The sequence below is a fragment of the Astatotilapia calliptera genome, chromosome 4 (assembly GCF_900246225.1).
Source record: "Astatotilapia calliptera chromosome 4, fAstCal1.2, whole genome shotgun sequence".
In the NCBI taxonomy this organism is placed as follows: Eukaryota; Metazoa; Chordata; class Actinopteri; order Cichliformes; family Cichlidae; genus Astatotilapia; species Astatotilapia calliptera.
Window position 1 is genome coordinate 6,156,981 of NC_039305.1, and position 72,089 is coordinate 6,229,069.

Consider the following 72,089-nt stretch of genomic DNA (forward strand, 5'->3'; position numbering starts at 1 on the left):
ACCTTTTCATCATTCTTTTTACAAGTGGCTGCAGCTTTTCATCCGCAGTAGTCATAACTTTTGTTTGTTAATGTTAAATGTATTTCTTCCACTAGAATATTCGCACACATTCCTGTCTAATAATGTGACTGCTCATGATATTTTACCCATCCAAACAACTAAGTAATGACACATACTTATCAATATAAGAGACATGTTCTAAAAAAAAAACTACTAAACATTTCAGCATGAGTGGTTCTTTTACATTTTTTACTTCTATATTCTTCTATTTATGATATTGATCTTGTCATTAATTGACTGTAGCACTGTAAGTTCTCTTTATTTTTTAATTAATGACACATAGACAAAGTAAAAATAGTTTCTATGCAGTGTTGTAGAACTTGATTTAGTATGAGGTATAATTTTAGCTTTTTTGTGTTCTCTTTTAATCAACAGGTACATGTGGTGGCATGTCTGTATTTAACTGCTCTCTCCATTCTTCTCTGTGTCAGTTATATGTACCTACTGGGTCCTGCTCTATCAATAAATGAAGTATAAAATTGGATTATTGTTCACACCTCAAAGGCCGCTGAGGACCCTGCTGTTTTTATACCTGCATGAGTTTATTCCCACAGGCCAAATATATGCAGTTTGGATGAACCGAAAGCTCAGAAGGTTTGATTGTCAAAATGTTTGCCTGTGTGTGTCAGCCCTGTGCACAGCACATATTAATCAATGCATGCTGGGATAGGCTCCATAGCACCCCACAACTCTGAAAAGGAGGGATAGAAATAATAAAATGAGAGCCTACAGCCATGTGAGAGGCTGCCCGGTGCTGGTTTTATTTCTAATCTGAGCTCTAAATTATATGTAAGGCTGATGGGAACATGTTTTGTTCTTATCCCAGGGCATTAATACAGCCGGACAATATCCTCATTTGGATGCTAAGTGGTCCCAGTCATTTGTTCTCATCCAAGAGACATTTTATATCCCATCTGGGACATCTATGACTTTGTTTTGCATTGATTTCACTCACTGATTTTTATGTTCACTTTTTCTCACTGCTTGTTTAGGCTAAAGCACCAAAAACTTCTTGGTTAGCTTTAGAAAAAGGTCTGAGATGTCACTGAGGCCAAAAAGGCACCCTGTCCATATCTTCTACATATCAGTAGTTTGGGCAAAGTGGAAATGTTTGATAAAAACGTGCTTAGTAGTAAGTGTTAAATCACACTACTGACCTTTTTATTTATTGATTTATTTATTTATTTAAATTTTTACCAGATGGGGAAAAAGATGAAATGTAAAAAGGCCACCAGCTTGGTTACAAATAATCTTGATGGGGACATAAATGTGCACACCAAATGGCCGGATAATCCATCTAATAGCTCTTGAGACATTTTATTCAGGGTCATAAATATCAGGCTCTTGGTAGCATTAGGATGGAAAAAGAATAGGATTACCAAAGGTTTAAAAATATGCTACTACTCCGTCATGTGGCGGGCTAGTAGGATCAAAACTCAGGGTCACTGGTTCAACCCCCCAGCTCACCTGGCTCTGTATGTTCACCTGCTGAGGGGAGGTCCAGGCAAGGGGAACTTGGAATGTAAATTTCGAGGTCCATGGCTTCCCCTGCTTCTGTTTCTTTCTAACTGAATTTCCCAGAGGAACCCAACCGAGAGATAAATAAAGTTTCATCTAATCTAAAAATGCCCTAGCAATACGACACTGCCATCACCAGAGACACAAGTATTTATGAGAGAGAAAATATAATATATATGTAATATCTTTAATTTCCATCAGTTGAATACAGTGTATTTTACAGTGTTCACTAGATTGATGAATGTGGGTTAAATGCGGTCGAATGAGAAAAAAATATGCAATTAAATGGACAATAAGAACCAGAAAACCCCAAGTTCTTGCTGATGAATCAGCTTCCTCTCTGTGGTTCCTTTACTGCAAAACAGAAGGAGGCCAAAGGAAGGACTTGATGAGGAAACATGACACAATAAGTGATTAGAAAATATAGGAGTTAGACTCCCATGTTACCATCTGCACAGGAAATTAAATGAGAATGAGGCGTGCCCTTTGGTCCTACCCCATAACTACATTAGACTTCCTTTGATTAACCACCAATGTCATGTTTTACAGAAATTAATCTTTTGAAAAGCAAGATTTGTCATTATTGCTCGTTTGTATGTTTGGGGTTTGTTTGGTTTTTTTTGGAAAAGGGGGGGGGGGGAGGTTGGGCTGGATACTTGGCTTTTCAACTACTATATATTTTATTCAGAGAAAAGCAGAGCAGAGAGAAATGGAAATTCTTTTCACCATGACACAGCGGTGGTTTACTGTGATAGTCTCAGTCCTAACACATGCAGAAGATAATACGTTATCATAAATTTGATTTCCAGGTCCAGTTGCTGTACTGAGGTGTGCTGTGGAGCAGAGCAAGCTGTCTGTTCACTGTCACCTACACATATTGCCCTGTGCAGATGCAGCAAGATGTGCTGTGAGTACCCAGCATCTCCGACCCTGAGGAGAAATACACCAGCAGCCCAATCCTTCTTGGCTGCCATCTATCTTTTCTATCTCGCAAAACACCCTTTTCCCCCCTCTCTTATCACACATTCCTGTATCCTTACAGCTACATAGTCATCACTATGTAGCAGTACAGTTGCTGACTAGCCCGCACAGTTTCTTAGCACACCTACTGCGAAAACACTCGGGGGATCCCAAACATTCATTTTTACGTAGGCACTAGATACTCAGTATTCAAGTGGCATAGTGCTGAAAGCGTCTGAGCACTGCATCTGCAGCCAGAGCTGGGGAAAAAACAACTCTGTGTGCATTGTTGTTGACAGAAATAGAGTCCATTAGAAGGTGTGAATGGAAGAGTAATGAGAAAAACCTGATTGCTGGATTTGGTTAACTTCAATGCCATGTCCTGTAGTCAGTGCTTGTTTTGTTGAGGGAAGTTTTGAAAGCAAAACGTGCATCTTGCAGCATTTCACTGCATGTAATGGATATCAACAGTGTTCTGTAAAGCAGAGTTCAGTGTAATGATCTAAGATTGCTTTACCTCGCCCCTTTTTCTAGGTATCACTGAGAATGGCAAAAGGATGCTGTAATGCCTCTGATCAGCCTCAGTGCCCGGAGGAAGTTTACTCATCAGTGCGGTCGATTGAAGTGTTTGTTTGTTGAAGAGAAACTTCATTTGTACAATGAAATGCTTAAATACATGTTTGTATATATATGAACTGTTTATCCTTTTGTCATACACGGAGTCAAGGACGAAAAGCCAAGATGATTAGAGTGGAAAAATCACTTCTTGTCTTGCAATCAAAGTGAGGAGAAGGTGTGTCACAAAAATTAACCCAGTCTGTGTTTTCCGTCTGCTGGCTATTAGAATTTAAGCCAGAGAATATGAGACCAGGTGTCCCATGCAAGCCCAGTCTAGGTCTTCGTGGTATCGGAGAACAGTGGGAAAAACAAACCGTGTCCAAATTTTACCCTAGGCACTTAGAGTTTCATAAATATTTATAAATGTTGTGGTTTTACAGTATGTTCCATTTCGGGGTGTGCCACCTGTGGGTGTCCAGATAAACATATGGTACAGTAATGTTCTGGTGAAGGTAAATACTTTTTAGGAAAAAGACTTTTAGTGCAGATGCATCTGTTGTCAAGTCAAGTTTATTTGTTTTTCTCAGTATCGTATAGAGCATGTCAGTGAATTTTACAAGCTCAGCAATGGCAAAGAAACCCAACCCAACTCAGAATCCTGAAACATTAGAGAGAAAAAATAAACACAGTGTTGTAAATATTGATAGAATTACAAACCCCCCAAAATAACTCATTAAAATGGTGATTCAAGTAGCAGTGGCAAACGTAGAAAGATAAAATAAAATTAAAAAAAATCATATCCAAGTAATATTTAAATGAGTTATTTTAGATAATGTTTTAAAATAGTTACCAAAATAAGAGCCCAAAGGTGTTGCCAAGGGATTTGCTTCTAGGAAGGACTTTGGTATAACGTGTTTCATGCCCCTGAAGACAACATGGTAAATAATCAGTGACAAATCCAGTTCTAAGAAAGCTGCATGAGGTGTAAAATGTAAATTACAACAGAACACAAATGAAACACAGATTTACAATAGAAAATGAAAAATACTAAATGCTTTAACGGAGGCATTTTACTATTTAATTAAAAAAAGGCACAAACACATCTCATAGTCGGGACAGGCAAACAAAATGCTGGAAAAAAAAGTTCTTCGAGAAACATCTAGTGGAAAATTTTGCAGCTACTAAGGTCAGTAGTATAATAAGAGCATCTTAGAAAGGCAGACTTTCTCAGAAGCAAATATAGCCACAGTTCAATAATCTGTCTTCACAATGTGGAACAATTCCACAATAATTTTCTTCATTGTAAAATTGCCAAGAATAGCTCATCTTTATATGTTTGAATATCTCATCATCTACACTGCGTAATACAATAAAAGATGCAGAGAATCTGGAGAAATCACTGTGCACAGGGGAAAGGCTGAAAATCAATACCGGATGCCCTTGATATTCAGGGCTTCAGGCGACACACAGAAATAGGAATGATTCTGTAACGGAAATCATTGCATGGGCTCAAAGATACATCCAGAAATGTGTCTGTGAACACAGTTCACCGTGCCATCCAGAAATGCAGGTTAAAGGTCTATCAGGTAAAGAGGAAGCTATAAGTGAATATAATCTACAAACCTCCTCTGGACTACAGATTGTTTAAAATGGACCAAGGCAAAGTGGAAAACTGTTCCACTAAACTTTGAAATTCCTTATAGAATAAAATGCACACACCGTCCTCAGGACTAAAGAGGAGAGGGACCGTCCAACTTGAAATTAGCAATCTGTTCAAAAGCATGCATCTCTGATGGTATGAGGGTGCATTAGTGCAAATGCATAACTGGAAAGCAACCATCTAGAAAGCAGCCATTCAGAGCCGCATGTGTAGAGCAGCTAGAATCGTATATTAAACCAAAATGCAACAACATTTCTGTCCCAAAAACCCAACAACTGGTCTCCTCAAGTCCTGGATGTTTAAAAACTTCTCACTGAAAGAAGAGAGGATTTTTTTACAGTGGTAAACATGCCCCTTCACCATTTTTTTCTATCAGTTTAAACATTTGATATGTTATATTGTTATTTCCTGTTTTATATGTTCTATTGTGAAAAATATGGGTTTATGAGGTTTGCATATCATTTCATCTCTTTTTTATTTACATTTTCCTCAGTGTTTGAGGAAGCTTTTTTTTCTGTTATAATAAATAGTTTCTGATCTAAGTGTTGACTGGATCACAAATGTACTTGGAAAAAATACATTGTGAAATATATACATTCTTTTTTTTTTTTTTTGCCTGTCCCGTTTGGCTCTTTTGCCATCAGAATTATTGTCTAAAGGCGAAGAAAGATGCCCAACGGATTTACTTTACCAAATGGACCATCCCAGCCTTGCTGTAATGGTCTATTTGATTCACCTTTTATTGTTTATTTTATTTTATTTTCACTTGCTAAATACAGGACAGATTTGACTGGGGAAAAGAAAGGGGAGAAAGAAAGAGGGAAAGAAAAACAGTGGGGAAGAGGGACGGGGATAAAGGGCAAAAAATAAAAACCAACAAAACAAGCAGACAAAAAATACATATTTCAATCACCTGTTGAGAAAGAAAAAAGAGAAAACAAGCAGAAGAAAAAAGAGCAACATAATAAACAACATCACGATGATCTATGGGAATATAACAGTAAATACTAAATATTAAACATTATTGTGCAGCACGTAAGATCGACAGCGCAGAGTGTGCTTTGAGGTAGGAGCCAAAAAGGGTGTCGTTTGTGTGTGTGTGAGCACCCGTGTGTACACCTGTGAGCATGGACGCGCTTGTATTTAAAAGGTTCCTTCATGTAATGATCTGCTAGAGGGTGTGGGGGGGCCACAGCCCCGTCCACCAGGGCATGAAGCAGGTATGGAGGAGATCAAAACTCCAGACATCCAGAGGCCCCCAGAACACAAGAGACCAAGGAAGACCAACAGAGGGGCAGCCGCGCCACTGTCCCAGAAAGAGCTGAGGAGAGTCCCAGATGAGGGCTCACTCAGCAGCCGCGGAGCAGAAGCCAGGGGGGTTGCAGTGACGTGCCCGTGAGCTCCGCCGGCAGCCAGCTGTGCCAGAGTGACCGAGCCCCAGGCCGAGAGGCCGAGGGCACCCCACCCCCGAAGTGGCCTGAGCAAGCCCCAGGCTCCAGGCCCTGACAAGCAGCCACCAAGGAGTGAGCCGGTGTGTACCTGGACGCCCATCCCCGGACACACGGGGGTGGGCGCAGGTATATTACAAGTTTGAAATATATTCTTTAAATGTAAAATTTGTTAGCATTCAAAGGAGAGGTTGCCTTTATTATTTACCTGTCTCCTATAAATGTACAACAATAATAATATAATAATAATTGTATTACTTTCATAATTAATGTATTAGTTAATGATGTACGTAATACATTTGAAAGGGAAACAGGTTGTATGAAAGTCATTAGAGGGCATGAAAGGTACACAAATTGAAAGACTTAAGCCAAGGATGTTATGGCAATAAAACATCTTTGAATGTCAATTAATGCAGCATGCACATTGTGTTTCATGCAATTTTTTTTAAACCAGAAAAAACATGAAAAACATATGAAACATGCTTCATTGATTTAATCAGATATGAAGAGCAAATATTGTAATAGATAAACATCGATCCATCCATTCTCTGCCACTTATCACGGGGGGGGGGGGGGGGGGGGGGGGGTAGGAGCCTATCCCAGCTGTCTTAGAACAAGAGGCAGGGTACACCCTGCACAGGTCGCCAGTCTGTCGCAGGGCTAACACACAGACAACCATTTGCACTCACATTCACACCTATGGGTAATTTAGAGTTTCCAATTAACCTATCCCCACTAACTGCATGTCTTAGATAGACAGTTTGAAACGTATTAGAAATGTGCATTCAAACTTTTCTATGTGTAAAAAATAGCCTCCAAATTTAATTGCAATCTTTCATAAGATACAGTTTTTGCTGGTAAAATTAGTCGTACACATTTTCTTTGATGCAATATTTCTTTTGTCAAAAGGTGCCTTTTGTTATTCTCACTGCCCTGTGTTTCCTTCACAAGTGGGTAACCAAGTTCGTAGCATTTCCAGATACGTATTGAATTGTTGCAGTTCACCGAGGCCTATTGTTTTTTGTTTGTGCTGCTAGAATCACCCAATTTCTACGAACATTATTGCTAAGGATTGTCTTATTGCATTGGAGTCACACTGGGTTAAATATGTACACTTGGGTTTTAAGGGGTATTTATTATTTTCTTCTTTTTTGGGGGGTTGTATGGAAGCCCCAAACGCAATTTCATTGTTCTTGACAATGACAATAAATAAATAAATACTAAATACTATCTTTCTCACTTTCTGCCCAGTTAACTGTGTGTAACAAAGTATTCTTCCATATCCGACAAGATGAATTGCACCAGGCGTTGAAGGTGCACGCATTACAATGGTGGTCACACACTTTCATTTTTCTCACTCTGAGGCTCAACTTAGGGAAGAAAAATCAAATCTAACTCTGCCCTAAAATTATTCATCTCTATCTTGATATGAAGTGACAGTCAAGTTATGGATGTGGGCAAACTGAATCCCAGTGAGTCTCGCTCTAACGTTCCATTAGTCAACTTTGTTGTCCATGCTACTTTGTAGCAGAGCAGGATTTAAGCAAACCGCATTCGTGCGTGAAAATCCAATGAGCTGCTGCATCAGAAATGAGAAAAGACATACTTTAGATTCCTTAGTCACTCCATAAATAAAGTTAACTCTGCGAGCAGCATCATAGATAATCACTTAAGAAGTCATTCATTTGGGTATTACCTATCAATAAAGGAGGACAACTTTACCTTTTCTGTTGTAAAGGTGTAAACAGTAGGGGTCCATACACATATGGAATTGGTTTAAGGATCTGTACGAGGCACACAGTCGTTTAATTTCTGAACAAAGGCAAAAAGTTTTCTTATTTCATCTTTCTTCTTTCCAGATGACATGCATTAGAAACCCCACAGCAACAAGTGCAATGCCATAAATTGAAATAATTCTGACTGCTGAGGGTCTAAAGTGGGGAGTGTTTAACTTTGGGATCCACTAGAGTGAGGTGTTACAGGATGGCACTCCTACAGCTGGTTGTCATCAAGTCTATTCATTCCCGATTTTCCACCTCCAAGTCAGTCATTTCCAACATTTTCTCTTTTAATTCTTCTGTCTTTATAGTTAAGTGAGTTGGAACAGGGCGGTCTGCTAATTTCTATGTAGGATGCAAGCAAATGGGAGAGGCTGGGTTGGATTGATTTGTTTATTTGTTAACTGTTGCTTGGCTGGATGGTTTCCTTATGTGCCCTACACATGACGCAGAGCTGGTATTCAGGCCTGAAGCCAGCTCTCCCACATAGATTTCACACCCTACAGAGACATATATTAAAACACTGATAAAGCAGAAACAGTAACAGTAACGTAACACAAAAATCTGGTAAAAATGGCCCCGTGTTTCCTTTTCTCTGAAGCTATGCATGCATGCTGTTTGCTCTTATGTCTTGTATGTTTATCTGTCAGGTGTTTTAGCATAGGAGTGCAGAGTTCAACCTCTGGGATCCTGTTGGAAGACCTTCACAGATTTACTCCTTCCTCCACTTTGTGAAAATAAACCCACTGCTCTCTAAAAATATCCTCCTTCATAATGTCAGCTCACATTGTTTGCAGATGTAGATTGACCGACTGAAGCAACAGTCCAAAACGTTTCCAAGCAGATGTGTTTCAGTGTTTGATGAATTTTGATTTCACTCCAACCTGCTCTGCTGTAGTGAGGAACTGAGTCAGAGGTGTGACATGTAGCAGTCAATGTTTAAAAAACATGAAAGCCACATTTTGGCTTGAATCGTGTTTTTTCTCTCTCAGAGGAAGTGGCGATTGTTGCCACTAGTGTTGAGCCATTTTCAAATGAGAAGGGAAAAACAAGAACTGAAGGTGAAATGGAATAAAATTGAATCTCTGTCATTATCCATCCATCCATTTTCATCATTTCATCAAATGTGTTAACCTCTTTAAGTGACACTTTATCCATAACACAGCCATGACTGTGTCTCACTGTATAGACCACAGTCCTCTGTCCAAAGTGAGAGGCAAATTTTACCACTCAGGAGCCATGTTGGAAATTCCTCCAGGTGTACAATGCCAAGACATTTCTCACATCCTTTTTAACATAAATCAGAGTGCAACAAAAACATGGCCATCTTGTCCCCTACTCACAATTAAGGACTAGCTCCATGGTGAAATTTGTAGTCCAAGCCAGATATTTTGGATAGAGCATGCCATGGTGGGCACGACCAAAACAATAGAAAAAAAAATCTTACCTTCCACCATAGAGATAAAAAGAAAAACTCCCAGACATAAACATTAGAGAAGGTTGCTAAAACAACCTCACAGCTACCAGCACTACATTTTAAACATGTAAGTAGATGGTAATCTAGCTCTTCTAGCCTCAACGACACTACAATGACAGACAGCATAGGCTGGTGTGGAGTCTGGAAACAGACAGAGCTAATCCAGTCGTATCAGGTCCTAATTTAAAGCTGGCACGTCCGGTCACCAACCTATGGTCATCTGCCACATAGAGCTTACATAACTGAAAGCATAGAACAAAATGAACACCACTCCTCAGGCAGGGAGGAGGGAAAACAATAACACAGAATACAAAATCATGTCTGGGTCATAACACTTTTATTTCAGTGGTCACCTGAACATTAAACACCTCATGAGTCGAATCATCAGTCAAATCTCATTAAGTTCTCTTTACAAGTTTGATGTTGGCCCAAAAGCTTTTTTGTGCAACAGGTTCTTCTTCTAAAAAACACACTCACAGTCTCACAAAAGGATGGATTTATTTAGCGCCTAATTCCAAGTATTGACATGATCGGTGTGACTGGTTCTTTTTATGCTTGCCTGCTGCAGCACATGTGAAAGTACTGTGAACCTCAACTTTGCACTCATGTCAGTCCAATAGTGCGACTGGTTCATAATATCAGGGTTTGGCTGAAATTCCCCGAAGTTTCAGACAACCACATTTTCAGACGTTAAGAAAGTCTCATGTCTTTTGGCTTTATTAAGAAATTTCCTGCATATTTATTGAAATGCCCACATTAAATTTTTGCCTTTGGTCATCATTAAATCTTTTAGATAATGACAAAGATCTGTTTTATATATGTTCCTTATGACTGGACTTTTCTATTTTTAACACATGACATATTTAAAATAACTATATTATTATATTTCTTTCGGTTTCTTTGAGAAAAAAATCAATTTTTCTTTCTCATCTGTTTTTGTGCCATGAATCCATCAGATATGATTAATCGCCATGCACATTTTAGCCCATTAAGTGCTGATGGAGTGTGTAAGCCCTGTTAGCAAAAATCTGCTGAATTTATCTAAGTGTATAAATAAGTGTCTATGTGAATGAATAAAGCTATAACCTGCTGATTTAAATTTACAAATAAAGCATTCATCAACAAACGAGAGCCAAGCTGAGACATTCTTCTTGTAGGTGCTTGTTTCTTTTTTAAATTAGTCACACAGACAAGTTTCAGTTGTATCGCCTCGAGCATGTTCGCACATTTGCTTCAAGTTGGCGTATCTCTTTCATTTCATCTCTTTATGGGCTTTTTTGTCATTTCAGCTGAGTTGGAGTCCTGATTAATCTTGATAGAAGGAAAAACTTCTGTTGATTAGTGTTTCCATGTAAATGTTCCCAGCTGATCAAATTAAAATTTATCTGTCAACCCCATCTTGCTCTGCTTTGTTGCATTCAGTAGAAACTAGTGAAGGGGGGAGCTGTACAAAAACATTTCATCACTTTCCTGTTGTATTCCTTTAGTTCGTTTTTTTAACTGTTGTGCTATTTCACAAAAATTGAACCAGAACAGACGTTAGTACCGTTCTTGATCATTTTCTTGCTATTATGTCATTTCGTTGTTGATGAAGGATTTATCGCTGAGGATTCGTCTCTGACACGTAGCAGGAACAAAAATTCCATCTGGAATCCAAAACGTTTAAGTGGTGATAAGACTGTAGAGAACCGCACTCTGGGTCCAGTAGACCTTCACATATGGTCTTGTTTTAAACTGTGGTTTGGCTGTGAGTCCAGCACGCCATTCTTTCTGGTTTAAGCATTTTATTTTCATTTGCTTGAGGTCATTTTCACAATGTTTTTGGGTGTTTTTGAAAAGGGGGGAAAAAACAACAAAAATTGCCTATCATCAAAACTAGGAGGGTGGGAAATGTTAAAATGTTGATAGCTCTGTGAGATTATGACACCTGTGTGTTCCGTTTTGGAAATATTTTAAATAATCTTTTATGATTTTCCCAATGACAAAAAGCTTGCTGAGATTTTTCCCACCCTCTTTAGATTATGTGTCAAGCTGCATTAAAGGTGTCGATTTTGGAGGTGGGGCTTCTCTCTTGGTTGGCACCCTCTTGACCCAAAGCAATGTAAAACTGGCTTCACTGTGGACAGTGATGCTGGTGCTCCAGCAGTTTCCAGTTCACGAGAGCTTTGAGTCTCCGTGGCTCCTGGCTTGGTCCAGAACATCCTAACTGATTTCCTCCCATCTGAGCATGACAGTTGGGTCTTCTTCCAGGCTTTAGCACAGGGGTAGGCAACTCCAGGCCTCGATTGCCGGTTTCCTGCAGGTTTTAGATCGCACCCTGGGTTAACACACCTGAATCAAATGATTAGTTCATTACCAGGCCTCTGGAGAACTTCAAGAAATGCTGAGGAGTCATTTAGCCCTTTAAATCAGCTGTGATGGATCATGGACACATCTAAAACCTCCAGGACACCGGCACTCGAGGCTTGGAGTTGCCTACCCCTGCTTTAGCAAATACTTGCAAAGACACATGCAAATACTTAACATTGTTTGAATTAATGAAATTGGAATCTTCAGTTGTTTAAAAAGTCTTCCCAGCTTAAGTAAATCTACAATTCTCCTTCAGTTCTTTGGACCCATTGGTCTGAGTATTGGTCCTGAGTATTCTTTTCATGCCAGCAAACTTTTGACCCCCTTGTGAATTAGAGAAAACTCTAAATAAATTTAAACTTGTGCATCCGGTTCTTATTGGATTTTAAATTAAATATGTCTCCTCTAAAATCATTACCCTCTGACAAAGAACAGTTCAAAGAAATCATTAAAAGCCCCAAATTACCATGACGGTCATGCCCATGATGACTGTTTGTAAACTTCTAACCACAATTGTGTTTTCTCCTCATGCTGACCACAAGTATACAGTAGCTGGCCTGGCTGTGTCTGCAGCTAACAAATCAGTCTACGAGTGCTTCTAAATTTAATCGATTACAGCATGATGTTGTATGGACTGAAAATATACGAACATTTATACTGTACTGCTCTTCTAGTCTTACTTAGCTCAATAAGTCCCTTGGGCTACAAATCACATACATTCATGCAGCACATTATAATATGCAGTTTAAGTGATTTTTTTTTAACCCTTTATTAATCTAACCAGCAAGTTTGGACTGTGGGGGGATGGAAACCCACATAGACACATCTAAACTTCGCACAGAAGTACCCCAACGTAGCATCACTCAGAACCTTCTTGCCATCAAGGAACAGTGCTAACCACTACACTGCTATTCCACGTACTCCTGGTTTTCACGGATTTTGATATGAAACCAAGAAAATACAAGCCATGCATAAAAAAAACACTTTAAATGGGCAAAGGAAAGAGGAAATCATTTCAGGATATTAAAGTAAATGATGTACATGTCATGCAGTCAGTTATGAAACTTAAACTGAAGGATGATTTCAGAGAGTGGATTCATTAGCATAAATCCTTAATGAACTGCTTCAAGTTTATTAAAAACCTGCAAGCTGCAGTGTTTTTGGGGGGGTGGACCTCAAAGTCTACCGATTCAAACGTCACTGGAAATGGAAATGTACAACGAAAACAGCCTAAAAATATCTCCGAGCCTGAAATGATCTGCAATTCATAAACTATTAAGACGCAGCGTTCTACCAGACAATAAAAGCATTTGCAAGCAGGCAATAATATATGCCAAACCGGATTATTAAGTCCATACTTTCACCCATCTACAACTGTTGCATAATTTTTCATGTTTTTAAGGTGATGACAAAAAGTTATTACACTGAAATTAAATGTGGCAATTGTTCATTTTATTTTAATATCTTAATGCTTAAACACTGAAGCTTTATTAGTTTTCCTCCTTGTATTCTTTGAGCTACTCTAAGCTAATCAACAGCTGGCACAGGTTTCATATTTGCAAAACACATCGCTTTTTAGCAAGCAGGTTTGCCAAGATTTCAAGCTCTTCCTTTAACCAATAATATTAACACCATATTTATCAATTCGTGTGAATATAATCAATCTCAGTGTAGCTACAAAGACAGAGTAGACAAATAATGCAATGACATCTGTTTATTTTAATATGGATGTCCATTACACTTGCACATATTTTTGTTTTTATACATTTTCTAGGGTATTTTTCTGTATTGTATCAACGCTAAGAAATTCACATTTACATAATGCATTTTACATTAGTAGGTTACTGCAGATGACATTCAGCTTTACTGGGACCAAGTCCTGATCTATCTGTATCAAGTAATAATATCACAGAGTATCACAGTGAACCTCCCCATAGACTTCATTTTACTGTAGATTACATATCTTGTTGCCTCTGTGATGGAGGTTTGTGATAAAACTTACTGTACATGCAAAAAATCAGTACCGTAGAGCTGATTTCTATTGACAAATAGTATGTGTGAGCTTAAGAGTAGAAGTCCTGGGTGGCATGTTTATGCAATGCTACATGACCCTGTTAGTTGCCAGTATTTATAGCATGTTAACATATAGTATGTGTTCACTGGCAACCTATTTGTACTGTAAGTCTCTTTACACTGGTGCCAAGTTTATACAGTTTGCTTGCGTCTCCAAGGTTCATCTATAGTGCTGACTTCGATTTACTAGAAACCTTCATTAGCTCTGAAAATATTTTTAAAAATACACAAAAAACACAAAATAAGTGGAAAACTGCAAAAGAAAACTAGCCATACATCTGAACTCAAAGATACTGGACGCTGTACACAGGCACTTGAACTGTGGTACACTCTTTGAGTGCATTCATATTATGTCTAATAAGTGCTACAAAATAACATCAGTTAGAAAAAATACAGATTCCAAAAGTGTAATATTGTTCATTCATACAAACAAACAGGAAAATGTAAAGACAAAAAAGAAAAATCAATTTACAACAAAAACTTAGGGCTACTCAAACCTTATCCTTGAATTGGTCTTGCATATATTTCTGTTTATATTCAGGTTGTAGATTCCTACAGTGTGTCTCACTTTACAAGCTGTTAGAGTAACACAGAATAAGTCAGTTCAGGGTATATGAGTTCAATGGTGGAGGGCTGATTGGGCCTCAGGGGGATGCAGTCGTGGAGTAAGGGCTTTTTTTTTACTTTCCTGTTAAGTCAACACTCTGGTCGCTCATACTGTAGCAGAGTCTGCTTTAATGTCACTGCCAGAGCTAGGATCGGGATGACTCATACCAGCTCTTACAATAGAGGAGTGAATCATACACTGTCTGTATGTGTGTGTGGTCACATGTCCGCACCGCATCAGCTGAGGAGGTGTGAGCAAAGGACAGCAGAGTTTTATTTGCTTCCATTCATTATGCTGCAGTGATTCATGGATCACAAGTGAAGAGAAAGTTTAATTGTCTTGAGCTGTTGGTGACCAGGTGATTGATGCATGTGGGATATAATGACTCACTTTCTCTGTCTTCTTCTCACTGTGTGACATTTCCTATCTGGTGGTCATTAAATTCGACAAGTTCTGCTAACAAGTAAACACATCCACTTGTCCATAGGTAATGGTATAACAAATAATCCCCGTTTAAAAGCCATGTGTCATCTCTTACATGTGAGGTTTCGTATGAAGCTAGGTGAAGTGATGTGTTTATTAGGGAACTTGGTACAGGTAGGTGAATTTTGTACCTTTGACCAGAGCTAACCATTTCCCCCGTTTTGTAGTATTAATTCTAAGCTAAGCTAACCGGCCTCAGAGAGCATCATATTGAATGTTCAGATCTGACATTAGCAACAATCTTCTCATCAAAATATTCGTGAAAAAAGCAATCAAACTATTCTTTTAAATGATTCTGTTTCTAGATCCTGAATCTATATCAACCCGTGTCTTTCTAGCTACTTTACTTGTCTACTTAGCAGGTCTATTACACAACTTACAGATGATTCACACTAATTTTCTGAAGATCTCTTGATCATTTTATCCACACCACATTAAGAGGGATCCTGAGATGATACGTGCCCCTGAAGGAATGAATGCTAAAGCAATGCAGGTGAGCTCAGCTACAATCTTTTGCAAGGTATCTATGTCAATTGCTTTTACAGCTACGTTAGGCAACAGGAGGGGGGCAGCATAAAAGTGGTCCTCCATGATAAAAGGTGTCACCCAGCTTTAGATGTGAGCCTGGACTAAGTGCTTTTATATCACCAGCCAATGTAGTAAATGTCAGCAGCCTCAGAGTGGGATAAAGGATTTGTAATGTGGCGTTGAGGCTTCAGCGAGGGCGTAGTCACCCCTCTGTTGTCCACAGCATTAATCCCAATGAGAGTGGAGCAGAGGGTAAATGAAGCTGAAACCCTGAGGTAATTACTACCTGCCTGTCAGGATGTCTCTCTAATGGGTCCCGTGTTGATGTGAGTGCCAGCGGCAAAGCATTAGCACCTCCACACTGTTTATCAGACTCAGACAAAGCTGCATGAAAGACTGCAAGAGTGAGAATGTGAAGATGTAGTTGCTTGTGCAGATTATGAAATGAAAGTGTGCCTCTGAGGGTTGTCCCAATTTTCCACTCAGTAAGCGTAAATTGTTATAGATGGGATTCCTTGTTGCTGATTTTGTGTCCCAGATTCATTTAAACATCAGTTTAATGAGCACTGATGACGTAGTTTGTTGCTCATTAGACGGCTTCCCCTTCCCATCAGGCATGTTAACTCATTGCAATGAGTCAGCAGAGCTCCACAATGCAGAGACGTTCCCTCTCATGTTGCACATCCAGGCTCCACGGAGGAGTGTGGAGGACCACTGCTGAATCAGCCATGTAGCTCAAGCCACAAAATTAAAGTACCGCACCATAAACAGAAGATATACATTTGCGTATGTTGAATTAAAAGCGTGAAATTACCGAAACACAATCCTTTTTAGGTGCCGTAACGGAGGTTAGTTTGTGAGAGAAAGTCAGGAAGAAGCATCTCACTGAGGCAAAAACAAAACAAAACAGTTAACCTCTTTTTCCAAATATGAGTCACTCGCATCAGTCGGCGTAGCCAATCTCAAACAATGACGCAGACTTTTTATAAGACAACATGACATGAAACGCATCTGTGGTTAAATGATACAAGAGAAAGAAATTTCAGAAGAAGTTGGGAGTGACTCACGGCTCCCCTGTTGCTTTTTGTATCGCTGATGACAGTGGGGGTCTAATAGAGTGAATCTCGTGGAGAGAGGCAGAGGATTATCCAAGAGTGGGACGCCACAGAGCAAGATGTGAGACGGACAAGCTCCCTTTGTCTCTTCGATGCTCATGAAAAAAGAGGGAATATAATGAAGTGTCTTTCTACCTATTTACCTATCAGGCATAGATGTTTCATTGCAAGTGATCATAAAATTTAAAGGTAAATGAAAAGCTTTGAGATGGATAGGAGGTTCTAAACTGGCAGCTAGTGAGAATTATGTCATGTCATACTGGAATAGTCAGGTAATACAAGATGCACTGGCAAATATCTACCTATCTGTGTAACACGGGTTCAGATTTTGGTTGATATTGCCAAAGAGATTGTGTCCAGGCACACTGTATGTGCATGGAGGAAGAGTCAGCGTGTGGCCCAAAGGTGCTGGGAGGTCCTTATCAGTCGAAATGTCGCTCTGTGGCAGCTTCAGATATAAATCAGAGTAAGTTTTTACATTCTGTGGCCGCCTGTCTTCCTTTTGGTCCACTGTTTAAGTCCCCACTGTCTTCTCCTTGTCTTGGGCCTCCGTCTCCTCAGACTTCAGGGGGAGGCGAGTCAGGCTGGGGACCCCCATCCACCCTAACCACTGCAGAAAAAGATAAGATATATGTCAGGCTGTGAAAAGAAGATACTGGTGGGGTTTTTTTAGTTGTAGAGCTCTTCTTTTATTATCTTGAAATTTCACTCATACCAACACTGTTTCTTGTGTCTCGCACTGGAAAGATCCTTGTTCTATTTTCTTCAAAAAGTTTCTTAATCACGAGGAAATGTTTCTAATCACCCGAATGTTATAACTATCCATTCACCAAAAAATAAACTACTTACTATAAGTCATGTAAAACCTCTAAAACTCTGGATAATCACACACTACCCTGTAGAGGGCCCTATGGTGTCATCCACTCATTCAAGCTTGTTAAACTGGATCATTAGCTCCATGAGGATGGGAAACAAAGCTGATTGAGGGAAACCATGGAAACACCTTGGGAATGAAGACTTGTGAAAGTGAACTACAGTACAACACAGTTTGAAGAAGGGACTACCTATAGTGTCACTCTCCTCCTACAAAATCCTTTTCCAAACATCATACTGCACTAAGAGCACTAAGATCGCTACACCCAGTTTTTCTGCTTCCTTTCTCCATCTACTCTGATTATGTCCAGCGGCAGTCCAAAGCACTCGTCTCTTCCTTCTGCTTAAACAGACACTCTACAGGCATCCTCAGTGACACAGAGCAGAAAGACTCTGACACTGGCCAGTGCCCAGCCATCTGTATCACGCACAAGTTCATGCACACAGACACACAGTGGCTTGCACCTGCACTTCTGCTTCAGTCCAACTGTTTCTGAACTGGCAATGCACCTCATTTCAGAGGCAGCATTGATAATAATAGCCACATGGCTGTTTTATAAAGTCCGACCTCATTCCGAGAATCAATACAAACTGTCTTTCACTGAACCAGTTCAATCAGGTCTACTCTGAAACGTGAACTCCCCATCAGAGCGAAGCCTTGTTACAGACTCTTTTTTTTTCCAATCAGAACATTCAGGGAATCCTGATTGGATCCAAAGCCACTGTTAAGCTTTGAAATTTGCCAATTGTGATTGTGATTTGTGGTTTCATGATTGTCACAAGAACTCAAAGGAAAAGTTTAAGAGTCAGTGTTTTACTATGTTCACATATATATCTGTTTTTCTTTTGATAGTTTACTATCAAATAGCACTACTTATATTCATTTCAGAACTCATTTTATTCCATTTAAATCCATTTTCATTTTTAGGGCACTTAAAAGGATACTACATATTTTTGTGTTTACTTGATTAACTAAACCCTGCATGAACACAGTCTTTTCTTCCTAAATTATAAACCTATTTGCTAAATTTGCCTGGTCCCTCTTTTTTGTATTTTTATTTGTCATCAGGCATTTGTGATAGCATGTACCAAGCTGATGAATCTCCATAGTCTTTTTTTTTATATCAATTATCTGCTTATGCACTTGTGTCATGGGGCAAGATATTTGTACCCCAATTGTGCATTTGCACAATGCCAACAACAGCACATGGTGGGAGCAATAGAGTGAACTCGTTTGCCAAAATACAACCTTGAACCTTAAGCTAGGCTCTGATCATAATTTAGATTTTTATAGTTTTGTTTTTTTTTATGTATCTGACTTTGTAAAGAATCACTGGTTTACAGAGCAGCAAGTCTTGCACCAGATGCCTGTTCTCTACACTGGAAGCCCCAGCTGGTGGTTGTCCCCAGAGGCTAATTCAAAAAACTAGTCACCAGGTTCCCAGCACTTCAGAAATTTGCTTCTACATCCTGGGATAAAAAGGGAAGCTGAATATTAGTCAGGACATTAGAGGGTGAATATTTAATTTAGTTGTGAACTTATTTCCGAGACCTAATTGCTCCTTGATTGTGGATTTGACAAAAACAGATGAAATAATAAGACTCTGGCTTTGGGGGAAAAAACAGCCTAAATCCTTGTTGATACCATCAAGTGTGTTGATTTGTTAAACCAACATCTTCAGGGTAATCAAACCACTTAACCAATTATTAAAGTAGTTTAGAATAATTTAATCAGTTAGTCGACTCATTGCAGCTCTACTGTGCACCAAATACATACTTATTTCACGCGGGGTGTCTGCTGCCTACTTCTATGCTCATTATTCAGATAACAACAGCAGTGAGAATACTTCCACCCAGAGAAGTTTTTGCAAACTTGCTAATGTGGGAGGATGACAACCAGTTATGAGTCATCCCTCTTGTACTGCAGAAATTGCATTAGTGATTTGTAACATGACTCAGCTGCATTATTACTGTAACTTTCAGCTGTATAATGTTACAGAGTAAAGAATGTACTGCTGAGATTCTGCAGGTACCGTGGGCTCTCAAACGCAATCCCACATGTAAACCCCATGATGGAGGTGGACTGTAGTGATGCAATAAAGACTGTCGTCCCTCTGCGTTTTCAGCAAACCTTCTGTCAGTGGCTTTCATAGGAAGATTAAGCAGCATAAATCTGGGACTGTACATTTGCTACAGTGTTATTTTAGGTCAGTTTTGACATTAAAATTTCTAACCTTTCATCATCAGGTCTTTTGTTTTTTCCAATGACTCTGACAATCCTTTAAATATTTTTTGACTGACACCTGCTTTGACTCAGTTTGTTGGGCAATGAGGTCTCGTTTAAATTTTAAACACATACAATCTGCACAATTCATAGGGGGAAGCAGGCAGTAAGCGAGGGAGAGTTCAGGGAGGGGTGCTGCACAGATGAGATGGTTCTTTTCAATTCAGATGAGCAGACAGAAATGAGGCTGAGGACCCTTCATCTTGGAGGTCTCACCCCTCACCAGTGAATCATGCAGGGAATACCCTCATTGAGTGTGTCAGTCAAAGCGAGGGGACATTTTCAGTGCTCGGTTTCTGGTTTTAAAAGCCTCTTTGACTTGTTTTGACTGAAGCTGTTCCCATTACTTTAGCTACCAGTTAACTATGGTTCAGTGGAAACAGGAAACCCCCTGCGATTATCATGGATTTATGGCGCATATTCTCACTCCTTTGCTTTTTTTACAGTCCCAGTTGGTTGTGTAAGAACACACAACCCCCTGCACAAGCACATTTGCTGCCTTTTTAATGGCTTCCGCACCGACAGACGGTGGTAATACCAATTAGCACGTGCTAAACACTGATACTACATCAGATTTGGAGCCCAGGCCTGGATCCCATCTCGTAACACCTGCTAATGAGCCAGTCCGTTAAAGAGGTGACAGTGTTAAGCAGGCAGTCATCCTCTCAATGAACCAATGCCAAACTTTGCCTCCAAAAGAAATTCCTTTCTTTTCTTTGACATACAGCGGGCTTCACATTTGTTGAGTGGAAGAATGAAAAGAGGTACTCAAACAAAACACAAGAACAAAATGAGCTTTTTCCAGGCCTCATTAGAATGTAATGGGTATCCTAGACCAGACACAGTGGTTCGGATTGTAGAAGCAAGGATTTGTCAGTTGTTTGTCTTCGCATACTATTATCCTTATTATAACAATTTCTTAATCTTTACACAATATGCTTTGGAAGGGAAAAATAAAACCCTGAGAAAGAACAGGACAAGCGAGAACAACTGAAAACAAAATCACGAGTGAACTTAAGACCTCTTCAGTAGAGGAAAAAACTCAGTCTTATATGTATAAATCAAATAAAAAAGCTGGTTTCATTTTGTAAGTGCTATTTGAGAATTGAAGGACGATGGATGGCTCAGTGTTGTGCAGAGGCCACTTCACATTCCTGGAGCACTTACTTTTATCCTCCAAGGCTCTTTTTTTCCAGACATTCAGTGACAATTCTCACCGAGCCTCATTCTTCGCGTTTATATATTCAGTGCTATGCAGCGAATGAAATCACCTGATCTTATATTGATTTAAAAGGAGAATTAGATGGTCATAAAAGACTGGTATAATTTGAGATAACTGGGCTCAAATATAGTAATAATTCAATGTTTGCATTTATATTTCTTGTACTGGTTAAGGGATGATACTGGCATTTTGGGGGGGGGGGGGGGGGGGTAGCTATTGTGATCAAATCCCTCTAACATATTGATCCTGTAAAACATTGTCTTTACATCCAAAGCTTGATAATGAATTTGCTAAAAAGTACTGCTGTTCCCAACAATCCAAAACACATTTCAACATACACATTAATGCTGCTTTAACATATATAAATCTGCAAGTTAGTCCCCAAAATGCACAGATTTTTCCTGATCCAGTAACATTCCCTACAATCTAAAGTTCCCAGCTAATTTTGAAAATGTCACAGCTCTTTATTTAAAACAAACAAAAAATTTTAACAATATTTATGCCTTTAGTAGGAAGCACAGAAATTCTGGCTTGCAGACAAAAATGGCAAAGCACTAGAAAAAAAATGTATACTCGGAGTTATCTTAATATATCTATATTAACAGTAATGGCAGATATCTCAGACAAACAAAAACACACACACAAAAAAGTTCATCTCTGCGTTTCTCCATCTTAATGCACTGCATTACAAGAAGTAAATTAAGGACATGGTAAATTGCTTTATAATAGATTAGTAAAGTGCATAATGTTGGTTCTAAGCCAGACATCATTTATTGAGTTCATCTTCCAAACAAACCTTTTAGATGTTGTCTGGCTTTCATGTCTGCATTGCACAATCTGTCCTAAAGACCTACACCAGAAACACTTCCCAAGTCCCCAGAGACAAATATATGGAGGAGTAGTGGTAAAGTCAAATACAGATCATACATATACAGTTACATACCCAGTCTATACATTCCTCCAATGTACTGACTGAGATGGAATCTGTGTCAAAATTCTGTCAACACTGAAATTTTTCACCTTGTTTTGACGGCAGGTTTCCTACAGAGCCGTAGTCTGTGCATTCCTTGAGTCTAATGCATCGTGAATACCCGTAAGACTTGGCCTCACCTACCTGCCTTTGGCAGCTAAATGTAGATTTTAGTCCCGCTGTTAGGTGATATACTGCTTTTGATCTCAATCCCGCAGAAATGTGTCTTCCCTCTGAGAGAAAAGCTTGCACAATGCTCAAAAAACACCACTACACACATTGATAAAATCTCAGTAGAATATCTTGATTTAATCGAGGTAGACTTTCCTTGGCACCGAAAGTAATACCACGTGAAGGAAAAATGTATTTAGTCTGGGATGAGTCTAAGTTTCTGTGATGAGAGGCCAGGTTTTCATGGAGCGAAGCACCTTAGCTCCCATCAGGCTTATCATTTTATTAGAACACGGTCACGCAATTTCCACTTTATGCTTTCATGGAACTGGGAAATTGATTTGCAATAAGCAAGAGAGGACAGAAAGATGAAAGATAAAGCATTTTGGATATTTAAATACCCATTTATCAAACGGAAAGACTGAAAAGCTGGGATTAGGGTTTGAGCCTACCTATCTGTTCCTGTGTATGAGAGTGCGAAGGCTGAGGCTGGACTTCAGCCTGGGCCTGCTGCTGTTGCTGCTGCTGCTGCTGCTCCTGCAGACTCTGACTGTCCACTGAGATCCCGCTGTCACTGTGCAACTTCTCTCCTTCCGGCGTCACCATCTGGTTGTTTGTAGCTCCACGGTTATTAGCTGCCTGTTTGTTCTGTTTGCAGCTATTCCACCTGTGGAAAAGTAGCACATCAGATAAGATCCAGTGCGATAAAGATACAGTCATGGTTTTAAACTAAAACAAATCTTCTTTCATTAAAGTATTACTTTTCTTTGGCTTTTTTTAAGCATTTCTAAAACCAGAAACACAAAAACAAAACTATTGAATGTACAAAATTATAAGTGATGATTCAGTTGCAATGATGAAAGTTGCAACAACATTACTTATTATGCTGAAAGAACTACGACAATGCTAGAACCCTAAAAATATCACCCGAAGATCCCAGCTGCTCTGCCCACTTTACTGGATATATTAGCTAAACACATTTAGTATTTAAGATCATTCTAAATCAAAAACCTTAAAATGACAAATTAGTAAACTATATTTCATATTTTACATCATCCTCAGAATTAATGAACTAACTAGCTCCACAGTCCTATACAAAAAGAATATTTCCATTTCCATCTATTTCTGTTTCTTATTTGTGAATTACACAAAGATTTTGCCACAAACATTTAGTGTGATCGACATTATAAAGTCCAGATGGAGACAGCATTTTAAATCAGTTCGTTGCAATGCATTAGTTAGCTAACTAGCTACAGCTTCTAACACCTTATAGATATCCATTCACAGCTGTCGCTTCCACTTTCAAATTCAACAGCCAGCTGCTAGAATGGAGTAACTTTCACTTGTATTTCTTCAGAAAATGCTATGGGTCATCATTATCACTGTAAACTGCATAGTTATATTTTGTACTAGAATCTTAGAAAGCAGAATTATAATTAGTGTTATGAATACAACTACAAGAAAAAGAAACACTAAATAAAATAAATATACAAACTACTATAAAAAAGAAATACAACAAAGTGTTCTTCTTGTAGAAGATAAAGTAATGCGAATCAGTAATTTAAATATTCATGAGGTATTTAGTGGTACAGTACAGTAAACACCTCTTCTTATAAAATACTGGGTGTTAAAGAAATTCATGTAATTTACAGTCTGTCTATGCATGTCAACAAGTACATGAGGTTATTAACCAGATGTGTGCGTGACTGTGCTGATAAATCTGGCACTCAAATTTCCTCTGGTCGGCACTTTTCAAACAATCAATGCCCTTAATGAGCTTGTTTACTTGCTTCAAATGTGTTATAGCCTGGGTTTGTATCTGTCTGTCTGAGTGCTTGCATGTGTGGTTGCACGTCCTAACTAACGTGTGTGTGTGTGCGTGTGTGTGTGTGCGCGCGTGTGTGTGTGTGAGAGAGAGAGAGAGAGCAAAAGAGAGACAGCTCTCTGAAGTATTAAGAACTGAGTTTGGGGTTTTTTTGTTATGGTGTGTTTTAGCACAAATGGCTTAAAGCCTCTTCAACCACAACTGGAATTAATATTCGACCAGCCACCTTACTACTACTTTTCAACCAGATGTTGCCTGGGGCAGATGTCGCTCCAAGCAACATCCAGACCACCATCGTTGTTCACTCATTCTACACCAGGCAATATTTTTGAATAAGTTGTAAAACCCAAATGAGCCAATATCCTTGACCATAGAGTTGCTTTTAATTATTTCTCTTCACAAACTGACCTCCTAAAGATGAGATAAGCGGCAAGACCCACCACCATGGCAGCCAGGATAGAGCAGTAGATAGGTATGAGGTTTTCATTGAGGCCGTGACCGAGGAAGCGAGGAGAACCAGCGCTGGACGTAGTCGTTTCTCCTCCTGGCAGTGGGCTGTAGGAGGCATCAGGAAGGAAGGGATCAGGGAGGGAGGATGAAGATATATCCAAATCGGAGGTAGGAATGACATCGGTAGGTAAACTAGGATCTATAAGGAAGAAAACAGAGAGACAGGAGCATTTATGAGACAGGAAACATGTTATTTAAACTGCTTATATACAGCTATAGAAATAGAGCACAATTAAATTCTGTCCACATTGCAGGCGAAAAAAATATTTATTTCTGTCTCTGACTGTGTACTGCATGGAAGCTCCAAATTACCATGGCATTCATGTCCGTGATGAATGTAGGTAAACTTTTCACTAGAACTGCCCTTTTGTTTTAAGTTGGTTCCACTGCATCATTGCTGACAGGATTTTCAGAAGTTAACATGATGCACTCTGAGCTCACTATTTTGAGGAGGCTGTGCCAGTGCCAGCATGGAGACTTTTACCAGCTTTCTGTACAGCGTTCACCATTTTAGTTTCACAGCAACACCACTTGTTGTTGCTATATATAGTTTATCATAAACCAAAGCACTGGAAAATTTTGCCCTGCTTGTAATGTTAAGGGGAGTACTGTATGAAAACTTCTGGGAAAATCTTTTTATTCATCCATTACTGTCTAAACAAGGAAAAATCCAAACATTACAAAAATAGAGATAAGTTCTCTGAGAACCAAGAAGTCATAGAAGTATATAGTATAATATACATATAAACTTTATTCACTTCCTGTGTATAAATCAACACCTTAATGTATTAATTTCATTGTATATTCCCGTGCATATACCATAATCAAACAAGTCACCAAGTCCCCAAGCAGATGTCTGGCGTGCTGCACTCATGTAGCAGCTGTTTCTGATAGACAGATGGGTTCTTCCTGAGTTGCTCTGTGCAGAAAGAAGGAATGCTCTTTAACTAAGGGGGTAAATATCCACCACCCACTACACACTCAGCTTTCCCCACACCAAGTTTGGGCCTTACATGCCAGGTCTCCCCTCGCCACATCTCCATCTGTGTGATCTTTGCGCACTGCACAACATTGAGGCCATATGGTTTCTAGCTGAACAAAGTCTGGGGTTTTAGCGAGGTCATCATATTGAGTTTAGCCTTTGTTGAGGCCAGAGAAGCGAGAAGAGCACTGTGCTACTGGACGGGTCTGGTTTCTATCATAGCTATGTCTGTAAAGAAGTAATTTTCATAAATTGTCCTATTTCCTCTTTCGTTGTGAGCTCCATTAATTATTTCAATGTAATTTTCCATTTTGCAGCAGCTCCATGGCATTGCTTCTTCTGAAAAAACAATGCATCCATCATATCTCTCCAACACTCCTGTCATATTATGCATTTGTTTTGAAAAGTTCTGCAAGTTACAAAGCAGCGATTCTGTTAGATGACAGAAAAGCTCTGCAGAGAAGGTTACAGATTATGCCTTCTGTCAAAGTGTGGTCGAGCAGGCCAAGTAAGAGGTCTGTCCAGGCAAATCTAAGACCCCTCTGAGCACAACAGCAGAGTGGGGACGGAGTTGTGCAGCCTGGTTCAGATCTGAGCCAGTAATTCCCACCAGAACCTCAGGCTGCGCCTCATTAGCTTTGTCTTGCACTTGCAGGATTAACCCTGTGGAGACTCCTGGGGTTTCCTTCATGGCCAAACACCGGGACACTCAATCCGAAATACTTTCGGTGTCCCCTCTTTACAGATGTTATGATTTTTTTAGGGCTGCTATCTGGTTTCCACGTATTATATTTCTGTGTTCTAAGCTTTTATCAATAAGTACAATATAACCTTTAAACATGGTGTATTTAAAATCAGATATAACATCCTTTTTAAATAATAATTATATATAAAGAATTCAATTAAAATTTAAATAGAATTTATTCTGAAACTCGGTTAGCGGGAGCCTTCAGAAACACGTCCTACTCCATTGCTGGCTCGCTAGCGCCCCCTAAATAGAATTTATTCTAATGGCATAGTTATATTTAACCTAAAAAGAAAAAAAAAACTCCAACAGGTGACCGTCAGTCAGCTGGTACTCTGTTTCACACGTCTTTGGCAAATCACTCATTTGAAGGCTCCACCAAAAAACTAGGGTCAACTTTCCTGCTAACACATCTACAAGCTACTTTGCAGCCCACCTCCCCTCTAGCTCGTACTTTAAATGCATGGTTCGAATGTATCAGTGTCATGTCATTTATATTCTGTATTATATGAATGTTGGATATTGAGTAAGGGAACAATCTTCCAGACAAGACTAGTAATGGAAGGAAAACCACACCACATGATTGCTGTGACCGCTGATGTTAACAACACGAAAAAGATATTCAGTGGACCATGACAGCCAATAGCTGTCCTATTTCTTCTGATATAGCAAATACTCAGGTTTCTTCATGGTGATTTGTTGCATATATTACATACAGATGATTCTTTTAATAGTTCATTTGCATCTTGATGGGCAATTTGTCTGGACTTTTTTTCTGTTTGTCATTAAGAGTCCACGTTGGTCTGTCTTTCTGCATGACTGTGGCGGGGCAGTTCTGTCGTAAGGGTATTGGGTTGCTGAAAAAGCAGAAAAAATATTTCGTGGGACAGAAAAACAGAGCACAACAGAGCCATACTTAGAAACAGAAATAATGCGGAGACCTATTTAAAGCGGCACTATTGATTGGGATCTGTCTAAAAGGAGGGAATGGAACATGGGTGTTTGTATTACATGCATTTCTTGACCTTTCCTGGGATGTAGTCAGGTTTCCTAAGCTCTGCCATACATCATCCGGCTAATGCAGGGATGGCTAATGGTATTAGCAATGCAACCTGAGCTCACAAATAGAGCACATTTTGAATGGAAGGTGTGAAAGTGTGCAGATGGTCTAGGCTTATATACAGTTTGTCAAATAAGTTGCAATCCCTACACGTTTGTCTTCACACTGGCTTTTAAATCATGTCACTCTTCTGTAAGTACGCTTTGGTGCAATCAGTGCTCCCTATATGCAGATGTATGCTTACAGTACGAGTCTCACCTAGGATTTGCTGTAAATCGTTTATCTCTTTCCGAGCCAAGACGACAGCTCTCCTGGGAGCATCCTTTGCATAACTCTGACTCAACACATAAAGTACAGTGTGCTACATCTTTATTGTGACTCCTTCATGCTCTCATTTCTATAGGTTGAAGAAAAAAAAACTCTGGCTGTAGACCAAAGGACAAATATAAGCCTGCAGAGGCTGCATACACTAACTGGAACAGAGCAGGAGCTTAAAGGCAGCAGTGGAACTTTAACAATTTAATTTTCGGAGCAGAGGGTTTAAAACAATCGTGACGCTAAATAAAACTAACCCTGGATTTTATGAGCGTGGGCCTGTGTGTTCAGGGAGATGTGTTTATTAGTGGGATGTGGACCAAAAGGGGAGAAAAAAAAAAGATTGAATTTTTATGAGCCATTGAGGTCTTTATGGTGAAGTTAACCCCAGGGTCTTGAGCAGTGGTTGATGTCTTGACTGCTGCCAGTTCAGGGTGGAGATGAGCAACTATCAGGCGCAGAACACGCACAATGACCTCTTTATCAGCCACCAAACACTCTCCCTCTGTCTCAGCTCAGCTTCTATCTCAATTGCCTGCCGTGCACACATCTATCATACGCACACGTACTACGAACTATTCAAGTGAGCGCTCTGTCTTCTGTGAGGGGGGGTTAATAGGAAGAGTAGAGGGGAGGATAGACAGAGAGGCAGAGTGTTAGGAGAGACGGAGGAGGGGGTACAGATGAACAGAGGAGCTGCTGTAAAGTGCTCTGATTAGCAGGAGTAATTATACTGCAGCAGTGGAGGCACTGAATGCACACTGGCCAACTTCCACCACTCCGCTTACCGAGCCACTTGAAGGCCACTGTGGGAAGAGATAGAAAGAGGGGGAGGAGAGAAGGTGATGAGCGTGGGGTAAAAAAGAGCAAAGAAGTCTGCTTTATCTGTGTTTTTAATCTTTCACTCCGCTTCTCTTGGAAAAGCTGTCAAACAGATGCTCAGCATTTCACGTTTAATGCAAACCTGCTCAACTGGAGGCCGGACAACACCTTTTGGAAAAGCTATCTCAAGGCCAACAGGATCAAAGGTCTTCGATAAAAATGTGGCGGAGGTGTTTACAGCTTCAGATCAAAAAGGTTCACGCATGTGCAGCGTCTTTAATGAAAAACGTAGGAATAAAATCACACTTGGCAGGGGAAGAGTGTGCGCGCGTCATGTTAGCCTGCTATCAGTTGTATTGATTCGGGATGCTCATATAAAACATTTGTGTGTCTGAAGTTGGAGACGACTAAGCTTGCATGTGTGTGTGTGTGTGTGTGTGTGTGTGTGTGTGCATACTGTAGTCAAGTGTGGGTGCTCATAGAGGTCACTCAGCGAAACCTGAGCACAAGTAGAAGAAATCCCTGGACTGATATCGACCCCTCTGCATAGAATACCAGCACAGCACATATGCGGCAGCCCTCTCTTTCTCTTTCTGACTCTGTCATTGTATCATGTAATTGACACTTGGTGACAGCTGGATATGAAGATCTGGGAACTTTAAAATGCTTTAATCACATCTTATTTACTGTATAAAAATAAGGCAGCGGGATAAGAATAAAATATAAAAATTCCTCCTGTAAAAATTGCCAGTAAGGCACTTTCTCCTTTGTCATACCAAGCTTACTGTATGCACAGTATCAAAGACCACCATGTAAGGTCAGCAAGCATCATCATGACCGCATGTGACTGCAGCCATTACCCGCAGGCCCACTGGTGCTATTATTTTTCAAACAGTCACATATCATGCCATCTCCAGTCCCCACCGTTACTGCTGCTGCAGTACCATCACTCAGGACAAGGCGGGTCACAGTTGATCTGCTTGGGTGGGCGCTAAATGGGCAGCAAAAGGCTGCATTGTGGCCTACGGGACAGCAGATATTTTTGGACAGGCCAGGCTAATGGTAGGCATTACTTTGAAATTCCAAGTGGAAGTAGATTATATGCCTGGACCATATATATTTTTGAGATGAGCCAATGCATTATTCAGGCAACTAAAACTAAAGTCTAAATTTTAATTTTTTAAAAATTGTAGTTTTTAGCTAATTAATTAGTTTTGAAAATAGCAATTAATCTGTCTGATTTCTTTATCATTTTATCATGGTGGCAAACAATATAAAAAATAGACCATAATTTGAATGGTGTAAAAAATTATCTTACTGATCAATTAATAATAAAATGCTAAATGTGGCGCTCATATAAAAGTTGTTATGTATGTTTAGAGTCATTATTCCTGCTTTTTTTCCCTCCAGTTCATTTCTCCATTGTCTTTTTTGCCATTAGAATCTATTATAAGAAGCTTCAAGTCATCCTCTCTACTACAACATGGGCTTGACAAATTTCTGAGGCTCATTAACTTGGTATATCCACCTGCCACCACCAGTGTTTGAGGCCATGAAATCTCAACCCTCTCAACGTTTAAAAGGGGATTATTACAGCTCCTTGCTGAATACCAAAATTTATACATAAACATTTTTCAATACATTGATAATGTGCACAAGAGATTAGTAGGCCTTTAGCCAGTGTTCCATCTATTATGATCATTCTTTGAAGCATTTATTCAAAATTGCCTCACTGGTTCAAGCATGCTTTCCCATAAGATAATGCAGAAGAACATTTTTTCATACAGGAAATCGAGAGCAACACCAGCGAAGACATTTTACCCCATAGATTTGAACTTTGCGGCCCCCTGATGAGGTCAATTTCACGCCTTGTCTAACCCAAGCGAATTTATAGCTTCCTTTGGTACAAGGAGCTTGACTTAGCTCTGACATTCTGAGCTTCTGTTTTGTGGTCGAGACGATTATTCATTGTCCCTTTGTTGACACTGCAGCAAACTTTGACCTTTTAATGCTAAAACTTTGAGCATCCTGCTGTTTAAAAATCAGACCAGGGATGACCTCTGACCACGTTTGTTCCCACACATGTGGAAGTTACCCCTGCTGATTTGTGCAAAATGTGACTGAGACATATATGATGCTGTTTTAAAATTACTTGTAGCTACTGTGCAGTTTTAGTGTGGAGCTTCTAACTTTTTAAACGGACTTTTACCCCTGATATGTTTGGCATAGAAACCATCTTGGTTCGTTTTTACCTTGGTTTCGTTCAAAGGTGAAAAAATATCCTTTAAAAAAAATTCAACTATATGAAACCAACGTGAGTGTGCAGAGCGTGCAGTGCAGACTTACTGTAGCAGACAGTGTCACTGGTTGGCGTGCAATTAGCTTGTTGTGTTTCGTTTTCATCACAGATGGTGCAGGGCAGGCAGGGTTCGAGGGAGTTTTCCTCGTCAGAGAAGGTTTCGTCGACACATTCCTCACACACCGTATCGTGATCGTGATCACAGTGGGAGTACACGCCCTGTCCCAAAGGGCATACCGTACACTGCTCACAACGGCCAGTTACAGTGTTGAAGAAATAGTTATAGTTACAAATGCATTTGGCATCGTTGGAGTCGGTGCATGGCGTCTCCATCCGCATCAACCCGGTGCACTGAGTGCATGTCTTGCACTCCTCTGTATGACTGTAGTTCTCAGAGAAGGTCTCGCCTACACATTAGAGGAAAGGTTTGAAAGGAATGGAGATGAGTAAAAAAATAAAAGCGATTAGAAGATGAAGAGAGAAGGAAATGTGAGGAGATAAACAGGGAGAAAAACAGTGAGTATAATGACATTAATCATGTTTACTGCACATTCATTAAAAGGAAGGACACATTGATCCACTGGGCTCTTTAGTGATTTGTGCTTCGGGACAAGAAAGGTGCTCTTGTTGGGGAGCGAGTCAAAAGCCTGCTGTGCTCATTATGATATTGATCCCAGAGTGTTTGTGCTGCGCTGAGTAAACTGCTTTAATCTCAGTCATACACGGGGAGTGAAATGCAGGTGCATCCACATCCTTCCACTGAAAGCCTGTCTTTAAAAGTCATCATCACTGACTTAAGTAAATTAAGATACTTTTGTTACCTGGTCATGATATAAACTGATCTAAAAGCACAAATAGAATTTTTAATTGCCATATCATAATTGAATATATCATAACATAATGTAAGGCTGCAGTCGTATGTTTAAAACTTGACCTCCTGTTTCTTTTCCTTGCTGATCTTCCTTGATTTCAAGGATAACACCATGAGGTGAGGGAGAAATACAGATATGGAATTTGAATTGCGCTACAGTCAAAAACTGTTCTATTTGAACTACCCAGTAATGTATCGCAAAAGGCGCATTGAGTTCTTACCAAGTTGCTTCAGACAGATAAAGACAACCCAGAGAAAATAACACTTTATTACCAAGGTTGGATTTTTTTTAATGTAAATTGGCAAACACTTCCAGGAGTTACATTAATGATCCAATGTAACTCCCGCCTTTATTTAAGCTTTTTGTAACTGAAGTAAGACTAAATAATAACCATCATCACAAATGCTGATAATAGGCATAAACGTCTAACTGCAAGGTACCAAACAACATAAGAAGCAGATACTGTTCAGTAGGATAGCTTGATCTGCCTGAAGTAAGAGTGTGTAAACTGGCGGACTGAGTAGTAGCATCATCTATATAAAACACATGTTATTTCTGGTTTGTGTCATATGTTTGCTAAACCTTCACAGGGTATGTGTGTGTGTGCAAAAAACCTTGAGTTTAAGGCACATTTCACTGTATAAGTTTTTGTTGTGAGTTGTGTGCAAAGGGAGAAAAAAACATATCAGACCACAGTAGTGTTATCAGAGAAATGAGGTAAAAGCTGTGGTGACTTATTACTGGCTGCCTTTGAATTACTCCAAGCTCTTCAGATTTGTTCTTCTGTGCTATTTGGAGTCGGGAGGATTTGGGAGAGTTCATGACTGAGGAAATGATGACCTCAAATTAGCTTATTCTTACACTGAGAGTTCCTCGGGGCACAAAGTAATCTATTAATATTGCATTTTCATATAGACTTATTTTCAGATATAATTGGATGCCTGCTGAATTATGCATACAATGTGAAAGCGAGAGTGTTTGTGTGCCCTATGAGTGTGCTTTAGCAGTTGAATGAGTTGAGAGTATAGTAGAAAGGCCGACAGGGGTGGGGGGCGACACTAAAGCTCACATTCATTACAGAGACAGTGTCACTGTTTTTCAAATACCTTTTTGTGTGTGTGTGTGTGTGTGTGTGTGTGTGTGTGTGTGTGTGTGTGTGTGTGTGTGTGTGTGTGTGTGTGTGTGTGTGTGTATAATATAAGAGCGGTCACCTTGAGAGAGCTGCAAAAACACCACAAAGACTGTTGTGTTGTACACAACATTCAATGGGTATAAAGCTGTTTGGAATAAAGGTTTCACAACATGAGATTTTGCGACAAGAATGCAGCTTTATAAACTGCTTAATTAACACCAGACATTGCTCGTTTTACTATGAATTTCACAAAAATGGAGCACGTAGCAAGTTTACACTCTTCAAAATCTCCTCGCCATCTCCGTGCTGTTTGTCTTGAAGGGAAATAAATCATTGGGAATGGCAGAACTATAAATAAAGCCACATGCCTGTGTGGATGTCTGGGACTTGCAGAGCTCTTATCTGCATATCCATATGCTTCGGAATATGTGTTTTTCACAGGAATTGCTTAGCGGGTGTCGTGTTGAGAAACAACATATTGTCAGTGTGAAAAACCCTGCAGCAATGTCCCAGCGCTTGCTTTTACGTTGTAAGCGGCTCCGGCAAGTAAACACTGGCACCAATTGAAGCTCTAAACACCTTGTAAACAGCAGCGCTGCTAAGAGGCCGACTATGAGACCTGTCACATTATACAAGCAGACTGAGCGGAGCAGATGGAAGTAATGATATAGACACAGGTAGAATGATCAACAAGCTCTGCGCGAGCAGTCGCTTGATTCGCTCGAATGATTCTCTAGATTGTTTGACGCAGCACAACTATAAGCAGTCTGTGAGGGTGGTCCCAAACCCCCCCAAAAAGAACATATTCTAGTGTTGAGGAAGGGCTGGTGTACAAGTAGGAGGAGAAAGGGTCACGGGAAATGAGGCAAGCAGGGATGTATGTGCGTTCAGTTTCCTTTTAGACAGCATCAAATCCTGTGCTTTTTCTTTAAGGGTGAGTCTGTCATCACCCTTTGCTCTTATTACTGTTTGCAGGCAGAAGTGATACAGGAGGGTGACACTAACTGAATGATCCAGACACAGACAAACACCAGACCTCCAAAGTAAATAATCATTTGAATTTGTGAGGTTGAAACCTTTGTTTTGATTTCAGTCAGGCTCAACCAGTAAACCTCCCCTCCTCATTCATTTCAATTATCCCGCTGCGAACAGGCTTCCTCGCTAATTTTAACTCGCATGCATGAGTCCCCTTTGCAGTTCTTGTGCGTAAACATGCCTAAATGTGACCATATGCAGCGAGTGTTCAGCAGGAACTGTCAGAAGAGATGTGTGTGGGCGTGTGTCTGCGGTGCATGCGTCAGCGCTTTCATGTGGAAAGAAGAAAGGAAGAAAGTTAAAGGCCATCAGGTGAGAGTGCATTCTTTAATCAAATATGGCCTTCTTTCTAATTGTCCCCAGCTGAGATCTGATGAGCACACATCAGCGTTTAGTGTCACCGTGTTTGGCTATAAAGGTGGTTGCGGGTAAAGGGAAATGTGGTCGTGAATGGGGGCGCGATGCACTTAAATTGTGCCACTTCAGCCCAGGAGGACCACCCCCCTCATCTAACGCTGATGTGTTTCAGCCCCATTAGTGTCATCAATAATGTAGTTCTCGATGGCATTGAGGCTATTTGATGATGTTCACAATCAGCACTTTAGGTGTGACCATGAGCAATGCTGGACATTTCCTACCCTTCACAGAAAGTACCGTGTTTCTGCTTAGACGCTACCCAAAACGCTGACCCTCTGCTGACTGAGGATAAATTATCAACATTTGGAAAGTTGCGTGACGGCTTTATTTGGCTTTTTGAACACAAATCGTTTCTGTCTGTAATTATCACCCTGCTTCTTTGGACCACTTCCGCTTCCCCGAGATTTAAAACAGGTGTTTCAAACATAGAGGGAATATTATTAACCAGAGCTATTAAAAGGAAGACCAAATTAGGCAAAATATAATTTAGCAATCAATGTCCGCTCTTGCATCCCGTACTAATGTCACTTTTTTTAGGGTGTTATGTAGGGAACTATCTTCATCTGATACATCTGCTACAGCCAGAGAAGACCTGCCAGGAGAAAATCTCCATTTTCCCTTTCTTTATCCAAAGTTAAAAGAAACTTGATGCTCTGCTTCAGCCGTCCCCAGACATTCCATGATTTTAATTTTCCTTTAATTTCCAGTGAGTCCCAGTCCAGTTGGCCAGCAGGGCTCTTCCACATTGACTCCTGGGGTTTTGCCCCACATATTGCATTCAAGCACCTTTGAATGGCTTACTAAGTGAGGCAAGTCTGGTTGTCTTATCTCCCATGACAGCAGTGAAAGTGAAGGAGACTGATAAATATTTTATTGCTGCTGATGCTGGCACTCGTCCCGAGCTGGGACCGGGGAGACCATTGGTAGGTGGAGGAGTAGAAGTGGGATACAGGAAGTGGGATATTAAAGGGGGTCGAGGTGAATACAGATTTGCCCTTATTTACCGTGAAACAGGAAATGGATGTGTTGGATTTTACTTCTCAATTATTCATATCTGCACTTTAGAAAATGTATTTATAGCATTCGTTTTTCGAGTAAGGTCGCTGTTTTAGCCTCTAACCTTTGCTTGTATATAAACGCCACTCAGCCTTATTTTAGCGACTGTGCTCCTGGGGGGTTTCAGGTGCATTAATATTTAAATTGCTGAAACAAAAACAATGCAGAAAAGTATAAAAATGCATTTGCACCGGAAATTGAATTTAACCTCCTGGGTATTTGAGGTTAATTGTTGAGTGTTTATCAGTGGTGAATACTGTTCCTGTATTGCAAAGCAAGATAATTGTTCGCTGTTAGAGGCACAATAGGCTTTTCAATATGGTTTAATTAGCTGGATCAAATTGGTAAAGATGCACTGGTGTAACAGTATGCATGATAAATGAGCAGATCGTGCCCTTTGGTGCCTGGCTCTCTAATACCATTTTATCCGCTAATACAGACGATGAGTCATAGCAACAGGAAGGGGGAGGGGGGAGGGGGGCGGCATGCTGGCTGAGAAAAGTGAGAACAGGAGATGAAGGGAGACACGACAAGAATTGGTGTAGAGGAGTTGGGGATGAGGGAGAGAATGAAACAACGTCTATTCAGAAATACAGTCAAGAGAGCCAGCCCACATTATAGGAAAGTAGAGCTGTGGTTTAGCATCTACACATCATCTGCCACTGTTTGCTGTAGCAATATGAAAAGGAATATGGTGTGCAAGACGACGTCAAAGCAGTGATAAAGTCCAGACGCCCATGAAATAGCAGCGCGCTTATCCTCAGACTCCAGACACCACTTAGTCATTCCAAGTTATCAGATGCGTTTTTCAATGTTAACTAATATTTATAATATTAATTCTTAATCTGGATTTTCAACAGCGCTGATGGAAAATCATAAAAATTTTCACTTTTACTTTTGCACATCAGCCCATTTTTGTCAAATTCATGCCTCTTCCTTTGCTTTGACACAGTAGGTTTATATGAAATTGACTCATTGTATCTTACCCGGGGGTTTTTCAGCCTGTGGCACTGTTTTGCTCTACATGTAGAAAACTGGCTCCCTGTTCTTGCACCAACAACTGCAGCTCTTGAGATACCCAAGGCAAAAAACTTCAAAGGATTGAAATTAGACCGACTTGAGATGCTTAAATAACATAATGTGGCTCAGAGATTTGCAATTTGTTATGCAAACAAATTCACAAGTCCAAGACTTGAATTCTCTGTGGATAAAAAGTATTCCTGCCAGTCCGTAATCATTCCTCCACAATTTAATCATCTCCCTCGTAATGGCATCCAGTTGATATTTTGGAGGGTTCTGTTTAGCACATGGGAAGATTTTGATGTTAAAAGACTTTTGCTCAGCACTTCTTGTTTATGAAAGGATTTTTCAGCACATGTTGCCATAATGGATTCACGCCACAAGTCAGTGTTAAACAGTTCTGCAGCTTTTGTTGAACTACGCAGTGACACTCGAGACCTTTACTTTGCATGCTGACAGAGCTACAGAACAAGAGAACTGCTACGACAAAATGCAAAAATCTTATTTTCTTCTTTGTGTTGTTGCGAAGTTGGAACCATTCCCAACTCTGGGAAAGCATAGAGCAAGTCCCTAATGGTTTACAGCCTCAGCTGAGCTTTAAATGAACACATTTGGACCCACTTACAAGCATCAAACTGATGAACTCCTGCATTATTTGGGGGTAACTTGATAGAGACAGATCATACAGTTTATACAAATTGGTCAATAACAGTATTTCTGGCTTTGAAAATCTTTGTTTTTAGTTTGGATCTTGAGACCCCCAAATATGAATGGCATGTGTAAATAAAGATGATGCAATTGTTAAAAGTTTTTGTTGATCACATGTGTCTATGTTGGTAATCACATTCAGTTTTGCAGCTGTGCGTGAGTTTATATGTGTATATACTGTGTTTGATTTGTTTCTGGATTTATTTTAATCCTCTTACATTGGCCTTACAAGAAGTAGAGTCAGGTTTTTTGCATCCTAAAGTTCTATAATGCAAAGATTTAAGAGTTGGTTGCTTAATGCCCGTGATAAAAAAAAAAAACATGTTCGACCTGCTTTATTAGAACCACTCTGCACTTATATGAAAACTCTTTGTGTGGTTTGTGGTTGTATTTTGGTTGCGGTAAGACTCATTGTTGTTGAGCTTTGTTTAGGCGGAAAGTTTCAGGGCCACAAATAGGAAAGGCAACACAAAATTCCGTAAATATCACAAAATGGTTTCAAAAGTGTTATCTTTTAATACAATATTTTGAAATTTGCTTGGTTTATGCATTGTTGCCTATATTGATCAGTAAAAAAAAATGTGTTTTCCTAGTGGAAATGAAAAAAATCTATTTTTACAGTTAGGAAAAAAAATGCTTTTGGCTCATGTAAATGAGAAAAAAAATCCCCTTGGCTCTTGTGTGTTTTGCAGCCATAAATAATAGCAAGCCATTGGTAGAGCGTTTGCACAGTATTTAATCAAGTTGAAAGCTGTAAATGTTAACAAAGTGTTAATTAGTGGATATGCAGCCTCACTCTCCACACATCTATTCTAGGATTTAACCTAAAGCAAAAAACAAACATTTCACCAAATAATGATATATTAACCAACATCAGAGAAACTTGCTTTGTAACTTTGATTTGATTACTCTATTCATTTTTAATTGCATGCACAATAATAACAGTAATACAATACTCACTGTCCAAACACTGAGTGCAGACGGTCTGAGTAACGCCGCATTTCTTCAACACTCCCTCTCCAGGTGGACACTCAATGCAGCATTCTCCATTCCTGGTGAACTGGCGAGATTCGCAGGAGAGAAGCACAGCCCGCTCCGTCTTGGAGGCCAGCACCGCTGCCACCTGGCACACCGGGACACCGGCACAGTAAATCGGAGAGCAAACTTTCACACATAGACAAACGTGCTGCGCAGGACCGCTGTGGCGTGCAAGGCAAAGCAAATTGATGAAAATTACTGCCAGGTGTCCAACCTGTTCCTTAACTCTAACTGCCATTGGGATTCATCATAAATCATGTTGTCTCCGCCTACATTAGACACACTTTAAACAAGGCAGTCGTCTAAACTGTCCTAATAGCTCCCCTAAAGGCACATCAGCTCTAATAGTAAACTTATGACATGCTCCAGCCAGGGCAGTAAGCATAAAATCATGGGTGCACGACATTATACACATGCCTGTCCTAATTACTGTCTAAAGGTGAAAGTTGTTGTGAATGTCAGCCTCTGCTTCCGATCTCCTCTGGCACATGCGCACAAGCACTTGTATTTCTACACTTGTGAGGACTTTATAAATTGTAAAAGTGCATTTCCTCTCACTAACCTCCCTCAACCATAACATGAATGTGTAAATCCATCCTTTACTCAAATTGGTCTACATGATGGAGGTTCATTTTTTTATTAAGTTTGAAGGTGAAAGTTTACATTGTGGAGACTTTTAACAATAAATGGGAGATAGGCCCCAGATTAAAAAAAAAAAAAGTTCACTCGTGTGAGTCAGCAGCTGAGGTCATGAATTAATTCTAAAGTCTTGTTTCTTTGCATATTTAAGCACCACATTTAATCATGTGGTCTCTGCACACTAAATGCTTTTTATGGTGTTTCTTTCATGAATGCACAAATTTTTTGTCACTAATATCCTGTCTGGTAATGCCCCATCCTCCCCCATTATCACCTCCTCTGTGTTTCATTTCCCTCAGTCCTCTCTGATATAAATTCCATGCAGCTTTACTCGCAAAAGAACTGAGGCTTGTTCCGCTGGTGTGTGTACAACAATGCAAAATGAAAGGAATTCATACCCAGACGTTGGAGAACAAAGAAAAGCGTTATACTGAGTCACTTTCATGTCCTGTGGCTTTTATTATGTAACGAGCAAAAGCTCATTTCCACTTAATTCACATTTGCTGAGACATCAATTCAGTCTTTTTTCTGTCTTTCTCTCTGTCATCCTTCCTTGCCCCCCCCCCCCCCCCCTCCTTCTCTACTGTCCCTGCTTTCATTCAGAAACAGATGTACTGAGCAGCTAGCACCGCTCTCTCTCTTTCTCTCATTCCGACTTCTCTTGCTCAATATTTCCCCCTATCTGTCACTCCACTTTTTGCTCTCAAGGTGCATTCCTCTTCCTAATCATTTTTCCTGACTTTACAGCCTGTTATCTCAACGTTTTTGCACAAATTTCTGCATCTGTGAGAGTAAATTATCAGACTTTGAGTCTGCAAAAATGAAACTTGGGTGGATCCCAAAACCATAAAAGACATTCCTTCTTACAGGGGATGGATTCATGTCTCTAACTGCTCTCCCCTTCCTTTTACGTCTCACAGGAATTTCACTCAGCTAAAACACAGATTAATGACAAATACAGTGAAATGGGCAGCAGGAATATGCATACACATATTAATAAAAATGTACAGTGACGCAGCTATGATATGCTTGGTTTGCTCCCACTTCAATTTCATGGTCAATTTGAGAGTTTATTTCTAAATTTAATTCTACCAAAGTGCATCCGACCGTCACCACTCTTTAAACCAGCTGTCATAACAGAGTGTCCACTCACATCCAGGGCTGTTCACATGATGACTGAGCCACACAGCCCAATAAGACCAGCTGCTGTGCACTTAACAGAGTGCTGGGAGGATGTGACCTCTGCTTCTGGCTTTATTACCACCATCTCCTATAATCAACCTTTTTCCTATAATCAGTACTTTAATTTTAAGAATGATATGATTTTAAGCAAAAACAAAAAAATCCACATTTTTGCATGAACATTCAAGCATCTTTCTCTGGTTTTCATTTAACACCCCAAATATGGCCAAAATACCCTAAAGAGTAAACATTTTGACAAAACATTATTATAAACTCATTACAGGTATTAAACTCTAGGTCAAAGCATCCACCAGAAGCTTCTGGTGGATGCATGTGACCCAGGGTGAAGAAGATATCGAAGATATTTTCCATAAACATAATTCCAGCAGTGCTTCTGAACTTTTTCTCCCATGCGTGAAAACCAAAAGGGAGGTACAAGTGCGCATTTAGGGGAACGTGTGTGCGTGCTTGCGTGCGTGCGTGCGTGCGTGCGTGTGTGGGTGGGTGGGTAGGTGGGTGCGCGCACAGCTGAACATCAACTGGTCTGTCCACAAAGTCATAATCAAATGAGTTGACATGTAGCTACATGCAGCACCCGCGTGTCACGTTTAACCAGATAAACGACTTACTGCTTGCCTCACAACAGCAATAAAATACATATTTACAAAGATATGACAGAAATTTCTCAAAACGGATTATAAATGCCACACAATGGTCAAGAAAAAGTCACCACGAAAGTCCCAACAGGAGCAGCAACAGCACAGATTTGCAAAGTGGGAAACAATTTCAGCTTCAGATGGCATGTTACTGAGGGAATCATTATTGAGACGTCACAGTGAAAGGAAATCCCTGAAAAAATGAAAAAGTGAAATGAAAAAGTCCATCGGGTCACTGAAACTCCATTTAAAGAATGACAGCATTAAAGAAGCAGGGTACTGCTGCAGTCACTTACTGCACAGACTACTTACCAAAGAGCATGAAATGACCAGCGATAAGGTAGAAGTCATCCTGATTCGTCAGCCGGAGTCACATAAAAGAGGTGTTGTGCAGAGAAAGCAGAGCTATGTGTATGAGGAGAGCCGCTCAGCAGAAGTGCTCATTTTAATTCCAGCGGCACGGATTTTATCAATGAGTCCGCACCATCGCGCGTCTGTCCGGGACCTCTGGACCGGAGTCAGTTGCAAGTGTAGGTGCACCTCCTCAGCAGCGCCACTACTTACACACTAACGCACCAGCACACAGAGTGAAGACGAGGCGGAGGAGGAGGTGCAGGAGACCGTCCTGTCCGGAGTACTGCAAGTGCACTGCGGAGGAGGCAGGCGAAAAGAGGAGAGGGCCACGTCCACCCTCCACTTTATTACTCCTGATGCTCCTGCAGTGCAACCTGCTCCTCTCCCTCTCTCTCTCACACACACGCACTCTCTCTCTCTCGCTCTCTCTCTCTCTCGTTTTAGTCTCACGTGAGGTCTCACTAGCTGAAAAATATCAAATAATGAAAATGATTCATATTTATTATTAAAGACCGACATGAATGTTTTGCACATTCAGTAATAATCCCCACACACGTCTTTGTTGTTATTGCTATATACCCAAAAGTATGTGGACACATCTGTCTACATTCTTTTGGCCCCACAGTAACACTTTCATGCCACTTTTATCCTGCCTTTGATCTAATATCATCGCGCACGTTACTAAAATTAATGATACTGTATCTTTATATCTTATACGAAAGACTCAAGTGAGAGGTTTGGGGAAACCCTCTTTCTAACACCTGGGCTAAGTCGATCACCGAGTATCAGCCAGTTTACGAGTAATGACAATTACTCGTGAGTGTCTACATATTTATGCTAATGTAGCGTTTGGTTCTTCAATTAATCGTGTTTTTTGTGGTGGAGTAGCTGCTGGTGTGCCAAAGACTTCGCTGTAGCTTATGGCATTGTTGAGCTGGGTTGCATTATGCTAAAGTGTGCTTCTAATGTTTCTAAAGGTGAAGGAAGGAGGCACGATATTGGAAACAGAAAGAAAGAGCACCACGGATTCCAGTAGTCTCCAAACTTACCTCTAAAATTAGGTCAACAGAAAAACAAGTCCACAAAATCACTGCAGCTATTCCTTCTTTTATATTTAATAGTGGTTTTAGTTTACTACTTTATCTTTTTATTGTCATTATTATTTTGAATGTGTTGTGAATCTTTTGCAAAAAAAAAAAAAAGTATAGTCCTATGATGGACTTCAAGGTGCATTGTCGCCATGCACCACAAGAGGGCGACTCAGCTGAGCCACAGATCAGCAGCAGCTCAGTCTTGTGTGATGATCTTGAGCTTAAGACTGAAAGATGAGGTTTTTCTTCCTCCCACTTCACAGCGAGAAGTGCACTGTGAAAAGGATTGATTTTCACTGAATTCTGGTTTTGTGTGTTGCTGATGCTACGGCACAATTTAGTGCTGTGCGTACTTGAAGAGGAGCCTCCTGAAAGGGGTTTAGACTATAAATGTGTTTTTGATGTCTAGTCCTGAATTTTATCTACCAAGCTGAAAAGTCTCTTTAAATCATGACTCATTTTCTAGTGCAGTATTTGGCAGTTTCACACTTTGACTGCATTTTGAAATAGTGCATTTTGAAACACTTGTTTGGAAACCTGCCAGACACGTTGAGGTTTATTGAAGTTTAGATCACATTAGTCCCATTAAGTGCCATCTGCTTCATCTTTTTTTTTTTTGTCAAGATCATACTAAATTTGGCGAGACCACTCCAAAACCACTAATGCACGTCTAAGGATTGTAATTGTGTTTGATGCCCATTGAGGTACTTAGCCTTTACATTTAAGGAAAACCAGTGTTGATGGATATTGATCCAAGAAAACGTGGCAACGAACCAGTTGGAGTCACCAAAAATTGGACAGCTTTATCTGCTTCAAACCTCTCCCAACCTTTTCTTCTACAATCTCCCTGACACTAGCATTTCTACATTTTTCACACTGATCATCAGCTCAGGGGACACAGAGGCTGATGTCCCTGAAACAGCAGCAGCAGCCACAAGGCGATTCAGTTACACTGTTGAGATCCGAATGCTCTTCGTTATTGATCTCGGGACACATCAATTTTCCCACTTCCTATATCCTCCTTTAAGATCACCCCTGTATCATCTCTATCTAACCCCCTTCTCACGACTTTGACAGCGCTCTTCTCCATCAATACTAGCGTCTTTGATATTGCATTCCTATGATGATCGTGCTTGAGCCAGGATTTACAACCTATAATCACTACAGTGTCAGTAGAGCCACTATAGAAGTGCAAGTAATTACCACGGGTCCTGCCATTCCTGCACATGTTAAATAAATGTTAATAATTAGCTTGTTTCAACCTTGTTGTTGATGCTGTCATCACTGTTCTAACAGTGTAACATAGATGTTCTACAACACGCAGAGGAAACAGCCATAAATAGAAAAATGCCCTCTGAATGTGAACTCTATTAGTGCTGTAACTGATATATGTTTACAAGGCCTTTGGTAGGATACATTCTTTTTGCATGTATCACGTTTCAGTCTTATTGCTGGTCGGCAAAAGGAAACATTATGTCAGCCGGCAAGGTCACAATTATAATATAATCTTGATGAAGAGGGCTTGCTGCATGGTAAAAGGCGTTAGTTGAGGGCAGCAACACTTGACATTCCTGGCAACACAGTGTTATTTATTTATGTATCTAATTGTATGTAATTTATTTATCTCTTCTTCTTTTAGTCAAAACCAGACCAAGGGAAACTTAATTTAACTGCACAATAAGCACAAATTATACTACAGTGAGCATTTAAACATCGCAAATAGCAGTTTAAGACTCCCTTCATCCTCGCACCAAATGACCTATTTACTACAAATTGGAAGAGCAGATAGTATCTGCATCTGGTGATCAAAAATGACTCATCTCAATTTTTGACCATATAATTTTGATGTTTTTGTAACCCAGCTGGAGGCCAAATTAACCATGTTTTATCAAAACAAATCCAGTTATTAAGACAATAATGAGCAAAGTGTATGTCCTTCCTCTTATGCACGTTCATACCTTCCTATTGGTTTTTACCTATGTGAGAAAAACTTTGGCTTGTCGCAACCAGTCTTGATACCTTTTAGAGTATCTTTTAGTGCATTGAGAATTAATGCTGCTTAAATATGTGAGTAGTAGTAAAGTTCATTTGTACTGAAGAGGAAAACTGGACAAAAGCAGAGGGGGGGGGGGGGGGGGGAGAGAGAGAGAGAGAGAGATTGTAGGATAGAAAATTTTCAATTTCAGTGGACCCAGCAAGCACCAAGTTACGAGTCAAAGAACAGAATTTTCTGTCTTTCACAGACAAAGGATGTCACTTGGTCTTCAAGTAGTGACTATAAAAACATTCCAATGCACTGTGCTCACATATAATCATGAAGTCCACCCACGCTTTACATATTTTCCGTTTTATGCAATTTAAAAGAGTGCAGTGGTTGGGTGTAGTTTTGGCCGCAGCCACAAGAGAGGTGGAGCACTCATCCTGTATTGCTGACACACAAGTGGACAAGCGAAGCTGGTCCTGGGCCCTGTTTCAGGAAGCCGGTTTAGAAAACTCAGAGTGAAAAACGATACGCAGGGTTGAGTAACCCCGAGCTGTCCAACTCGGAATATTCGGTTTCAGAAAGGCTGATAACAATTAGTTCAATCAACGCGGAGTTGCGTCAACCCCAAGTGAAGCGCGCGGACGAGGATACATAAAGCCCTGATAAGCGGAGCACAGATTAAGCGAGTCACCATGGAGACGGAGGGAAAGAAGGCGCGGTCAATGTATTTCACAGCGCTTGAGGCCGAAATTCTGATGGCAGCATATGCTGATAACATGCAAATTCCGCGGAAAAAAGTAACACAGCCACAGCTGCAAAAGAAAGGGAGCATGCATGGCAAAACATAGCCGACAGAGTCAATGCGTGAGTGTTAATATAAACATTGATCTAGGGATCTCCACCCATTCAACACGTTATTTTATCATATGTTATTTTATTTGTTATTTTATACATTTTATTTTGTGATGTGATGTGAGCGCAGGTGCAACCCAACAGGCCCCAAACGTGCCTGGCAGCAAGTAAAAATGAAATATAAAAATATAGTCCAAACAGGTAAGGTGTAATTGTATTATGAGCCATAGTGCTTGGTCTGTTTGTCCCATGTAAATCAATTGCAGTTAGAGGCTACATTAATTTTCTTTCTGTAAGCACTTACTCTGTATGCTCAAATGTGACCCCGTTATAGCCAACAGAAAAAAAGCGGAGGCCCGAAAAACAGGTGGGGGTCCTCCACCACCACCACTCACAGAGGCTGAGCAGTCAGGTTTCTGACAAAGGGGCGGAGACAGTCAGGGTTAGTTGTAGTAAACCTGCTAGGGGGCAGGTTAGCTTCACGGAGTGTGTCGTCATAGTGACTCACTGAGGCTTCATCTGAACTCGCTTTGTGAAACCAAAAACCCAGAGTTTTCGTTAACTCAGGGTATACTTACTCAGTTTTTCCACTAAACCGGCTTCCTGAAACAGGGCCCTGGACTGTGAACTGTGCTGGAAAGAAACTTTGAGTTAATGAGCAGAAGCTTTATGATGTGCAGTGTGTGCAAATAAAGTCAGGTGTTTGCGTAGCATTGACAAAAGCCACAAACGCATAACCAAGTTTGGGTTTTTTGGACAATTCTTTTCACTGCGAGCTGTGCAAAGTGATTTATTAAGTTAGCTCCTCTCCTAATTGGGTTAGTGATTAATGACTTCCACTACTGAACAGGATGAACCTCATTTTCTCCATCTCGTATTTTCATAGGGTTTCATCTTGTCTGAATCCCTGTGTGAAAGAAAACGGCGGAGTTCGCTGAGCATTACTATAACTGAATGCTGAACAAGACAAAACCGTACCCAACTCTCACTGAAAGCACCAACCGTCACAGTCACACCCTTAACTGTGAATAACTTTTGGCCGTTCTACGACTTACAGTTTTTTCTGATTGCTTAAGCACATTTTTTGTAACTATTGGCTAATTTTGCAAAACTCTTCACACAAATAAGAAAACCTGTCACCCAATCATCAAAACATTGTAGTTCTCTTGCAAAAGCAAACACAGCTAGATTAACTCTTCACACCTTTGTAAAAATGGTGTTTCCGTATCAAACAGTACACACAAGCCATCATCTACTAAGCACACAATGCGCCAACTGCACACTGATGGTATGAATACAAAACACATCTGGCTTTTGCTTTCTCTGTGCACAAGGTAGGCTATGTCAGTTTGAGCTCATACTTCTGTCATAGATCCATAAGCATAGAGGGATCCAAACTTCAAGTACATCAAAACAAACACAAGTGTTTATTTCCAAGTATAGGATTATTTGCAATCGCCATAATGACTATATGGGTTACTTGGTCTGCAGTGAACATGCTTCCTCTGCCCCAGCATCTGGTCATCTAGCAATTCTGTAAAGTAACAATTTCAGTATTTTTACATCAATGGTATTGGTGTGTTTCTCATTGGCATATGGCAGTGCTACAAATCTTTGTGCGAAGTGACTGTACTAACCGATTCTCATTTCAAGATGTCCTTATGGTACTTGCTACAGTGTAGCGGCTCGAGTTAGGCTGGACCCGTTGGCCAGCTACCCTCAGGGTCATTCCACGGTTGATTACATGGTCCACTATTGTAGCTCTGATGTCATCAGCAATTCCATTTCTTACTCTTCCTACCCTTCCTCTCCCCCCTCCTCATCTTCCTCTCCCCTCCTCATCTTCCCCCCTCCTGTCTTCCTCTTGCTCCTCCTTGTCCTTGTCGTCTCTTCATCCTACTTCTTCACCTCCACGTCCTCTTCCTCGGCCTCCTCTACTTCTCACTCTTTCTGCTCCCTCCATTGTACTCCGCACACACAGCTTACCTGTATTATAGTGCTTAGGCTGATTGCAAGTGAACTAATTATCTAAGAAAGTTTTGACATGTGAAAGTGTGCCAGACAGTTGGCAAATTAGTGTTAATGATAGCCATACATGTGTATACTTTTGCTAGGAGTGTGTTGGAAATTTGGTAATTGAGTGTTGTGCAGTGAATTGTGCCAACAGTTTTGCAAAGTGTGTGTTACAAAATTGCAAACTGAGAGCAAAGCAGTTTTTGTGCTTTTAGTTTTGCAAACTCAGTGAGTGGTTTCGCTATAAGTCTGAATAGTTTTAGAGATTGTGCTACAGGAATCACAGTTAGGGTTTAAGCATTCAGACAAAACTGTAAATATTTTGATGCTTGATTATTAAATAGATTAGTTACATAAAAGATTAATTATACAGTTGTCTCGAAGGACCACTTTTTTTTCCTCCTCTACAGTTAGAAATTTTAACATATATATATATATATATATATATATATATATATATATATATATATATATATATATATATATATATATATATATATATATATATATATATATATATATATACACAAGAAGGCATCGGTGGGCAAGAGACGATAACAGGGCGTTGTTGGAATGCTACTACGCAAGTAACCCCGGCGGAAGGGGCTACATGAATAGGATGACGGACCTATGGATTCTTCGATACCCAACATCCACAATGACGGCGAAACAACTAGTAGCTCAGTGTTCCAACATTCGAAAGAAGGGACTGCTCTCACAGCTAGAGATTGACGAGGTACAACACAAATGCTACGGCAAGGAGGAGTCAGGACGCCAGGTCAGGGGGGCGATATCATCACCCCCACCCGAAATTGGGTACATAGCCCCAAGTGCGATAGGAGAAGGATCGTTGAGTGCGAGAGGAACTGACCTGAAAAATAGGATAATGGCCAAGCTTGAAACCTGGATACCCCATAGCCGGTTACCAAGATTACGTGAAGTACCCTCAGAAGGTCTGCTAGATGATGTTAATGCAGCACTACGGACAATACCTACAACCACGATTACCGACACTAACAAGCTGATCTACAATACGGCAGCAGTGATCAGTGAGATGCTTGGCTACAAGTTGAACAGCCACAAGGGGCAGTACCCTCCATGGAGAAGGAGGCTAGAGGGCAAGATCAAAGTAGCACGGAGGGAGGTTAGCCAACTAACGGAGTTGCAGAAAGGTGCGACAAAGAAGGTGCATAAGAAATACAGCAAGCTGTCCATACCTGAGGCCTTGGAAACTGCCAAGCAAAGACTCACAGCCTTGGCCAGCCGCTTGAGGAGGTACACCAGAGAGATAGAAGGCAGGAGAATAAACCAGCTGTTCTCCACAGAACCAGCAAAGGTGTACTCTCAGTGGCAAGGGAACAATAATAAGAGAACAGCACCACCAAGGCTGGAGACGGAGCAATACTGGAAGAGCATATGGGAGAAGGACGCAACCCATAACGGCAATGCTCAGTGGCTAGTGGATCTGAGGGCAGACCACAGCGACCTCCCTGAACAGGGTCCAGTAACCATCACAGTGGCAGATATCCAAGAAAGGGTCTCCAGTATGAAGAGTTGGACAGCACCAGGGCCCGACATGGTTCACGCCTACTGGCTAAAGAAGCTGACTGCACTCCACGAGCGTCTGGCAGCACAAATGAACCAGCTGCTAGTTAACGAGAGACACCCGGAATGGCTAACCGAAGGTCGGACGGTCCTGATCCCCAAGGACCCCAAGAAGGGACCGGTCCTCTCCAACTACCTACCAATAACCTGCCTCAGTACTACATGGAAGCTTCTGTCAGGCATCATATCGGCTAAGATGAACAGGCACATGGGTCAATACATGAGTGGGACACAGAAAGGAATTGGCAAGAATACCAGAGGCGCAAAACACCAGCTACTGGTAGACCGAACAGTCAGCCGAGACTGCAAGACCAGACTGACCAACCTGTGCACTGCCTGGATTGATTACAAGAAGGCCTATGACTCAATGCCCCACAGCTGGATACTGGAATGCCTAGAATTGTGCAAGATCAATGGGACCCTAAGAGCCTTCATCAGGAACTCAATGGGGATGTGGCGTACAACACTAGAGGCCAACTCCAAGCCCATAGCACAAGTCACCATCAAGTGCGGGATCTACCAAGGAGATGCTCTGTCCCCACTGCTGTTCTGCATAGGCCTGAACCCCCTCAGTGAGATCATTAACAAGACTGGCTACGGATACCGACTACGGAACGGAGCAGTTGTCAGCCACCTCCTGTACATGGATGACATCAAGCTGTATGCCAAGAGTGAACGAGACATCGATTCACTGATCCACACTACCAGGCTATACAGCAATGACATTGGAATGTCGTTCGGACTGGAGAAGTGTAGTCGGATGGTAACAAAGAGAGGGAAGGTAGTCAGAACTGAGGGAATGAACTACCAGAAGGCAACATTGCAGACATAGAGGACAGTTACAAGTACCTGGGGATCCCGCAGGCAAATGGGAACCATGAAGAGGCCGCTAGAAAGGCTGCAACCACCAAGTACCTGCAGAGGGTCAGGCAAGTCCTGAGGAGTCAGCTGAATGGTAAGAACAAGATCCGGGCCATCAACACGTACGCCCTGCCCGTGATCAGGTACCCTGCTGGGGTAATAGGCTGGCCAAAGGAGGAGATAGAAGCCACTGACATAAAGACAAGAAAGCTCCTTACCATGCATGGAGGGTTTCACCCCAAGTCCAGCACCCTGAGGCTGTACGCTAAGCGGAAGGAAGGGGGCCGGGGACTGGTGAGTGTCAGCACCACAGTCCAGGATGAGACAACGAACATCCAAGAATACATTGGGAAGATGGCCCCAACTGACCGAGCGCTCAGTGAATACCTCAGGCAGCAGAAACCCAAGAAAGAGGAGGGAGACGAGGAACCATCATGGAAGAACAGGCCCCTGCACGGTATGTACCACCGGCAGATAGAGGAGGTGGCTGATATCCAGAAATCCTACCAGTGGCTGGACAAAGCTGGACTGAAAGACAGCACAGAGGCACTAATCATGGCAGCACAAGAACAAGCTCTGAGTACAAGATCCATAGAGGCTGGGGTCTATCACACCAGGCAAGACCCCAGGTGCAGGCTGTGTAAAGATGCCCCAGAGACAATCCAGCACATAACAGCAGGGTGCAAGATGCTAGCAGGCAAGGCATACATGGAACGCCATAACCAAGTGGCCGGCATAGTGTACAGGAACATCTGTGCCGAGTATAACCTGAAAGTCCCGAGGTCAAAATGGGAGATGCCCCCAAGGGTGGTGGAGAATGACCGAGCTAAGATCCTGTGGGACTTCCAGATACAGACGGACAAAATGGTGGTGGCTAACCAACCGGACATAGTGGTGGTAGACAAACAGAAGAAGACGGCCGTAGTGATCGATGTAGCGGTTCCGAATGACAGCAACATCAGGAAGAAGGAACACGAGAAGCTGGAGAAATACCAAGGGCTCAGAGAAGAGCTCGAGAGGATGTGGAGGGTGAAGGTAACGGTGGTCCCCGTGGTAATCGGAGCACTAGGTGCGGTGACTCCCAAGCTAGGCGAGTGGCTCCAGCAGATCCCGGGAATAACATCGGAGATCTCTGTCCAGAAGAGCGCAGTCCTGGGAACAGCTAAGATACTGCGCAGGACCCTCAAGCTCCCAGGCCTCTGGTAGAGGACCCGAGCTTGAAGGATAAACCGCCCGCAGGGGCGTGCTGGGTGTTTTTATATATATATATACAGAGAGACAGAGAGAGAGAGAGAGAGAGAGAGAGAGAGAGACAGCAGAAAAAGAGAGAGAGAGAGCGAGTTTTGAGATGTGAGAGATTTGTGACGTTTAGCATGTTTGGGGTGTGTAGTTAATGTGTTTTCTTGTGTAGTTAGTGTGTAGAGTTGTGGATAGTTTTGTGTTGTGTGTCAGAACAATGAGGCGACTGCTGTCTCCAGGTAGAAACAGGAGTGATACACCTGCTGTCAGACCTGCAGGTATCAGGCTGTGATGTTCTCCTTTATAGTGGACAGAAATTATTTTTTTGGAGTGGCACAAATAATTTGTGTGGCATCTTATTGAATGCAGAACAACTGATTGTTCTGTAAATAGTTTGAAATGGTTATTAAAAAAATCAAGGTAAAAGGTAAATGGCTGCAAATAACTTTGTTGTTTGCCAAACTTGTGCATAGGATTTTAAAATTGACAAGTTATATTTGCATTTAAAGTTATGAAATATGATTCATTAAACATGTTTGTGGTTGTTACAGTAAAAAAAAAAAACTTTTTCTACTCTGATTTTATGTTTTTTTGTCTGATTTTTTTTTCAAAGTAACTTGCCCAACACTGCTCATGACTGAGGGTCCTCGTCTATGTGGACAGGGTTTTTCAAAGAGCCAATGCTATTGTGCACAGTGTCCGCAGGACAAGGGACTTCTCCCAGGAGAATAGCATCAGTCTTTTGGACCATCCTGCATGTTACCCTGATCTAAATCCAATTGAGAACCATTGGGGAAAGATGGCAAGGAAAGTTTACAAAAATGGGCAACAGTTCCAGACAATAGATGCCCTTCGAGGCATGCCAAGCATGCCACAACAAATTTTTGAAGTGATCAACAATAAGGGTGGAACTACTCATTACTGAGTTCATGTTTGGACCTTTGATTTCTCTTTTGGGGGGGTTTACGGGGGGTTTTGGAGGTGTGGTCCTAAACTTTTGATCAGCTGTAAAACAGCCTCTTTCAGTTTAAGCATTGTTTTCAATAAATTGCATGCTCACAGAAATATTTTGTCTCACTCCCATTTCTTCTTGTTGCATGTTGAATCTCGACTTAGAACCTTGTTAAGATCCAACCATGCAAAATATGATTTTTGCCATCTTTCAAGTGGTCTTAAACTTTTGATTGGGACTGTATATGTGGATTGACTTTCTTTTCCAAGAAATGAGATTTGTTGGCAATTTTGTGCCCTAGATGCTACTGTTTGGTCTTCACCCAATCATAGAAAAATACATCTGTGGGTGTAATCACCATTTTTGTACACTTGTAGCCACAGTGGCTAACCTTTATTTATAAATGTATTCTTAAACAATCCCCTTTTATTTTTGAAATGATCTCCAATGATGAAATGGTCTCAGATTCACTCAGTCTTGTTTTTTCCTATATACTTACTCTCTGCATTCATTCACTGAAGCAGCGTGTAGGGACAGTACCTTGCTCAGGGGTTTGAGCTTTCCCCTCCCAAAACAGCTTGTGGCCCGTACGGGGATCGAACCCACAACCTTGGCGTTATTAGCACCACGCTCTAACCAACTGAGCTAACTGGCCTACCTTGTGTACCACCTCTCTGCCGGATATTGATATGTGCTCAACTTATTCTATTTAAATGTGAACATAATGGAAATGGGGGTTTTTTGCCTTCCATGAATAGAATAAAAAATATTCACATATTCAATACTTGCCTTTTGTTCACAACCTGACTGCAGAAATGTGGGGAAAGCAGTGTTAAGGTTAATACTGCTTTGTCAAAAACATGGCATAAGATCTGAAAGAACGATGTAAACTGAGGGAATGGATTTGATTTCTTGGATACTGGTGTGGATATAAAATACAGATGTTGTGGTGTTTAGACAAAGATAAGTCTAGTCGAGACAAGAGCCTCTCCTGTTGAGTCTAAAGACGGGATGACCCCTGTGTGATGTTTAACCACACTGATTTCTTATCTGTTTGCCGTTGAGGTGACACATTGTGCCTGATGTAACAGTTGGAGGCCCACTGTATACAGTTATGTCTCAGCATGCATTGGGAAACATGCCGGGGGAGCCATACGGAGTCGGGAGAGTGGACGCCACATGTTTTTAACTGGCTGCCAAGTAGGGGATAGTACATCACCTGTGACTGGTTACAGATCTAAAAACAAGAATTATAGATGAGATTCAACACAGAGGAGGAGGTGCTTTCACCCTTCACAAATCGTTTGCAAATATAAAACCACAAAAAGTACACGTTGAAGACTGGAGCTGAGCCAGAGCTGGAAGAGAGCATACACTTTCCTCCTGACAGGCTGTCTTTAGGCTGTCATATAGATGGTGTGTGTGTGTGTGTGTGTGCGTGTGTGTGTGTGTGTGTGTGTATTTCTTTCTCCCTAGTTAACTTAATATCAAAGGTTCAAAGCAAAGAATAAAAACGGATCCTTTAGCGTTTAACGCACCATGCTGTGGTATTATTTCATGAAATAGAGAGGTTTTCTTACAAAAGTGTTCCCATATTTCAAATATATTTATGTAAAACAGATACTGTAAATTTCAACTGGATATTTCATCTCAGAATTTGTGGTCTGTTACAAGCAGAAATAAATGTTTTAAATATAAGGGTTCTTCTTCCCAGTAGCTTAGTAAAAAGGCAGTATGCCCATGTCGCTTCTGAGGTTTTACACATCAAGTAACAACCATAACACCCTCACTCCTTCCATAGGAATTATTAGGGTAAGTAGCAGCCAGCTGTTTATAATCAAACGCAATTAATTAACTGATAATGAGCAAGTGAGACCACTTCTATAAAAGTGGACGTTTTCACAGTTTGCTGGTCTGGAGCATTCAGATGTTTCTTAATACAATGGCAAAGTGGAGGGACATTAATGATTGTAGGGTTGTAACATAATTTCCAACCAATTTAAAGTCTATTATTCTGCAGTAAGAAAGATTATTCACAAGTGGAAAATGTTCAAGACAGCTGCCAATCTTTGCAGGAGTGCACGCCCCAAAAAATTCACCCCAAGGTCAGACTGAGTCAATCTTCAGAGAAACTGCAAACATCCAAGAGCTACATCTTGGGCTCTACGGGCCTTTGTGAGGATGTCAAAGTTTACCACGGTACAATTAAAAAAAGACTGAACATGGGTGTCTTGTTTGTAAGGGTCTCTCTGAACAAATCACAAGACTTTTGGACAGTGTCCTTTAGTCCAAAGTGGAGATTTTTGGCCATAATACTCGGCACCAAATTTAGTGAGAGCCAAACAAAGCATATCAGCTCAAACAGCTCATACCAATTGTCAAGCATGGGGATAGAGGGGTGCTGATTTGGGCTTATTTTGCAGACACAGGACTCGGGCACATTGCAGACATTGATCACGAACTCCTCTGTATACTAAAATATCCTAGAGCCAAATGTGAGGCCACCTGTCCAACAGCTAAAGCTTGGCTTAAGTAATGCAACAGAACCGTGACCCAAAGCACAGCAGCAAATCTCCAACAGAATGGCTGAAACAGAAAAGAATCAACCTTTTGCAATGACTCAGTCAAAGTCCAGACCTCAACCTGATTGAAATGCTGTGCCAGAACCTTAAGAGACCTGTGCATAAGCAAATGCCCTGAAAAACTTATTATGTCCTGATATTTAAAACCTTCAAACTGACAGAGGGTGTAATTTTTTTTTGCTGTGACTGTATGTATTTTGAAAAAAACAAAACAACAGCAGTACCAGATCTTGCACTCATTTACATGCTGTTTTATGCATTTTAAGACACATGGCTGATGTTTTTAACAGTTCTTTTTCCCTCTGAGCAGTGCTAAGTGATTTACTTAGGCATACATTTTCTCCTCTTCTAATTACAGTGAGTGTGTGATTAATGACTTCAGCTGCATTTTTATCCACAGAGCACGATGAATCCTATTTTCTCCTGTTGCTTCCTTTTTGTCTGAGTGTATGTTTGTGAAAGAAACTGTCCCCCTGGGAAATGTGCTTCAGTGACTCATGTTTACAGTGCATTTTTACAAAGCCAGATTTTTCTTTCTCATCTCAAGGCCAATTCATTGGAAACACACCAGTGTTGCCCAAAATCAAAGCAGAGAGTCAAAATTCAAGACTTTTCATCTTAGAGTTTCCTGCTCATCTGTCGTGCTTGGACGTTCAAAGCCGTGTTTTCAGCCATATACATTCCATAGTGAAGGAACAGGAAAGATGACCTGCCGCCAGCGACTCACACAGGATGCCAAGTTGGAGGCAGAAATGAAAAGAAAGCTGAACTTGATTTAGCAGCAAACAAGTTTACAATAAATTAGACAAATTCCTGAACAGTTTCCAAGGAACACATAAAAATAAAGCAGGACGTAAAGGCTCATTAACAAAGTAGCTCCTGATTAACTTGTTGATGATTAACTGTTAAATTGCGCAAAGACAAATTACAAAACACTCTGAACAAGTATCAGCTGCAAATCTGAGCTAATCTTTTGTTCTCATAATGACTTATGCATATGAATGTAGTTGTGCATCCAACTAATTAGCCATGCAAGAGTTGGTATAAATGGACTGGCATAAAGTTTCATACAGGCATTGACTCGACAGTTCACCCTTCAGGATGAACTGTTGATCCCTTAACTTTTGATCTACAGCCAAAATGGCACTATGTGTAATTTGTACATGCTGGATTTGCGACCTGCAGATCATGTGAAGAGTTACATGTGAAATGTGAGCTTGTTTTGTCACCTGTGAATGGGGCAGAATAGGGCAAACAATGAAACGGATGGATTTAGCCCAAGCCAACCTTTTTATGATCACCCAAGTAGCTTTGTGCCTAAATGCAACCAAACAAAACATAAACTGTGGATAACAGAAAACCTGAAAAGCAACAACACATAAAGCTTTTCATATTAGAGAGGTTTCTGTATTGTAAGCCATGGGACAACATATCTCATAGCATATTTTCAGATAATACCTCTAAGAAAGAATTTATATTGTGCACAGGTCTGATTATAGAAACAGCCACATGACAAGTTAGAAAGGTAGCGAGAGAAGGTCAAAACCTTGCTTTTCCCTCACTTCCACACAGCTGTACAATCACACCATGAAGTGGGTGTAAATGTCAGATTGTAGTATACAGAAGGTTGCAGAAATGGTCAGATCCCCTAATGAGAGATTTGGAAGGTGCATGGTGAGGGCCGGGTTATGTCTTTTATTTTTATTTTTTTAATCTATTTTAGCATTACAGTGTAACCATGCTGTTTTTGTCCTGTGTCATAAATTGATAATAAAAAACACAAAAGTCTTCCTCATCCATTGCATGTGTGGACATTAAGACCGTGTCCTTTTTTCTAACTTTATACAATAAAACTGGTGTTGCAGGCCTGGTCTGCCTCATTAAAAAATCTCTTCTAATGAGAAACAGTATAGATCAACGTTTATGTGTTTTCTAAAGAATTGCTTTATTAGAAGTTTTTCTTTTTAAACCAGAATACTAATGTGGAAAAGATTGCATGGTGTATTTACCCCAAATACAACTGCACCCCAGGTCTCCAGAGGTTAACCCTTTTTCTGCGTGTGATAAGATGGTGTTCTGACGTGAGCAAAACAAGGGAAATGTATTGCCTGAACCAAAACAGAAGGAAATCCGGTGGTTACTGGATAAGCACTGTTCAATAAATCATCAGCATTAATTAGTTAGAATGAGTGACTACAACTTTTTGGCTGGATGTTGCTATTTTTAACATTTCCCAGAAAAAGTGCCCCAATGGTGCCCTCATTCTTATAAGTCTGATTCACATGTGCTGGATGACCATATCTTGCCAGAAAGCCTCTATTTCGTGACAGAGTGGATGGATTTCCAGGCAGCCGGAGGATGCCGCAGAGGTGTAGTAAAACATCTGAGTGAGTGTCATATTGCTTCTGAGATGGTTCACCATATTTACAGTGACCCAACACACACTCGGCCACCAAATACCAGTCGTTTCATACTTGATAAACCTCACCGAGACGAACTGTACGGAGAATAGTGTTATTGAGCAGGTGCGACGTTCCCGGGCGGTCGTATAAAACGTGGCCTGTCTGTGCCCTCTGTCTTGACATGGCTGGTGGTCGGGTTGTGTTCACATTCAGATTCACCTGCAGATCCCCTGCTGTCATCGCGTGGGGAGGCAGTAGCATGAAAGTACAAAGTTGTAAAACATGTGACCCCTAAGTACAAATGGTCCCAGTGTAACAGGAACCAGACGCTGCGAGCGCAGGATCACAGGCTCAGAAAACGAACACATCCGTGCAAAGACGGCCATCTTAACGCGTCATTTCCTCTCATTTAGTATGAATTTTTTAATCTTCGAGCCCTAGCAGTACAGTGGTGCAGTGTTTGCCTCACAGAGGGTCCTGGGTTTTAATCTGCTGACCAGTTGGGACCTGTGACAGACTAGAAAGCTCTTCTGGGTGTACAGTGCCTCTTGCCTCATGACAGCTGGGATAGGCTTCAGCCCAACTGTGACCCTGACTTGAAAAAGTGAAATTAAATGTATGGAAGGATGTATAGTTAGGAGCTATGTACCTATAGCCATACTCTTTTCATACCCAGTGGCATTACTAATTAACCTAAATGTATAGTCACCCAGTTGTTTTGTCTCTTTTAATTAAAAACCATCTCTTGCTGTCTTTTTAAATCTGCCCTGCATTAATAAATGTGGCATAAATATTCAAACTAAGCTTACATAATTCAAAACATTTATTTCATTTTTAACATTTAATATCTTTACTGTCTTACAATAAAGATAGACTTTAAAAAAATCACAAATACAATCATTTTCTTTCATTAAATTTTTAGCCTGCATTCGTGTTTTTCTGGAAACTAGGTTGCATACTGAATATTTGCCCTTCTTCACCAATAATTCACTGTAATATCTAGAATGACGATTTTGTGTTTAGGGCTTTAACCACTGTAAAACTTGACTGCGAGAAAAAGAAGAGTGAGATGAATTTAGCCATGGATAAGAGGGGTAATGCTATTTTATTATACTCATCTCCTGCCTTTTATTACTCCACATGGGTACTTAAAATTTAATTGTCATGTTTTATTGTTTATGAGATGCTGCTTTGATCATTTTGCTAGTCCTGAAAATGACATGAAAGTCTAGTTTTCTTAAACACTTTTGAATGGCTCGTATTAGCACTTGTCACTCTCTCAATCTTTCACTTCCCTCGTAGGAAGTGAAAGATTGTCTCAGATAAGATCTTTCTCTGATCCACTGTAAAAGGAGTAGTAGTTCTTATCTGGCTGCTTTTCTCAATTGCTTCATGGTGACGCTTCAGCTAACCACTATTATCCTCCAAATGGATGAGCTGTTTCACTCAAGGTGATGGTGATGGAATATTGATGGCATTATTAAACCTGCTCTGCACCTTGAGATTGCATCGAGCACCGCCGTACGTAAGACTGCCGTTTCTTCTGAATCGAACAGAAATGTTATTATCATGGTGCACAAATTGATGTCTATGAATAAGGGAGGATGATGTCCTTTTTGTGTGCCTTTATGTGCAACCTGGGATCATAAAGGCCACCGATGGTCTTCTGATTTCTTAAGCATCTGGGAGAAAGTTGACGTCATATGAAATGAGACAGAAGCGGTCGAGAAATCTGAAAAAGAAAATCTGAAAAGAAGTGCTAGGAGCAAAGCGAAGGATAGATGTGTTAGCAAAAAGGGATTAGTTGACTGAGAGCAATCCAAGGACGTGCATTGACAGCAGGGCACCAAAAAGAGACTAATGTGATTAGCTGGGTGGAAGATATTGAATAGCAATAATACAAAACCTGATCCTCTTCCTCTACCTTCCTCCAATCCTTTACATCTAGAATGTGATCTTCCACAGCAGCTCAATACTATGAAAAAATATTGAGTAACGAAAGTTTTAATTACTTAATCTGTTTTTGTGCACGCGGATCTGGGTGTGCATTTTGTTTTTACGTCCTAATATGATTCAACCACTGCATGCAAGAACAGCAGCAAGGCTGATAGAGGCGTTTGTGTTTCTCTGCTTGTGTGTGTTAGGTGTGTGGTAGCCTTGCATTTCAGCCCCATCATGCTTTCTGTTTCACTGGCAGTGATCAAAGGCCTTGTGTTCTCAAGTCGTCTTCCTTCAAACGGCATACATGGCTGGTTGCTAATGTGCTGGAAATCCTCGGCACAGAGACAAAATAAACTCGTGTGTGCATGTGTGTGTGTGTGTGTGTGTGCGCGTGCATGCATGTGCGTCTGTAATGTATATGTCCATTTGTCATAATTCACAGCTCTGAACATTAAATCTGTATTCATTGGCGTGGTTTTCTTTCCTGTCCCTGTTTTTTCCATTATTTCATTTCCCTGTATCCCTCTTTTCACATTACACATTACAATAACCTCCTCACTTTCCTATATGTTTTTTTGTTATTCAAGCCATACACCTCAGGCTTTCTCCACTCAGCCAACCTTTTTATTGCCTAAAAAAAAGACCAATGGCTGAACTGTCAAATAGCTGCACATGATTAAATACTGTTTAAAAACCAGACTAAATTCATGGATCCTGCCATTTATAAAATAACCCCTATTAATGTGTTCATGTGTCACAGCAAATAAGCACATCAGTATATTTGTGCTCTTGATAAATGGTTTCTAAAAAATGTTTCTTGTGATGCCCAAAATGATGTAAATATGATGTAACTTATTATGACTCACAACCACACGCAGTCTGGATAGCTGCAGGCCAGGCTACACAAAACCAACCACAGCAGTTATTCTGAATGAAATACTTCCACATGGTTTCTTTCCAAGACCATAAAGAAAAGATTAAAGATCAGAAATCAACATCCAGTAAAAAATGATTGTTTTCACTCATGAAATCTGAAAAATATCAGGAGAATCTGGTCAAGAGGCTTTTCACAGCATGGACACAATGTGCTTCAGACACGTTGTCACTAATGAAAACTGCAGTGGAGAAAAGAAACTACACCCTCTTCTAGGTTTTACATATCAGGATTTTTTTTTAATCTTCTGTTAATTACCAAGTAAATACAACGGCATATGACATATTACACCGTGGTATTATTTATCTAACAAAAACCAAGCCCAAATGCTGAAGCTGTGGAGGGAAGACTAAGTGCTACTAGGAATTAAAAGGATACGTAGCAGCTAGGTACTAATAATCACATACACTTGATTAGTTGATTATCAGCAAGTGTGAATACCTCTGTATTCAGGTGTGTGTTAACACACTGCTAACGAAGAAACAATTCAGTATTGTCTTCCTCATCAATCTGGGAAGGGTTATAAGGCCACGTCCAAACAATTTGAAGTCAATTCTGGAGTCAAAAGTAAATAAACTGAATCAGTGTTGTAAAGAAAAGTGGACTAAAACTTCTCCATAAACATGAGAGAGATGGATAAACTCATACTGAGAATAATTTCCTCGACTTATTGCTGCAAAAGGAGGTTCTGCAAACTTTTGAATCATGGGGTTTCTTTAGCTGTTTACCCACCACTTTTGCATTTTGCCTTAGTTGTTGCTATATAAAAAATAATCTACATGTGTTAACAAGAGGGTGCTACCATCATGTCTTTGAAAGTAAAAATGAGCCTAAAATAGGTTAAAGTTGAGATTCATAATTTAAAGCTGTGACTTCTTGCACACCGTTTCTTGAAGTAGCAAGACAAAGAGAAAGATGTAGCTTATGGTTAGGTAAGCTTAAGCTAAATTGAATTTACATTACATGGTCTCCGCTCACTGCAATGGTGCCAGCCTCTTCCTGTATGTACATCCTTTTAGGCATGATGTACTTTGAGCTAAATTGCATTAACATGATCACGATGATAACAGTAATGTACTGGTGTTTGATGGGTAATGTTTACATTTTCAGCATCTTGAGTTGCTGATACTTAAAGATGAGAGTGATGGGAATGGCACTGGTTAACATTTGGGTATAAATTAAAGAATTTGGGTAAACTGAAATTTTGACCCGGTGATGGCATCAGAAGAAAAAGTAAAATGATCACCCAAGTGTTATTAGAGTTCACAGTTCATGGATAGTTACAGCAGTGTGTTTTATCTGTGTTTTGTCTGTGAACTGTGAGTGTCTGTACAAAGTTTCATGGTAAATTACCATATCATCCAGTGGAGTCTCCAAGTTAAAAAACACTGGCCCAAAGACACACATGATGCTCAAAAGCTATTAAATAAAAAACGTTTTCATATGTATTTGGACTCCAAACTGCATTTCTATAGGAGTCAAGCTCCAGTGTTACACTGCAATCCTGCACACAGATAGTGGTTAAGTTATAAGAGATCCATGATATATATCTTATTTAAGTGCTACTGACATGTTCCAATAATAAAGTGCTGGGGAAGCATTTTGCCTGGCCAGAGTGGGAAGATAATGTCTAAAGGTGAAATCCACTTCAGGGTCAGACCACAAACCCAGTATGCCACCGCTGATTGATTTACGGGGAGCTATTCTCTCATTTCACTCTCCGTAATAGGTCCTGTAATAGTCACTTGCAAAGCAGTTCAAAATTTTTAACATACAATTGTGTTACTTTATTGGTCTCCAGTCACGGGGTTAATGATTTAACGAGTGAGACTTTGTGAGAAACAGACACAAATTGAAAATGGAATGGGAATTTACTCAACTGGCGTGCAGTTATTTTCCTTAATTGTTTCCTGAACTTTGCCCTTGAGGTTTTCCCTGACCCGGCATATCCTGATGGGGCAAAATGACAGACATGAATTTAGGAAGATGGAATGGGGAGGCCTGGGTGTGAGTGTGTAAATGCAGCTGTTCTGGTCTGGGCCAGGTGGCAGCAAAGCCAAAAGTACCTCATTTACTTCTGACACAAACTCCTCCATCATCTCCATGTTTGAAGCCTGGATATATTCATAGTACTCCTGAACATTTTTAGTGAAATTCCCACAAGCTAAATTACATTTTAAAGAGGACTTAATGAGCACAGGGGTTCCCACATTAATGTCCTGTGTTTCATTGGTTAAACTAGTTTTGAAACAGCTGAAGACTTTTGAGAAATGTTGCCCTGTGTCTGCAACAAAAACAAAGACAGTATTTGATTATCATGCATCCCTTTATTCTCCATCCCAAGTCAACCCAATACTCCTCTCACTGCCTCTGTCACAACATTTTCATCAAAGCTCTTAGCTTCTAAAGCATCCTGTATCAGGAAAGCAGTAAACAGTGATGCTATTTTAATGCATCATTGATTTTGACCAGAAGTATAACAGAATTACAACTAAAGGAGTGCTGTAAGTTAAAAATATGAATGTTATTTAGTATTTTTTTTTCTGCCTTTAAAAAACATTAAATTTTATATTTTGGCATTAAAATATCAATTACAGAGCTTGCATGTACTGGGGTATTAATGTTTTTATTATCGTGTTAATTTAGGGCAGGTCAATTGGGTGTTGGTCTAATAAATTTGTTAAGCTCTGTAATGAGAAAAAATAAAGAGGACAGTATTTATTTCCCTTATATATTCTACATGTATTGAGGATTCAGAGCCATGACACTACTTAGAATACGTATAGAGCAAACTGCATATTTAGATATAATAGTTCCTAGAGGTTTGATATGAAAGAGTTGTGCACTTGAGAGTTGAAGCCCTGTCAGACAAATCTAAAAACAGAGAATTTAAACTTTATCTATCCAACTTAATCAAGCACAGTGTCAAATGGACTATCCAAAGTCCAGTGTCTGTAGATGTTCTGAATGGTCATTCTTGAAGATGGTGTTATCATCCAATTCCATAACCCTGTCCATGAAAAACAGAAATCGTACCTTTAAGTTTGGTTGATCTTGCCTTCAAGGTCATTTCTGTGAGCTGCACTGCTTCCAGCACAGCTGCTATTATTTTTAGATGGTTCTACAAAAGTCACATTCTGACCGCATGTGCTGCTCTGATATGTACTGGATTTCTTCCAGTGGTAATGCCCTACAGTGGCCCTGAGAGGCCAAACGGACTGCAACTTAAGAAAACACCAGCAATAAGAAAAACACTGCAAAAGCACACAAAACACAACGGAAATAGTTAAAAACGGAAATAGGAAAAAACCGATTTCCAAAAGTGCAAGGGAAGTGTTTCTGGGGAGACAATAACCCGACGGACCAGTTGGAGGAACCAAAACATGCTAGGTAAGTGTGTTTTAATCTCATTATTCATATAATACTGATGACGGATTTTTAGGCAAATAGTTAGGCTAACACACTTAACTCTCATCTTTTCTTTATTCACAAAACCGATAGACCCTTCACTTCTTTTAAGGGTCTCCTAGTGCGATTAAGTTATTGCAACTGGTCCGTCAGGTTATTGTCTCCCTAGAAACACTTCCCTTGTGCTTTTGGAAATCAGTTTTTTCCTATTTCTGTTTTCGTTTTTTCTATTTTTGTTTGCTTTTGCAGCGTTTTTCTTATTGCTGGTGTTTTCTTAAGTTGCAGTTCGTTTGGCCTCTCAGGGCCACCGTAGAATGCTATTCGAATTTCATTTTGGTAAAGAGAGAGAAGTTGAACAGACAAAAATTAAATAGTGTGTGTGGTCAGCTATTGCATGGTGTGGTCTAAAACCTCAGTGCATTGTAATTTAGGCAACACTGACAAAGCAAAAGTTTGGGTCATTTATGCAGCAGAAAGGTCTTCTTCACACACCTCAGCACATTACAACTCCACGTTGACAGTCTGACCCCAGTGAGCAGATTTACAATGTGTAACCCTGTGACTGTTAGGAAGGGGGGAAAAAAGACGTTTTCCTGGCCACGCTCCTGACAGCAGGTGCTTTGGTCAGCCTTGGAGACTAATGGCTCTTTCACTATGAAGACTTCTGTTTGATCTCTTGGTGGTAGCTCTCATGACAAGTGATGATCCACAACACGAAGATCCCCACAGACAGAGCCGGCAGTGTTTCTGCTTCATGGCACAAATTGCAAATGCACACCTGAAAGTGGTCACAAAAGACTCTTTACTACAGACACTTGATGCATGTGTATGACCATGCTGTTTATGCTTCCTTATGCCCAGGTTACTTTGACCTAAATTCTGATTCCAGGCACGATAATGCTACAGTCACACGAGGGGAAATAGGGGTTTGAGACCACACCAGAATTACTGCAATAAACAGTAAATTTGCAGTCTTGTTTGTCTTTGGAATAGTTGCTTTGAAGATTGGGACCAGGTTCAACTGCAGTACTGCTGAGAATAATGGGAGTGTCATTTGTTTTGGCAGATTAGATTAACAATTTCACTTGATTCTGCCATTGCAGAAAAAGTAAAATGTTTCACGTTTACCAACAACAGGAACTCACTAACAAACAGGTAACATCACAGTGGCTACACCAGTCTTTTATACACAGTCTAGGATTTCTTGGTACTACAGTCAAAAATTATAAAATCTTTCCATTAAAAATTCCCAAAAGATTGGTGGCAAATGAAATCAATCACGAAAACGTGGATAGAATGTGCTTTCCCTCACAGCAAGTTCCACTCCACCATCTGGCCTTTCTGTGTTGAGTTTGCATCCTCTCTCTGGCTCCATCCAACAGTCCAAAAGAGTTAGTGGGTTAAGTCTATGCGCGGCCATAGGTGTTAATGTGTTAATGGTTGTCTGTCTCTCTGTGTTACTCTTGCAACAGATTGGCCATCTGTCCACAGTGTACCCTGCTTCTCGCCCTGTGGTAGCAGGGATACTCTAGCCTGATAAGGATAGGTGGTAGAGAACAGATGGATGGAATGTGGATTCACAGAAAGTTACTACTGCAAGTCTATGACTGTGCTGTGCTAGAAATCATGAGTCACAACCATTGCTGGTTAACACTAAAATCTAACATTAGCCAAAGTATTTTTTTAAATTGTCGTGAACAGCCCCAAAAGAAAAAAAACCATAATTTAGTGGCATAACTGTGGAATTTAAAGAGAAAAAACAAAAAGAGAAAGTTACTATTTAAAATAATCCCTTAAATACCCTGTATGTCTCTGTGGAAAAGCCTTTGTTAATCACAGCCTTGATAGAATTAAGTGTCATCCTGTCGGATTAATGCTAAACTCACCATTTAGCTGTAGCACGCACAAACATGACCTGGCCTAATAGCAGCTGTTTCTGTGCTGTACTAGCTATGTAAGCCTAAAGCACTTGTGAGATCATCATGCAGACTTTCTTTAAAAAGGTAGAAAGTTTCAGTACTCCCGCTGAGGTGCACTGGTGGACACTGCGTCATGTCCCAGACATTACCCCCAGGGGAAGTCAGTGTATCAGAGCATGAAAAGAAGTGGAGGACGCATGATTTCTTTACTCCAGGTCTAAATCATTCCTCTCTTCCTTCTTCTCTAGACCCGTTCCCAGCATCTACCCTGCCGTCCCTCTGCCCGGCTTTCTCTCTCCACCTGGAAAAATAGCAGGCAGTGAAACGTGACACGGGGCAGCGGCTGGGGGGGGGGGGGGGGGGGGTCGTGCCGGTCGCTGTGCTGTCCCACTAATGGAGATGGATGTGGGCTCAGAATTGTCTCCTGAACAGCCTCCACAACGAAGAGAGAGAGGGGGGGGATCCATTTCTACTGCACTTCCTCCTGGGCTACAGAACTCCCTTAATGAGAGGGGAGGGCTGAACACTCACGACTTGATTTGAGAGAAGGAAGGGGAGACCATGAGATGGAGACCTGCAGAGAGAATGGGACGGCTGAGAGAAAAGACATGTGGAGAGATAGAAAAGGGAGAATAGGCTGAGAGAAAATGGGCAGCGGGAGAATAAAGTAGAGGAATGACATGTTGACAACAGAGGAAGATAGATGATAAGACAGGAGGGAGAGAGGATTGAAGGACTAATGATATAAAGGTATAATGCAAAGAGAGAAAATGGCAAGATGAAGACTGACAGAGATAAATAGACCATGATTGCCGACAAATCACTTCTTTGCTATTATGCCTCCCGTAACTCCATCCTCGAAAAGTCTCCATCCCTGTCCTGGGTCCCTACATTTAGATTTCTTTGTCTTTTTTCATAGCTATCATAATAAGTACAAGTTTGAGTGCAGAGCTGAGGCTGGCAGAGGAAAATCCATAACAAAATAAAATTGTGGATGATAGGAGAGTGAGTGATGCTGCAATCGGAGAACAAGCCCAGTAACAAGCACTGAAAAAACTTAATACACAGGAGTTCCACAACAATTGTGTGTCTTTATGCACAAAAATCTTTAGGTGAGTAAACGGCCATGACCATACACACAACTGTGCAGGTCATAGTGTGTTTAAAACCTTGCATCCAGAGGTTAATACCTGTCATCTTCCTGGAGACCAACATATATTCTGCATTGTCTCTCAAATCAATCTTTTTTCTCAAATGCAGTCATGATAAATATTCTGTAGTCTGGACCCCGTTGCTACACTGAATGCTCTGCATATGCCGACCATCCGTGGATCCATCAGGCATGAGAGCAACTCATAAGAGGTGTGCATGTGCCAAAAGTTCAAACAGACCTGTCTTCTCTTTTTCTTTTTTTTCACATAAGGTGTGTGCAGTCCTAATACAGAAAGTGTGCTGCAGGTGTAACCACTAAAGAGATACATTTTGCCCCACATTCAGCATAGCCACTGTGATATAAGGCTTGTTTTTCCCAGTATATATGTGCCACTTATACCCTGTTCTCAGTAGCCAGTTTCACTGATTACAGAGTTGGAGCATCTGTTGCCAAATCATGGGTGCACAGCTTCAGTCCATTTTAGCCTGGAGGCCAGCTGATAATTCCACTGCTTTCATCGTGACTGAGGTATCTCAATAACTGAAGACATTTTCCATCCCCAAAGGATGAATCCCAAATTCTTTGCTGATCCTGTAATTCTTCTTCTAGGGCCGCACTGGGGTCAGCATGTGCGGTTAGTGTGAAATGCCTCAAAAGTTATTGGATACTATCCCGTCCTGTAATTGAATTTGAACTTTGGTCCACATGATCACATCCCTACATATGGCTTATCATCTAGTTTCACATTCAAGTCAAAATGTTGGTTTGTTTCGACACTTTGCTAATTCATGATCAAATAGCAGCAAAACTAGGGCTCTTCCCACCAGCCTTAGGTTACTAATATGAACTCACAGACTAGCTGATATGGCTGTGGACTTTTTTTTTCTTGTCACTCAAAATAGGATAGTGAGTCACCATGATCACTTTTGTCCTTACTGATTTTTCATCACTTGTTTTTTATCCTTTTTACAATAGGTTCACACAAAGAGACCACAGGTAGGGGTTTAAATTTGTATCCCATGTCTCATCTAAATCCATGAATCCGTGCCCTGGCATCACATAGCTTTCTGCGCACTAGTAACATTGTAATAAGGCAATAAGTATAAAGCATTACCATGCCATGAAGGCAGCAGGTGTCTTATCTCTCACTACCATGTGGAGACACCTATTTCCAAAGTTGAATAATGCATGTTTAATAAAGAGAAACACAGTGATGTTGCTTGGGAAGAATGACCACACCAGACTTTTGAGGCCTCAGATGTCAGATGTATTTGTTTCATATTTGCATCTAGGTTCAGAATACACATCAGTAATTTTTACCTACATCAAAAATTGCTACCCGCCTCCTGGTGTTGGCATACATGTATATTTGGAAAGATCTGAGAGTTAGCCTTGAAAGCAGTGGACTTTCACAGCATTACTTTGCCAGAGCCCTATCAGCCTCTGCATTCTGTCTGTGTGTGACTCACTTGAAAGCCCTTGATAAACACTGGAGGGCGGAAAGACTTTAAATGTAAGCTTTGCAATTTCTCTATTTTCTCTGCAAAGAAAGTAAGCAGGATTGACTTCCTGTTTGTTAACCATTGTCAGATTCTTGGATTTTGGAGTGTTTGAATAAAAACTGGGTGAAGTAGACGTGGAGACACCTGCATAAGCAAACACAGCAAATCTAAATCTTTGAAGGCTTTAACGATTCTGCAAGAAGCTATATTCTTTATTTAGACGTACAATCTTCTCTGCTTTCATCTACAACGCTACAGAGATTCCTCCCTAAGTTGTGCTCTTATAGTATTATAATAAAAAGAGAAAGATATTTGGACAACATTAGGTTGTGATTATCAAGATCTTCAACTGTCTTTTTCCATATTTAAACAAGAATTTTCATAATTATTTATTTAAAATGCGCTCACTTGTGGCATTGTCTACTAGACACATTTTTAAAGATGCCTGTTGTAAATCTACAATCTAAACACTGTCACTTTATTATATAGAAGTTGGAATATTGTTTTAAGTATGCCATAGGTAAAGGTATACTTAAGAAACAGCATCTTCATTTTTCCTTGATTTTATGACAGTTTTAAATGTTTTTCTAACAATTTTTAACCTTTGATCTTTTTTTCTGGAGGTGTAGTCATCAGTGTGTTACATCAGATTTAATGAATGATGACAGAAACTATTTGTATAATCCATTTCTAATATTTTCCATGAAAAAAAGTTAAATGAGTGAGAGGAACATGGTTTACCCAACCTTCCCTTATACAATAGCGCCATCTTGTGGATAAAAACCATAAAATCTGCTTTAGTTTTTCTTGTTATTTACATAAACCTCCCAAAAACTGCTTCTGAATTTTTATTTCACTCGATAAAATACCAATTTCTCTCTTCCATTCTCTGCTTTTATTATTGATCTTTGTTTCTGTTATTACTGAGACCCCTTTATTAGCGTGTATTATTACGGCCCTGTTTGATTTCGTATGCAAGTTGCTGTATGATCCTCCAGATTTGCTCCACGCGCTTTCTCTGTTCTGCCAGATCCCTCTTTATCTCCTCAAGCAGCTCCAGCTTTGAAAGTTTCCTGTGAATGGATGTAAACACTTCCTCTCCAGCTTCCCCAACAGCATTATCCTGCTCGGGCACGGCGTGGCTCGGTTCAGGCGGCTGACATGATCTCATGGCTTCTTCCCACACAATCTCAAAGTGCAAGTCAACGAAGGCTTCCAGTTCCTCCAGGCTGCTGTTGCCCCACTGATCAATGAATGTCTGCAGGCCTCCAGACTCAGAGACCCTCCTAAGAGTCCGCTCTATCAGTGCAGGATGGCAGAGTGATTGCACACTGATCAAATCTTGTTCTACACATGCCTCGTTCTGTGTCTGAGATGAAACCAGATGCGTTGTTTCAAGTCTGCGTGGGATGGGATCCATGTGACCCTCCCTGTTCACTCTCAGGTGGTTGTGAGGAGCAGGAGATGGGACATGCTGAGTCACTTTTGGCAACCTCAGTACTTGTTTGCCAGAAAGCGGAGAGAATATATAGGACATGAAGTGATATTGGTCCACAATGATGCATCCAGCCAACTCTGTGGTTCTTCCTGCTGGTAACGCTACTAACTGAGAACAATCTTCTGAGAGCTTTGGTGATCGATAGGGGAGAGATTCAGGCACTGTGAAGGAAATAATGACACTTGATGTGATTTCCTGTGAGCAACAAAAAGTCTTCACTATTAAGACTAGGGATGGGTACCGGTGTCCGGTGCCTTGATGGCACCGGTTCTGACATAAACGGCAGTAACCAGACCGAAAAGCAGCGCACATTTCGGTGCTTTATTTCGGTGCTTTTTTTTCCTGAGCTGTGATACACTTTAGATTCTAGCCAATCATTTTACGTTTCCGAGGATAGTAGGCGGGGCCAGGTACGTACGTTCTGTTAGAGCAGAGCTACAGATTAAAAATGTCCAAGGCGAAGCGGTCAAAAGTCTGGCTGTACTTCACTGCAAACTATGCAAACTCAGCAGCCTGCAACAAGTGCTTTAAGCTGATACCTCCTTTGACAGTATCACAGTAACACCTCAAATCCGATGAAACACCTGGCGACGCATAGCGGGGTTTTTTTAAAGCCCAGAAATGCGCCGTATTTGATTGCTTGCTGCGAGACCTCACACCGAGCACATCTACTGCGGGTGGGTTGCCTGTTATGCAACATCCCCCAAAAACACGAAGAGGAGAGTCCTGGCCCCTAGCCCTGCCAGTGTAGCAGAAATGATGACGGATGATGGTGGCAGCAGCCGTTCTTCTCTGCGTGAGTAGCTAATTTACGTTGAGTAGGCTAACCACGTTATTACATTAATGCATGTAAGGTGAACTAGCTAACATCATCATAGCTACATGCGGCTGTCTTCTTGTTTGATGGCAGATACTCCCTTCACCCTGGCCAAAAAGGCTAAAATGACCAAAGAAAAAGTGGAAAACAGTTAAACATGAGAGGTTTAGGACAAAGTTTGTGTTTTTTCCATTGTTTAAGCACTGCTTCCAGCCAAGAGTGATACCATATATGCCCCATAGCTGCAGAAAAGGCTAACATTGTTATCTTTTTACAAAAAACAGCTGAACATGAGAGGTTTTTGGACCAATTTTGTGTTCTCCATTCTTTAAGCACCGGTTTGAACACCGTTTGAGCACCGGCACCGTTTCAAAAGTACTGATTTGGCACCGGTATCGGATAAAACCTAAACGATACCCATCCCTAATTAAGACTATTATTTATTAACAGTATAAAACACATAGACCACATACTAAATGAGTCTTTCTTTGTGTTTTCCTCTGTGATGTTTATTATGTGCATTTTTTTTACTTTCTCTATTTAAATTAGCTCATAATGCTGTCTAATTTTCATTTTGTTAATAGTCTTTAAACCCATTGGCAAATTCAAAAGACATATAAAAGAAATAGTTTCATTAGGTTTACTCACAGTTATTGGACTGCTCAGGTCTGCTGCGCATGAAATCCTCTGGTCCCCTTTTGCACAGTGGCTCTGTGCCTATCTGCTGCTCTTGAGCTGAAGCAAAACTTTTCCACATGTGATCACCTCTGTGAAGAAGAGCCTGCCTCTCATCAACCAGCATCTCTTCCATCACATCAATTAGCTCTTTAACCTGAGCTCCATCTCCCCAGTTCTTATTGTCTAAAACATGATATCTGTTCCCACACTTCTCAACAAGCCATTGCAGTGGCTCTCCTTCGCTTTCAATGTGCTGCTCGATGCTTGTGTCACCCAGCATGTCACCATAGCTGAACAGGACCATACATCTGCTCCATAACTGATCTCCACCTGCCTCCAGGTCTTTTTGCAAGGTTTTCCTCCAGGTATCTTTGAACGACGAGCTAAGATTGACAACCAGAAGTATAGCACAGGATGCCTTCAAGAAGTCCGATGTCACAGAGAGGCAGCCTGGTGTGTCTACTACCACCACCATCTTGCCACAGATATTTCCCTTCCTTTCGGTGCAGGAAGTACTTTGAGCAGCCGTGTCAAAGCAGTCTCTGCTGAGGATGGTGTTTCCACAGGAGCTTTTGCCTATTTTTGGGCCACCAATGAGCACGACTCTCAGCTCTGTCAAAGGTTCGAGGTTCTCTGGCAAACAGAAGTGTTATATATTTATTTATTTCTAAAAATCTAAACAGAAAGCCACCATGCTGCTAAATTAAATATTGTTAAAATGAGTAAAACAAGATCTTGTTGACTTTGTTAATTATCCAACTCACCCAGCTGAGCTCTTGCCATCTGCCTTTGTTTCTTCTTCTTCATTAGCCTTTCTCTGGCTCTCTCTTTCTCTCTTCGCATCGTCCCCTCCAGCTGCTCCAACACTTTCCTCTCTAGTTTATAATAGCAGCCGTTGTCACTGCTAGTGATGATTTTCTCAATCTTTGCAATCAACTCCCTGACTTGAAATTCCTTATCTTTCATTTTACTGTTCAGAACATGATACTTGTTGTCACATCTTTCAACAATCCACCGCAGAGCTTCTCCCTCACTCTCAATGTACTGCTCAATAGGCGTGTCTCCGAGCCAGTCCCCAAAACTAAACAGCAGGATAACGTGACTCCAGATGTGTTCACCGATCATATCTAGATGCTCCTGTGCTGCTCTTCTGCAGGTCTCTGTGAATGCTCTGTCCACACGGATCACCAGCAGAAATACGTGAGGTCCCGGAGGACAAAAATAAGAACTCAGCGCCAATTCCCCCCGATCAAAGTTGGAGCTCTCATCACAGAAGTAGTTCATCCACCACCCTGGTGTGTCCACCACAGTTACCAGTCTCCCAAGCACCATTTCTTGTCCAGCCTGGCAACAGACTGTCCTAATGGGTTTAGGGTTGTTCTCTCTTGCCAGGATAGTGTTGAGTGCTGAAGTCTTCCCAGAACCCTTAGCTCCAAGGAGCACAATCCTGATGTTAGTAACTCCCTTTGACTTATCTGAGAGAAGTAAAGAAGAACAAGGGTTGGTTAAGTAGATTGTGTTTATATTGACACAATAAACACACCTACACAGACACAATTTTAAGTGTATGTTCCAGATGACATTTGGGGTGGCGATGGTCAGCAAAGAAGCAGTCAAAGTAAGTGGAAGTTTCTTGGACATATACTTTGTAGCCAACACTGTTTTCTGCTGTAAGCGGCTATGGATTGAGCTTTCTGAACTTTCTAGTTTCATCACAGAATATATAAAGGACCTCTTTCTTAAAGCTCTCAGCTGTTTTGGAAGATTACTGGTACTATTACAGTTTTTTTCCTAATTACTAAAACACTTACAAATTCTGTGTACACTAATAGCTCACTATGACACACTGGGCAAAGG

At 40.7% G+C, this 72,089-nt stretch overlaps 2 protein-coding genes and 1 non-coding gene across 3 annotated transcripts in view; all 3 read right to left on the reverse strand.

Annotated features, from left to right (window-relative positions):
• Positions 1 to 13,541: 13,541 nt before the first annotated feature.
• On the reverse strand, positions 13,542 to 41,167 carry ngfra (nerve growth factor receptor a (TNFR superfamily, member 16)). Its single transcript, XM_026164234.1, has 6 exons — positions 40,760 to 41,167; positions 37,893 to 38,055; positions 30,740 to 31,099; positions 24,368 to 24,608; positions 22,587 to 22,801; positions 13,542 to 17,224 (listed from the first exon to the last, which is right to left on the reverse strand). The coding sequence occupies exons 1-6, from the start codon at positions 40,796 to 40,798 to the stop codon at positions 17,172 to 17,174; spliced, it is 1,071 nt and encodes a 356-aa protein (XP_026020019.1). The 5' UTR covers positions 40,799 to 41,167; the 3' UTR covers positions 13,542 to 17,171.
• A 10,812-nt stretch (positions 41,168 to 51,979) lies between these two features.
• trnai-aau (transfer RNA isoleucine (anticodon AAU)) lies at positions 51,980 to 52,053 on the reverse strand. Its single transcript has one exon. It is a non-coding gene; the product is annotated as a tRNA-Ile (tRNA).
• A 16,032-nt stretch (positions 52,054 to 68,085) lies between these two features.
• Positions 68,086 to 72,089, reverse strand: part of LOC113020351 (GTPase IMAP family member 8-like) — a 6,454-nt gene continuing 2,450 nt past the window's right edge. The window contains exons 2-4 of the mRNA XM_026164235.1: positions 70,997 to 71,707; positions 70,203 to 70,865; positions 68,086 to 68,898 (exon numbers count right to left, since the gene is read on the reverse strand). Of these exons, the coding sequence (XP_026020020.1) occupies positions 68,177 to 68,898; positions 70,203 to 70,865; positions 70,997 to 71,707 (2,096 nt within the window). The 3' untranslated portion in view covers positions 68,086 to 68,176. The remainder of the gene's footprint in view (positions 68,899 to 70,202; positions 70,866 to 70,996; positions 71,708 to 72,089) is intronic.

Bases quoted from the DNA above. Each gene is read 5' to 3' on its own strand.
- ngfra (XM_026164234.1), bottom strand. From the start codon at position 40,798: ATGACTTCTACCTTATCGCTGGTCATTTCATGCTCTTTG. The intron at 22,802-24,367 runs GTCAGTTTGTGA...ACTTTTCCACAG, and splicing joins GCTTATCTCATCTTTAGGAG to GTGGAATAGCTGCAAACAGA. The intron at 17,225-22,586 runs GTAGGCTCAAAC...CTTTTTCTGCAG, and splicing joins TCATACACAGGAACAGATAG to TGGTTAGGGTGGATGGGGGT.